At 37.9% G+C, this 69,297-nt stretch overlaps 2 protein-coding genes across 5 annotated transcripts; both read right to left on the reverse strand.

Moving 5' to 3' along the window:
- Window positions 1-2,452: 2,452 nt before the first annotated feature.
- On the reverse strand, window positions 2,453-44,040 carry LOC106056610 (uncharacterized). 4 transcript variants are annotated; one of them, XM_056026505.1, is made up of 4 exons: window positions 43,822-44,040; window positions 14,194-15,112; window positions 11,091-11,381; window positions 2,453-7,546 (listed from the first exon to the last, which is right to left on the reverse strand). In XM_056026505.1, exons 2-4 carry the CDS (start codon window positions 14,989-14,991, stop codon window positions 6,383-6,385), a joined length of 2,253 nt encoding a protein of 750 aa, XP_055882480.1. In that variant the 5' UTR covers window positions 14,992-15,112; window positions 43,822-44,040; the 3' UTR covers window positions 2,453-6,382. The 4 variants fall into 4 exon arrangements, with proteins under 4 accessions (XP_055882480.1, XP_055882482.1, XP_055882481.1 ...); XM_056026507.1 differs by lacking the exon at window positions 43,822-44,040 and adding an exon at window positions 40,813-40,978; XM_056026506.1 differs by lacking the exon at window positions 43,822-44,040 and adding an exon at window positions 40,040-40,190.
- Window positions 44,041-53,004: 8,964 nt separating this feature from the next.
- Window positions 53,005-57,468, reverse strand: LOC106064803 (phosphate carrier protein, mitochondrial-like). The gene is made up of 7 exons (XM_013223426.2): window positions 57,310-57,468; window positions 57,056-57,180; window positions 55,830-56,131; window positions 55,366-55,547; window positions 54,581-54,753; window positions 53,810-53,920; window positions 53,005-53,696 (listed from the first exon to the last, which is right to left on the reverse strand). Exons 2-7 carry the CDS (start codon window positions 57,177-57,179, stop codon window positions 53,539-53,541), a joined length of 1,050 nt encoding a protein of 349 aa, XP_013078880.1. The 5' UTR covers window position 57,180; window positions 57,310-57,468; the 3' UTR covers window positions 53,005-53,538.
- Window positions 57,469-69,297: the final 11,829 nt, after the last annotated feature.

A 69,297-nucleotide genomic window follows, 5' to 3' on the forward strand; every position in this document is an offset into this window, starting at 1 on the left:
ACCTTACTAGTGTGCTCAATGAGTGCGTCACTCGCACCTTACTAGTGTGCTCAATAAGTGCGTCACTCGCACCTAACTAGTGTGCTCAATAAGTGCGTCACTCGCACCTTACTAGTGTGCTCAATAAGTGCGTCACTCGCACCTTACTAGTGTGCTTAATGAGTGCGTCACTCGAACCTAACTAGTGTGCTCAATGAGTGCGTCACTCGCACCTTACTAGTGTGCTCAATGAGTGCGTCACTCGCACCTTACTAGTGTGCTCAATGAGTGCGTCACTCGCACCTTATTAGTGTGCTCAATGAGTGCGTCACTCGCACCTTACTAGTGTGCTCAATAAGTGCGTCACTCGCACCTTATTAGTGTGCTCAATGAGTGCGTCACTCGCACCTTACTAGTGTGCTCAATAAGTGCGTCACTTGCACCTTACTAGTGTGCTCAATAAGTGCGTCACTCGCACCTAACTAGTGTGCTCAATAAGTGCGTCACTCGCACCTAACTAGTGTGCTCAATGAGTGCGTCACTCGCACCTAACTAGTGTGCTAAATGAGTGCGTCACTCGCACCTAACTAGTGTGCTAAATGAGTGCGTCACTCGCACCTAACTAGTGTGCTCAATAAGTGCGTCACTCGCACCTAACTAGTGTGCTCAATGAGTGCGTTTTAAGGTGACATACATTAAGTATAAAAGCGTTTTGTTGACAGGCAAAAAACTTCTTGATTTTTTTTTTTGTTTGTTTGTTAGTTCATGCATGTTGGAAGCACTCTGTTACAATCTGCACTTCCTGGTGTATTAAGTATCATAATTCTCAAAGAAGGAACTTGACATGAACTACTGGCTAGCATTGCACAGTCCACACCAGCAATTGCAAAGCTAAAACCAATTTGGAAAGACAAAAGGCATAGCCCTTGACACCACAATAAGACTAATCATTGGCACATTTTTATATGCTTGTGAGTCTTGGACGCTGACTGCAGAACTAGAGAGGAGGATCCTAGCAATGGAGTTGAGATGTTACAGAAGGATCCTAGCAATGGAATTGAGATGTTACAGAAGGATCCTAGCAATGGAATTGAGATGTTACAGAAGGATCCTAGCAATGGAATTGAGATGTTACAGAAGGAACCTAGCAATGGAATTGAGATGTTACAGAAGGATCCTAGCAATGGAGTTGAGATGTTACAGAAGGATCCTAGCAATGGAATTGAGATGTTACAGAAGGATCCTAGCAATGGAATTGAGATGTTACAGAAGGATCCTAGCAATGGAATTGAGATGTTACAGAAGGATCCTAGCAATGGAGTTGAGATGTTACAGAAGGATCCTAGCAATGGAATTGAGATGTTACAGAAGGATCCTAGCAATGGAATTGAGATGTTATAGAAGGATCCTAGCAATGAAGTTGAGATGTTACAGAAGGATCCTAGCAATGGAATTGAGATGTTACAGAATGATCCTAGCAATGGAATTGAGATGTTACAGAAGGATCCTAGCAATGGAGTTGAGATGTTATAGAAGGATCCTAGCAATGGAATTGAGATGCTATAGAAGGATCCTAGCAATGGAGTTGAGATGTTACAGAAGGATCCTAGCAATGGAATTGAGATGTTACAGAAGGATCCTAGCAATGGAGTTGAGATGTTATAGAAGGATCCTAGCAATGGAATTGAGATGTTATAGAAGGATCCTAGCAATGGAATTGAGATGTTACAGAAGACTGCTTTATTGATCCTTATGGAAATTCGTTGTAATTACAAGGACTCTTTTCTCATATAAAGACAACACAACAGAAACATACACATAAATAAATCAGATACAACGTAAAGAGTTAATTGCGCGACTACACACAGACATCTTGGGTCTTTTCTTATTTCTTGGTAAACGAGTGGCGTTGATATAGTCTGGCCGAGATTCTCCGGGCTCTCAAAGACATTCCTTCAGGGAACTGTTTTAGGAAAAAGAAAAAGAGGCAGGCACAGAAAGCGATGGGAAGATAACATCGAAGAATGGACGGGGCTGTAATTGAAAGAGATTCTATTCAAGGCAAAAGACAATTGCCTTGAATAGAGAAAGATGGTCCACAGCTCATGAGTGGTGTTCCAACGGTTCAACAGCCTAAGGGATAAGTGAAGATGTCATTAAGAACACTTCTACTCCGCGCGTGGGTATTCTGTATTAGGAGTGATTGTATTAATTAATTTATAACCACTATTTAATTTACTAATTGGTTAATTTTTAAGGACTCTTGCTTTATATGGGACAAGGAATACTTGTGCAAAGTTTTTACTTGATCCGAGAATAGAAATGGGAGAAATAACGTGTTCAAAATTTGTACCAAACAGAGGGAATTGATATATATCTAAGTATTCTAACCTTCATAAAAAAATAAACACTTCACATTGAAAACAAAATCAACATATTAAGCATTTATAAAGAATCACAAAAGAAACAAATATATCATAATATTTATATTTTATTATTTGCAGCAACATTATTTTGAAAGCGGTTTTGGTCTTTTGTACAAAACATACAGTCGGAACTGTTTATAGTATGTATCTTAATAAGGTCAATTCATTTTACAAAAGTTTTGGAATCCATATGAGATTCTAAGTTCTGATTTAACCATGCCTTCACAATGAATTTCTAAACAAAAATGTTTCTTTTTAATGGAGAAAAAGAATAGTTTCACTTATTTTAATGTTAACTTATAGGGTGTTTAAACCCTTTTGTTTGTTCTTAACCCAGTTACGATTATTTTTCATTCAAGTCTCCTGACGTTCTTAAATACACCCCCCCCCCCTCTTTTCCAAAAAATTTCCAAAATAAGTCTATATTTTAAAACAGTCATGATATAAATATGAAAATATCTGTAAGTGGTGTACATTTAAATGTCATTTTTTTATATATATTTTATTTATATGAGTAACATTCTTGTATATGTTTATGGTTTTATATACAAATAGCTAAGTAGAGTCTAGCATCTGTACCTTGCATTACATTCTTTAAAATGAATTTTGTTTGAACCTGACCTAGATAGCAATAAGTCATACTGGCCATGCTGTTTTGAATGGCGCTCGTAGGGAGGCAACTTCTTTTTTTTTTCTTTAACTCATTTTATATAACATAAGTATTTTGGTCAGACAATTATTCGACACTTGGGTAACTACAGAGTTAAAAGTGTTTCCAATTTTACTAGCAAATAGAATCTTCATCTACACCTAGATCTACATCTTGCAAAACAAAATGAACAAATATAGTTATCGTATGATTCGTTTAACGATTATGCTGATTGTCTTGGATGCAAAAATGGTTTAATTCTTGTTTTCATCTATTACTGTCATTATATTCCCAAACCTTATTCTCGCCATTGATCAAGTCTAAAACTGCTGTAAAGTATTTCTATGTCGATGCTGCCCCTAACTTATTTTCACCTGTGGGCATATAATTTTTAAACAGGTGAGCCACGGGTCAAAATATGGCCGGGGCCAGTGAGACTGGACCTTTGCGGCTTCGTTTAGTCGAAGTTTCGAAAGGCCAAATAGCACCATGTCACGGGTCGGATATAGCCCGCGGGCCGTAGTTTGATCATCACTGTTTTTTTTTTTTTTATGGCATCGTAGAGTTAAAATGTATAAATGTTTTTATTTAATGTTATTACGCATTTGTATCCGATAATTATAAATATGTGTCAAAGTCTTTTGGGCTCTGAGAAACCCATTGTGGCTCTCAATTTTGTTTTTATTGCCCTACTGCTTTCTGACAGTGGGTTTCAGGCATAGATATAGGAAGACGAGTTTAAACGTTTGAATAAATATATAGGTACATATATGAATAAATAAATAGTACTATAGTAATGTATGCTCATGATTTGATTAGACTGGAAAAGTCAAATGATACAATTTCTACATGTTAATCATGTCCCATATCAGCAGATGTGCTCCAGTTACACATAATCTTATTTAATTCTACTCCTGTGAAAAGGATTTGAAATTTGAAAAAAAAATGTAATATTAACAAAATATTTTTAAAATAACTTGATTGCGCTCTTTCGATTCCAAATATATAAAATAATATATTGAGAAGTCAAGATTGAAAAAGAAAAACTTTTTCCTGTGTCACGAAAACAGTGTAAACAAAAAAAGTCTGACACTAAAACACCAGAGCTATCCCATGAGTCATTGTCAGGTTGGAATTAAGAAGATATTATGCAAATCTAAGATGTCTGTCTGACAGAAGAATGGCTGCCTGGTCGAGTAGTCAGCATTGTCGTCACAATACTCTCGGGCGTTATTTTGTTTTGTTTTTTTTTCAATATATGTAAGGCTGAGTGGGATAAACCGCTAGGTTGCCCATCATGGGGGATTGAGTTCAAATCCCAACTCATGCTGGGGTGTGTTAGACGCCCATGGCAGCACGTAAACATTAACCTAGACGCCCCCTTCTCTTACAGCTTCACACAAGGGATGCATCCATGCCAGGCAATGGGTCGAACACTTCTCCCGCGCGGGAGAAGACCAAAGCATGCAATACATGCAATGGAGATTTGATTATGCCCAATGTCACACAAGGGATGCATACATGCCATGCAATGGGTCGAACACTTATCCCGGGAGAAGACCAAAGCATGCAATACATGCAATGAAGTTTGAGTAAGCCTAATGTCACATGACTAAGGGAACCCATTTGTGACATGCCGATATCGTCACATCTAATGCAGACAAAGCGATTAAGTCATTGTCCGACGGGGGGGGAGTCTATTTAAGTTTTTTTTTCTTTTCGTCTCCTGTGCCTGTCTTCCGCATGGGATTATCTTTGGGCTTCACATTTGTATCCCGTGGCCTTCATGAGTTCTCTACCACTATCTCTCTCAGAGGCCAACTGCTGCCAGAGCTGCCTTCCTTTAAGCCAGGGGTTCTCAACCTGTGGGTCGCGACCCCCTTGGGGGTCGATTGACGATTTGCCAGGGGTCGCCAAAGACCATCGAAAAAAATGGATTGTTTTGTCTATTCTTCTATTGCTGTGTATGTGAGCAAGGGGGGGGGCGCGGCAGACTTTGGGATTCTAAAAAGGGGTCGCCGAGCTTAAAAGGTTGAGAACCGCTGAAGTCTAAGCCGTTGGGGACGAAATGGCTCAAGAGTTCACGATTATAGCGCTTCCGGGTTGGGGTGGGGGGTGGGCCACCTCTGTTACGCACGTCCTCATTGAAGTTCGCCTAAAAAAATATCCGCTTTGGTCTTCTCCCGCGCGGAACAAGTGTTCAACCCAGCGCAGCTGTGGAATGATTATGACGGCTTCTGTACCTTCCAGTAGGCCTCTAGCACAGCATATGTGTGAATATGTGCATGTATGAATGTATTTATGTGGCCCTATGTGTGTATGTACGTATGTATGTGTATACATACAGTAGGCCTCTAGCACAGCATATGTGTGAATATGTGCATGTATGGATGTATTTATGTGGCCCTATGTGTGTATGTACGTATGTATGTGTATACTCCTAGGTATATATATATATATATGTATGTATTCATATGTGCTAGTTGTAAACTAAAATGTAGACTTTTAAAATTGATACTCTAATTGTTTCACAAAAACACTACATCTGCGTATAGGGATATGATTCTTACATTAATAAAATGTAATAACAAACAAATCAATGCAGTATCTCTATCACAATACACATCAGAGCAAGAACATTACAGATCATTGGATTTTCTAAAATAAAAAAAAGTTGTTGCGATAGACAGTAGATTATGCCTATATACACATCTTTTCTTAATTCAAAGTTCCTATCCCTCCTCCAGTGTACATTTCTACGCCTAAGTCACGTGTTACGCCTCAGTCACGTGTTACACCTCAGTCACGTGGTCAAAAAAAAAATGCTTCCTGACTTCCTGAAAATAAACTTTCACATAAATATATCATTTGTAGGATTATCTATAGAATTCGCTGTTCATATTTAAAGGATAATTATAAAATACGCTATTGTAAAGTTTAGAACTAGTTTTATGTACATACAAGGGACGTAATGGACGTTAAGTTGTGACTGGAACACACAATGATTATTGCTCTTTAATTTAAAAAAAATAACTTTGATAATGATATTTTTTTAGTTGTGTATACATTTTTTTTATATAATGAAGTTTTAATGTTTAGAAGATTATTTCGGACATATTTCTTAATATTGTCATTGCTGTTTTTATGGTTAGTTTTTTTCATTGTTAAAAACTTTTGTGATAAGCCTTACTATATCATATATCTTATATTTCCATTCAGCGTGTAAACCAGTATTTTTACCAGCCAATAAATCCACACGATATCATAGAAGGAGATTAAAGTTAGACAAATGCCACATTACTTCCAAAAACATTTTGTTTTTATATCATTATGGGTATTGTGATGGTCTGTCCATTCTTCTTGTTTCATTTTTAGGAAGATAACGACTTGGGTCAATCGGAACCACTGTACAGTGAGCCACCTTTGATTGACCTAACACGACGGTCAACTCCGACCTCTCCCTCCCGTCCATGGATGACGTCAAGCTTGGTCGGTCTGACCTCTCCAAAGAGGATGTAGAAGCCATCAGACGGCCTTGGGAAGAGAAGGAAGAATTGAGGTCAATGCTATCCTGGCCGCTATGATTACTTCCGGTTGAGCTCCTAACGCTGATTCCATCTTCTTGTCTGAAATTTGCTCCGCCGCTGAGTCGAGTTGGTGACGTGGAAACTGACGATGCGTTAGATGGTCTGTCGGACCGCATAATCGACGTGGCACTGGTTGAATCGGGTTCACCATCCTCTCGTGAAATACTTATCTTGGCCGTTAGCTCTCTCATTATAGCATCCATGGAGGGCCTGTCGTTGCGTCGGATGGTCACAGATGTAGAGGACGAATGCGACGATTCGGACAATGTCGGAGATCTCCGGCCATCTCCGTTCCCGTAGTAGGATGGCTCAAAGACCTCGTCATTGGACACCTGCCGATCGTGCCTGACGTTAAATGACGGCGACTTATCGCCGTTAACAACAGTGCTGATGACGTAACTTTCATTCCACTGGAGTGACGTCTGACTCTGCAAAGGCATCGGGTACGCTGGGTAATTCATCTCAGCCTCTTGTTGATTCTGCTGCAGCAGTGTCTGGTTCTGCGGAGGCATCTTATACGCTTGGTAATTCATCTCAGCCTCTTGTTGATTCTGCTGCCGCGGTGTCTGGTTCTGCGGAGGCATCTGGAACGCTTGGTAATTTATCTCAGCCTCTTGTTGATTATGCTGCAACAGTGTCTGGTTCTGTTGAGGCATCTGGTACGCCTGATAATTGAGCTTATCCTCCTGCTGAGGCGTTTGGTTCCCTGGAGGCGGCTGGTACGCCCGATTGTTGAGCTCAGCTTCTCGTTGGTTCTGCAGTCGTTGTCGCTGCAATTCGTCGTAAGACATACCATAGTAGACATTCTCCTTTGGTGTGACAAACGCGCTGGCCGCTGGCTGACTGTAGAATGACCTGGCTAACACCTCGCTAGGATACCGGTCCCCTCGGATTTGTTCATTTACCTGAAAAAAAAAAAAAAAGAAAATCAATATAACAATATACATTGCCCAAATACTTATATATTCTGTATCTATATTGGACTGGACACAAGCATTGACTTTGCAAAAATGTATTTAGGGAAACTAAACTGGACGCAAAATGATTCTATTAAGTTACTCCAAACCCTGATAAATGACTGATATATTAAACTTTTAAAACTATACACTTCAATAAGTTCGAATCACGCTTCAGTATGCAACGCAGTGGCTACCAATCGTCGACCTATATATGTATGTACATATATATTGTTTGTATTTTAAAAACAATTCAGCCATCTGGGAGCACATACACAAGAATGTGTTTATATTGGGGATGTAAATATGTAAATAAAGTTATGCATTGAAAAAAAAAATCTTTCGATGTGGCAGGTCTACAGCATTTTTCTCCTCTGACATGCAAACAGAATCTTCTTATGTATGTATAATTCTTACAGATGTCTACAAAGATCAGTTGTAACCAAATTCGACCAGCTTTCATCATTAGGTATGTAGTAGCTTTAGTCAACATCTGTAGTCCATCTCCAAGTGAAGGATTTCTTTTTTTTTCTTTAACTTATTAGTTTTTTAACGCTGTGAGATAGTGGTACTGTAATGTGAGGGATAACTGTGCGGACTTTCTTTGTTTGTTACAAACAAAATATCTGGTACACATTTACAGTCATGTGATCTGGTCATTACACATTTACAGTCTTGTGATCTGGTCATTACATATTTACAGTCTTGTGCTCTGGTCTTTACACATTTACAGTCATGTGATCTGGTCATAACACATTTACAGTCTTGTGATCTGGTCATTACACATTTACAGTCTTGTGCTCTGGTCTTTACACATTTACAGTCATGTGATCTGGTTATTACACATTTACAGTCTTGTGATCTGGTCATTACACATTTAGAGTCTTGTGCTCTGGTCTTTACACATTTACAGTCTGGTTATCAGATCTTGACACATTTACAATCTGGTTATCTGATCTTTACACATTTACAGTCTGGCTATCTGATCTTTATACATTTACAGTCTGGTTATCAGATCTTTATAAATTTACAGTTTTGTGATCTGATCTTTACACATTTACAGTCTTGTTATCTGATCTTTATACATTTACAGTTTTGTGATCTGATTTTTACACATTTACAGTCTGGTTATCTGATCTTTAAACATTTACAGTTTTGTGATCTGATCTTTACACATTTACAGTCTGGTTATCTGATCTTTATACATTTACAGTTTTGTGATCTGATCTTTACACATTTACAGTCTGGTGATGCTGATATAGAGTAAGAGGAGGAGGAGAAAGCAGAGGCGCTAGTTGCTGGAGTTGAGAGCCCACTGTGGGAACTATTTGTAATTTGGAGGCTTCCTTTTCTATGGTTGACATATGTGTGTTGAACGCGCATGTTTGGTGTGTGTAGTGTTTATGTGTGGTATATATATATATATATATGGCTCCTTTTGTCTCGAAAGGCAATGGATGCGCCCAAATGAGTCACTGGTTTTGGCTTAATCTTGAGACGGGGCAGAATCTGGTGTGGCTAATCAAGCCAATTCTAGAACGGCAGACTTTGCCACAATTCGTACATGTGTATGCCTCTGATTTAGGGCTAGCAGACAGGGCAGCTTTCTTTTTATCCCTCTTGATTAAAGCCGCTTCAATTCTTTTGTTCTCAGCAAGGGTTGTCCCAGCACGCACAGTCTGTCTCCATGCACTCCGGTCTTTGGCTATGTTTTCCCACATACTTTCGCTGATGCCTGAGGCTCAGGCATCAGCGAAAGGTATATATATATATTTATATTATATTGAGATATATGAGCGTGAGGTATATATGTGTGGTGAATGGTATGTTGGTGTATATAGGAGGCTTACATGCGTGGTGTCTACGGGGCATGTGATATATGTTTACATCAGTGGTTTATATGTGGTATATGTTTGATACATGTGTGGTAATGTGTGATCGGTGGTTTATATGTGGTATATGTTTGATACATGTGTGGTAATGTGTGATCGGTGGTTTATATGTGGTATATGTTTGATACATGTGTGGTAATGTGTGATCGGTGGTTTATATGTGGTATATGTTTGATACATGTGTGGTAATGTGTGATGTGTGTGTAGCTAGTCTAGTATCAGAGAACTGAAAGATATTAAGCTTAAAGTGAGAACGAATTCTAAAAAAAAAAAAAAAAACTGGTAACATAGCTGACTGTAGGTTTAGATCACAGAAAGTGCTGTTTACAGAACCAGTTTGTGCATGTCGGTGTTAGTCTGTATCAAGGAAATAAAGTTTGGGTTTGGGTTTGTCTGTATGGTTATATCTAATTATGTTTATATGATTATATTTAGTCCAAAGATTGAACGCCCTTATTTTCAAACATAAATATACTGCAAGGTCAAGGTCTTTTCAAAAGTTAGGTAATGGGCAATTGAGAAATGAGAGAAGACCTCTATCTCTCTCTCTCTTTCTCTCTCTCTCTCTCTCTCTCTCTTACACACAAATTGTATTATATTGAACGAAATCTATCATGTTGCTCCTGATTGCAATGACGTGCATGCACAAAATAAAACCGAATCTTGTCACGTGATAGTTTGCACTTCCGTTTACCGCCCTGCAGATCTGACAAGATGAAATTTTAGATTTATAAATGGTGCTTTTTCCCCGGTCACTGAACCATGTAGGATTGTTTAACTGGGATCTAATAAGCCACGTTTACAACTTAACTCCATACCCCAAAAACATTATTCTGAAATCCTGTTTACTTCTAAGTATCAGTACATTAACAGAAAATATTTTTTTAAAGAATAAAGCTTATATTAAGCGTACTTATATCAATTAGTTTGAATCAGTCATGTAATTAAATTTTTAATAGACTAACAATAAAAAAAATCATTTATAAAAATGTTAAATGGGGGAACGACCTGAATTCGAAGTCATAGTTCAAGCCTTCTCAGGCTTCTCAAGCCAACACTGTAACAACTGTGCTAATGGAAAGCCTATGAACATGGAAGATTGTATAATTAATTAACTGATTGGTTAATTTTTAAATTGATTCTTGTGTTGTCAGGTAAAAGAAATAATTGTGCAAAATTTCAGCTTGATCCGAGATTGGGTGTGAGAGAAATAAAGTTTACAAACTTTTGACCAGATACATAGAAAAACAGACAGAGTAAGTTGATAAAAGCTTTGTAAAAAAGACATTTCATTAGTAGCGTCTTGCCTTTCAAATCAAGACAGACTTCTTACAAGAAATACTTCAGACTTCTGACAAGAAATACTTCAGACTTCTTACAAGAAATACTTCAGACTTCTGACAAGAAATACTTCAGACTTCTTACAAGAAATACTTCAGACTTCTGACAAGAAATACTTCAGACAAGAAATATATTTTAATTTGAAATGTTAGATTTCTTTTACTCAATTTTTATTAAGGTTTCTACATGCCCCTTTTGGTCATAGTGCCGGGTGAAATGAGCCCATTCGCAGCATGTTTGCTTCGTCCCTGGTTACATACCTTATCAAGTTTGGGGACATTCAGTGCCCTGGCAATTGTGATGGCAGTGGCGTCTACTGAGACCGACTTCTCCCTTGGTCTGTGGGCCACGCAGAAGACATTCAAGTCATCCAGGTCGTTAGTGTTGTGGCTGAAGTTCTTCAGGTTGAGCTGCAAGCCGCAGGCGATGCAAGTGAAGCAGTTCTTGTGGTACATGACCTCCTTGATGGGGCCCACCTGCTCCATGGGATACACTTTCTTGAAGCATCGGAGGCATTGGTCTCGTTTAACCGGTTTCTCGTAACAAGGGAGCTAAAAAAAAACGATAAAAGATAAGATAAGCATTGGTATAAAAATACTTAAATAACTGCAGTAATAATAAAATATATAACATATCCGTCTTTTTTATTTATAATAAGTTATGATTTATCATTAATAAAATATGTGTGTTTTAATTTTAGGCATCGTAGTTTCAACCCGTTTCTTCACCTTTTTTTATTAGACTAGTATAATAAATTGTCAATACTCCGAGGGCTTGGTGCATACAATGTGAAGAAAAACTGAAACACAGTGAGACGCACTTATGCTATAAGGACAGAATCAATATATATATATATATATATATATATATATATATATATATATATATATATATATATATATATATAAATTCTCTTCGTCGCTCAATAGTTTGGACGAGAAGAAGAAGTAAAGGAAAGATCACTCTCTTATTTCTGCGGATAGTTACCCCAAGAAAAAACAAGAGAGGGGGGGATCAAGTATTCACCGGTCACTACGGATGGCTGCCTGGTCGTGAGGTGTGCGCGATGGACTGTCTTTTGGATTTATCAAACCCTGCCCGCTCCCATCCCCCTTCGTCCTGCGGGAGGTTTGGGCTAGGAAGTAAACTATCTTCAACTCTGAAGGAACATCCGAAACATGTAAAACATTTTACAAACATTTTACAAGCCAATGCCATGTTGTCTTTCTATTCATGCATTGTTAATTAGTGACCATATTCCAAGCATTAGACTTATATATTTATTAAGTACATTGTATTATGCCGAACCAACAAAAAACTGAGAGAAGAAGCAGACCTATCTGCAACTGACCAAACCCACCCATGCCACGTATGCGGCCGAGGATTGGACTTTACAGTCATCATCGACTCCATAGAAAATGAGAAATGTGCTCATCTTCGATCACGAAGGAGGAGCTAAGTATTTTGTCATGATGTCGAGTGTCAAATTGCAGGGGCCCCTAAAAAGGCCAGCCCCCCCCCCCGGGCCCCCAGTCCCTTGCTAAGCCAGTGTATTTACTGTAGCAGGAAATTACTTATTTCATGAAATTTCATCCTTTACAAAATTCAAAATACTCACATAAAAAGATGTTTTTACAAAATAGAGAACTCTATCAAAACACCATTTGTGATAGTTTTCAAATAGTTCCTAGACATTTTCGCCAGCTCATTGATAGAACTCTCTATATTGAATTTGCTTATATAAATGCTCTCAGGGGAATGAACTCTTTAAAATAATTAAGTTAGTCTCGTAGCCGGTATAGAAACTCACTACAAAACAAGTTAGACCTGAATTGAGAGTTGTCGAACCGTGTGGACCAGAAGGTCAGACAAGATGTTTATATAGTTCACCTATGGTCTGGATGTATGAAACTCTGGCGCTAAGCAGACAAATAAACTGCCGCAGTCAATCTTCTATTTTTTGATAGCAGAAAACAAAAATGTTGAATGTTACAGGTCACTGTATAACTGTATAACATACAGAGAGCTTCTATTGTTCCAAATATATACCAACATAAACAGGAAAGGAAACAAGATTTGTGTCTGTGTGTCTGTTGCTGTTGTGTACAACTGTGTAAAGCCCCCTTTTCATTACCGGGACATGAATGTCTACAGAGCAAATATAAAATACTAGTCGACCGGCGGCGTAGCATACGCCGCTATTTTTCAGGGCCGGTCTAAGGCCACTGCAGCCTATGCGACAGCAGTGGGCCCCGCACTTTCATAGGACCCGCGCTAATTCTAGGTGTATAAATTATTGAATTAAACCATTTTATAATTTATAGCAGATTTTCTGCGGCCTTCTGTCGATTTACCAGGAGCTCCTGGAAATCTCCTGAAATCGCAAAATATACGAAAAAGTCCTGGAAATCTCCGGAAATTATTAAAATCTTTTGAAAACTCATACAAATCTCCTGAAATGTATAGACAAAAACTGTCATTTTGGTGTGTCACTCAATATGGAAAACGCCAATCCTACGCGCGATAAAAAAAAACGGCATTATCACGTAATTTTGGAATCTGGTGAAAGAAGCTTCTCGTGCCTCAAACTAATGAAGAATTACTTGAGGTCAACAATTCTCGTAGATAGATTGAAACATTTGGTAATTCTTGCTATTGAGCAAGATCAATGTAGGAAATAACATTTTAATTATATACTGTATGACTTCGCTAAAGGCAAGGCTCGTAAAGTAGTTTTGTACGTAGTAAAGAATGAATAAAATGCAAAGACGAATTCATTTTCTAATACAAACTCTTTAATTTCACGTATTATCCGTATCCCTACCCAAACTTGGCCCCACAAAATCCGTTTCGCATAGGGTCCCACAACGGTTGAGTCCGGCCCTGCTATTTAGTGACGGGTGAATACAGAGTAGATTACTTGTTCTCCTCCCCCTCTTTTTTTTTTTGTCGCTAAAACTAAAAGGGGCAGAAATAAAAAAGAGTGATCTTTCCATGACTTCTTGGTCACAACTGTTCAGTCCGGCCCTGTTCCGGGTGAATACTACTTGTTCTCCCCTTTTTTTTTTCGTTGGATAACTCTAGTCTATTCTAGTTGTAAGCTACATATATTAAAACACTTTTGACCTTCATTTAGGTGAAAATGTTGAAACGTTATTAAGGTGTAAATGATAGAAGCACAAACAATATGCGCAGGGGACTTTAATCAATGTCGTTTTTATCAGTCGCCGCCACATTGGCAGCATCAACTTCGGACTCCCAGACTGAAGAAGATACACAACTATAATTGTTTAGACAACACTGGCACTTACAAACAAAACTCAAATGTGAGTGAATAGGAAAAGTGTTAAGAAGAGTACATACCACGTGTGTAGATGGATCGCTGCCAGCCACTGGGGAAGACACAGTGGTTGGAGATGCCACGGAAGATGTGGACGATCTGCTTTCAAATGAAAGTCTCGATTTTGAGCCCCGAGACTCTGGGGATTGAGAACCGCTGGATGATCTGAGCTGAAGAGATGGGTTCAGCTTTTTCGGCATGGATGTGATGATGCTGTTCTGGCGAGGCATGGCGGGACGAACGTTTTCTGGAGAAACTGGCCGGGGCTCAGCTCCTTGAGGTGCTGTGGCTGCACTTGCGCTGTAATCAATGTTTTCATGTCCTCGGAGTCCGTTCTCCTGGACTGCACTACCGGGGTTCTCGGGGATGATGTCTGGACTTGTCTGAGTGGTCACAGTCTGGTGTGTGCTGGTTGCGGGCATTGGAAGGACCTGAACATAAGGGACCACATTGGGGACAGCGCCAGTTTGGAGGGACCAAGGCAGCTGTTGACCTTCGCTTGAGGGCTGATGAGCTAGCGCTTGCTGAAGGTTAGCGTTGGGAACGGGAACGTATGTTGCCAGGGGCGTCTGGATCAAGCCGGAAGACAGAGCCGGCACCGCAATGTTCCCCATGCTACCCGCGTAAGCCAATGGTGGGCTCTGTTGATACAAGGAAGGCTGCACTCCCGGAACACCCACTCCACTTGTTGGGGTGGGGGCATAACCTACGGGGCCCAGTGAAAAGCTTGTTTGATTTTGATATCCCACAACTCCTTGCGGCCTAACTGAATAGGCGGAAGGGAACAAGTACGGCGGAAGTGAATTCTGTAAATTGTCCATCTTTCTAAGTGTCTGAGAGTGTAAATAAAAATTTCCAGTTAGAGGCTTGTGTTACGTTTCATTCTTGAGTTGGCCGACTGCCGCATCAATCTCTAAGTTTCTGTCCTCAAAGTGTTTAATTCTGAAAAGGCAAATAGAAAAAGAAAAGTTTTAGTAACAGATACATTATCATTCATTCCCTCTCTCTATCTATGTCTCTCTCTCCATCTATGTATGTCTCTCTCTCTATGTATCTATCTATCTATCTCTAGTTTCTTAGTGTCTTGTATAGCGTCTCATTAACAAAAAGCTCATTTCTATTCAAGTACTATGACTTTACAAATGGCATTCTGCCAGAAACAAGTGATGTTAAAGTTTAATCAAAAGAAATGAAGAGATACATAATTGTGGATACAATGAACCAAGGATGGTAAATCTGTAGAGTCACATTGAAAGATTAAAAGAACGTATATTGTTATATACATAAAGATTGTCACGTATATACGTAGACATAATAGCAGGATCGTCTATCAACTTTTAATTTAAATTATATTTGATAATTTTACCCTTTTGAAATACGAAACAGAAGAAATTTTTTTTTAAATTAGGAATGAGTTTCATTTTTCATTTTGTATTTATTGGGGGGGGGGGGGGTATTTAAAAAGAAAGTCATAGCAATACATACATCTTGTTTTGTACTTCTGTGTTATTATTTCCGTATATTTCTTAAAAAAAAAAAAAGGAAATAATTACGTTCTTCGTGTGCTAGTTTAGTTGAGCATGTTATTTAGAGACTCTGCTATGTCCTTTTCGTTTTCTTGGCTGATACAGGCAACCATTTCCATAATCTTTTGGCACTAAATAAGAAGTAGCACTTGTTCGAGTTTGTCCTAGAATATGGAATAATAAATTTACCTTTGTCTTTGTGTCTTTTTGAGCGTTTTATATGGTTTTGTTTTTGTATTTGCAAGTTATGGCTCAGTGTTTTATAGACGTTTGCTATTTTGCTTTCTAGTCTTCTGTCAGAGAATTTCTCCGAATTTACTTTATTTTACAAATTGTGTTTCTATAGTATAATGTGAATAATCTTTTGTTAGAATCTCACAGCTCTGTTACAGTTTTTTAATGTTTTCCTAATTTGAGGAGCTCCAAACTGAGGATGCATATTCTAATGTTGATCTAATTAAAGCTAAATAGCATTTTAGTTTTATGTTCTGGTTTGATTTGTACAAATTTCTCGAAATAAACCCTAGTGTCTTGCTTGAGTTCTCTATTATTTCATCACTATGGGGATTCCATAACTTTTCGTTTATTATGACAGTGTTGACTGTTTCATGCTTTACGTTTAATTTCCTAATGATTAAAGTGTTAATCATTAAAAGAACACATGTATCGAGAAGTTACAGTTTAAGTTTCAGGCTATTATAAATGTATGTATTACAAAACAAGAACCAGTAGTACGTTATCTCAAAGTTCTTTAACTCCAACAAATCCTATTTCTGTGACGTATTTGTTTCAATGAAAGTTGCTTCCCTTGAACTTTCTACTATTTATCCTCAGAGTCAACAAAGAGTACGTGGACCCGTTAAAACCTGGGCCAGCATTTACTATCTGATAATAATGAAGTCATAGATAGATAGACAGACAGACAGACAGATAGCCAGGCAGACAGATAGACCGATAGATAGATATATCTTTAGCTTTTATATAGCGCTACTTTCATGCTTATATATATAGCATGCTCAGAGCGCTTTGGTCCAATCTCATTTGAGGACCAGTGGGATTGGGGTAGAGGGGAGTATCTAGGAGTTGGTTTTCCGTTCTGCCTTTAGGCGCTCAGTATAGGGTTAGTATAGGGTTAATAGTAAACACAACTCGAGTCGGGTATCGAACCTCGAGCCCCCTTCTAGGTAGCCAAGCCAAGCCAAGTTCAAGCGCACCTAGCCTCTCGACCACGCTTCCCACATAGATAGATAGATAGATAGATAGATAGATAGATAGATAGATAGATAGATAGATAGATAGATAGATAGATAGATAGATAGATAGATAGATAGATAGATAGATAGATAGATAGATAGATAGATAGATAGATAGATAGATTTATTTATTTAAAAACGTATATCTGTAACTAGGGCTGACTAAGGGGTTACTTAACTTTCCAAAAGAATGTAAAAAAAAATAATAAAAATTTAATTAACTATTGGTCATTAATTATTGTGTTTGGTATCTTACATAAGGGAAATAAATCGTACTTGACAGGTGTGATGGTATAAGTTGAGGCCCTGAATGAACATTTTTTATGCATTTAAAAAATGATCTTGTAAACATTCACAAACGAATCCCCTTCCCAACTGGTCCAGACAAGCGATAGGATCATAGCGCATCGAGAAAGCTAAAAGTTAAACCAAAACAACTGGTAAAAATAGTTTTAACTACATGACTTATCTTATCTTATCTTATATAATACAGACGTTACTTCAAAAAAGAAGATGATTACGTCCTACGCGTCATGCATTTAGTCATGCATATTAACCAATGACTTAAATTCTGCCAAGTCACTGGTTTTCCTGGCTAGCTCAGGCAACCCATTCCATGCTCTAATAGCACTAGGGAAGAAGGAGTATTTGTACAAATTTGTCCTAGCATATGGGACGAGGAATGTGCCTTTATCTTTGTGTCTTTCAGAGTATTTTATTAAATTTTGTTTTTGTATTTGAAGATTATGGTTCAGTGTTTTATGTATGATTGCTACTTTACTTTTGAGCCTTCTGTCCTGAAGGCTTTCTAAATTTAGTGATTTTACTAAAGGTGTTACTCTAGTCAAATGTGAATATTCGTTTGTTATGAATCTCACTGCTCTATTTTGTGTCTGTTCCAGTTTCTTAATGTTTTCTTGAGTTGAGGGGTCCCAAACGGAGGATGCATATTCTATTATTGGCCTAACCAAGGTTAAGTAACATTTTAGTTTTATGTTCTTATTTGATTTATAGAAATTTCTTTTAATAAATCCTAATGCTTTGTTTGATTTTTTTGTAGTTTCATGAATATGTGGATTCCATGATAGTTTTTCATTTATTATAACACCTAGGTATTTTGCGTTTTTAGTCTGTGATACTGGTTTGCCATGAATAAGATAAGTGGAATTAATTTGTTTTAGTTTTTTTGTTACTCTTAACAACTGACATTTTTCTGGGTGGAAAGACATGCTCCAATTTGATTCCCATTTCTGTAATTCATCTAATTCTCTTTGTAAAATATCTGTGTCTTGTGTTGTTTTTATTGTTCTATATATTATGCAATCGTCTGCAAATAATCTGACTTTTGTTCCTGAACTAATGCAATTTGGTAAATCATTTATGTAAATTAAAAATAGTAGTGGACCCAAGACTGTACCTTGAGGTACACCTGAGTTTACTGTTATCGGTGTTGATTTAGAGCCATTTATTATTACAGTTTGTTCTCTCCCTATCAGAAAGTCTTTAATCCACTGATGCAGTGGACTTGATCCAAACATATTGATAAAATTACACGTAATACACGTTTTGTTGTATTTTTGTATGTGTTTCTTCTTACTATTATTTGTCGAGCTTTGTTATCAAGAGAGTTGTATATCTGTCACGCTTGACTATCTCCAGATAATGCAAGGCAGGCGTCGCGAACTGTGGGAATGTACCCCCGAAGCGGTTCAAAAAAAAATCTACAAGGAAGTACAGAGAACTGAATAGTTATAAATACAATGTTAATAGAAGCGTTTATCTTTTTCTCTGTTGTAACTGGAAGCACTTCTAACTGATCTAGTTCAGACTTAAGAGGCGTCCAGCAATACGAGCTTCTAGCATTTTTTTAGAATTCCTTTATTCAAGTAACTCCTTCGTGGAAGGTGGTCGCTGATCTCGAATACTGCTATTTTCCTAGAAATTTAACAGTTGGTGTATATCGCTGAGAAACGAATTTGGCCAACTCTACTTTGACCATTATAATTTTTCAAGTAAAAAATAAATGTAAATTTGGCTAGAGATTCGCAATTCTATCTAGGTCTAGAACCAACATGGCTTAGTCAGCCGTGTTACCGTAATTTTGCGATAACAGTACATTTAAAGTTGCTTCAATTTTATTGAAGTTTATAAGCGTTGCTTATATATTTACGTAAGATTTAATAAAGATTACATCTACATTCTAGATCTAGAAGTAGATCTGGACTAGATGTTAAGAGTTGTAAGTCAGAGCTTAGAGATCTAGTATTGAATCAATATGTCATTACAATAAACATGTCAATAAATAATCGCCAAATAATGTTTTTCTTTTTAGGTAGAATAGAAAATGCGTACGTTCAACTTCAAGGCAACCAAGCATCTGACAGTGTCACGGGTTCGATACCCGAATTGAAATAAATATAATATTCTTTTAAATATTACTTTATTATATTTGGAGCTTAATGAAGGAGGTGTTATCATGTTGAAAATTATATTTTTAAAATGTTTTTCTCGTTTTGAAGGCAAATGACAGATCTACTAAGTTGTCGAAACTGTTACCTCCCTTGACCAATTGACCGATATCATAGTCAAGACTGTCGAAATCTTCATTGTCTCTGGTTATGTAGGGCGCGAGCACGCTATTCTGCCTCAATGTGGCGCTCGTGTGGAAACGACCATTAGAGGAAGTGGTTAGGCTAAATGAATAGCAAAACAAAACTCCCGTGGGAGTGTCCACGGGTAGGCGAGAGTTTACCCAGCAACGGAGCGGTGTTGAAAGAGAGCCCTCAAGGCCATGTCGATAATCCATTCGCCGTTTACACGGTTAGCTTGGTAAAACATAGGAAAATGGCGGAGGTCCCCAGTGCACTCGGCCTTCGGCCATGTCCAGCCATGCCAGATGCATCGGAAATAGCAATGCTTTACATAGGCATTGACTTGGGTCTCTTCCAGACAGAACGGTGGTTCACGCAGGTTTTTTTTTTTTTACTGTTTGACGCTCAAGCAGGGTTTTTTTTTTCAAACTTAGCGCTCGTAGAGCCTTCGGCTCAGCTCTTAGACGATCTAACGGTTATGTAGGGCAACGTTGGTGGTTATTCATGTGTGCACAAGACCAGGACATGTACTCTACAAGAACTTTGGTTCCATGCCCATCAAAGGAGGGAGGGTGTTTGTTTCAAATATAGTAAGAGGTAGATGATTAAAAGTATTTGAAAGGACGTAGAGAGTTCGCTGAGAGCTTGAACGAAGTAAAACTTGTTTAATTTAATGGTATTGTACAGTGTTTATTTTATTAACTCTTTCTCTCCTAACTGACGATACCAGCGTTGATTCCACCAGAATGTGGTAAATAATTACGGAGAGAAAGAGTTAAAATGATTCCTAGTGCCAGATTTAAAGCTTTATATTTATTGTTGAAGGAGGCGCGGTGGCTGAGCGGTAGAGCGCTTGGTTTCCAAACCGGGGGTCCTGGGTTCCAATCCTGGTGAAGACTGGGATATTTTATTTCGGGATCTTTAGGCGCCTCTGAGTCCATCCAGCTCTAATGGGGGAAAAGTAAAGGCGGTTGGTCGTTGTGATGGCCACATGACACCCTTATTAACCTGTAGGCCACAAAAACAGATAACCTTTACAATCATCTGCCTTATAGATCACAAGGTCTGAAAGGGGAACTTTACTTTTATTTAATTGCACAAAGGTCTTGGTTGCTTGAATTAATAGTTTGCCCTTTGAATCTCGGGAAAAAACGATATTGTTTGAGAGTTCAGTCATTGTTTAAAAGTAAAATCTTTACTAATTTAAACATCAGAAACGCATTGCCTTATCGACACAATCTCATCGTAACATCAAGACATCATCACATTCAAATACAAATGATTTTTACACCTATCACCACGTCCTTTATTGTATACGCCGGATACCCCAAAACGCTGTCTATTTATAGGTCATAATCTCCATTAGATAGATCTTTATCCTATACGTTATGTATCTGTTGATTTACAGTATATTTTTAGCGGCCCCCGAAAGGGGAAAAGACGCTATTAGTTTTGTTTGAAATGTCTGTCCGTCCGTCCCGTTTAGATCTCATAAGCTAGAAAAGATATTGAAAATATGAAATCATGATATTTTAGATATTTCAAAGTTCTGATTCAACGGCTACTTTTTTCTTTTCTGAAAGTGAAAATTTTAATTTTTAAAATCAACTATGCAAGCAGTTTTTTCATAAAAGTACACCATTTTTACAACTATTCATTATCAATAGTAACAAACATAGGAGGCTTTTTAGTCAGGAGTGCAGATAATAATCGTTTTGCAACACATTTATGCAAACGTTTTTTTTTTTATTTTTTGTCCAAAAAAAATATTCCTTAGTTATGTAAGTTCTGTTATGCTAACTACCACATATACAAAAAAAATATTGCTTAGTTATGTAAGTTCTGTTATACTAACTACCACATATACAAAAAAAAATGGTTACTTTGTTTTTCGAAGAGAAAAAATCTAATATGCATATAAGTGGAAAATAATTCAAAACAACAATTAATTAGTAGTTTTTCATATTATCGCGTGAACTGCGGAGGGGTACTATGCTTGAAAGCGTCCCATATAAGGATTTCTTTTTTACGAAATGTTTTTCTTTAAAGAGTCTAGGAATAAGAGATTGACCCTATACAAAACAATTAGATCAATAAGATAATCATTATATGACATCAGATAGGCCAAGTTCACATCTAACTTCACCTTCACTTTCAGCTATCCCTTGGTCTGCTGGACCGTTGGGGCGCCACACAAGATCTGTCAACTTTCTTTCTCCATTCTTTTCTGTCATTTGCCTTTGATAGAATTTCATTCTGATATTCTTTCTGAAAATATTGAAACCTGCCTTTTTACCCGCCTGGGTGGACCACTTCAGTGGCCGATTTTAGATTGTGTTTGTAACCTTGTTTAGTAATTCAAACTATGAACAAATAGCCATTTTCTGACATCGAAATTTGCAAAAGGCAAACAAATGTTTATTGTAGCCTCCCCGTAAGTGTCTAACAAGAAACTTACTAACCATGTGGCAGGTCTACATCGATACCGCCCGGCCTCTGACAGGTAACAAGAAACTTACTAACCATGTGGCAGGTCTACATCGATACCGCCCGGCCTCTGACAGGTAACAGAAATCTTCTTAGGAATGTTCAATGGCCTCCAAAATCTATTTTTATTGTTGTTATTATTTTTACCTTATTGTCGCGAAACCAGTTTGAAAGAGGAAGATTTTACGACACTATCAGCTTGGTGACACACCAAATGTGATAAATTTCGAATCTTGAGTCCTTTGTAGAGTACGCTAGCATTGTAGTGATATAATAGTCCACCAAGTCAATAAATTCTAGTGGAATTCTTAGCTGATAGAAACAAGTTATTTGTGAATGATCTGGGCAGTTCTCAAACTGATCATTACAAGGGGGGGTCACATTTCTTACAGATAAAATGTGATGCTTGTTTCTTACAAACAAAAAAAAAAAAAGATTATTTCTTTATTTGCTTGTTCTAAACGCCGCTGTTCGCGAAAAAACTGCACGCTTTATATTAAACAGTAGTATTTTATTTAAGGTATTTCCCACAAAATGCTCCTGCAGCCTATATATAAAGCATAAATAGAAATAGAACAAAAAAAAGGACTTCCATATTTACGTTTTTCGATACTTTTGTTTCAGACATTAAGACTATAATGATTTTGTGCGTGTGTAGATAAAAATAGCACTATCTTTACCTCTAGACCTAGAATTTAGAACTCAACGAATTGTCACAGTGAATGTGAGGATGTGTTTTTTTGAGTTGGGAGTTGGTGTTATGATATGTATATATATGTATATATATATAGCGTGGTCTAGAGGCTAAGTGCACTTGGCTTGGATAGCCTACCTATGAAAGGGGCTCGAGGTTGGACACCCGACTCGGGCAGAGTTGTGTTTGTTGAGCGTCTGAAGGCAGCACGGAAAAACCTTCTCCTCAATGGTCCACAAATGAGATTGGACCAAAGCGCTCTGAGCATGCTATAAGCATGAAAGTAGCCCTATATAAAAGCCATAATAATAATAATAATAATATTCATCATATGAGGCAGAATATGTAGGTCGTAACTGGGTTAGCCTATGTGAAACACTGCAATCACTTTCGGAATCGATGCCATTAATACGTTCAGTGGCGTAGCTACCAATGTGCGGGTGGTGCGGGCCGCACAGGGCACCAAGTGGAGAGGGGCACCAAGATTCCCCCAGTGTGTATTAATTTCCTATTTCCGTGAGCTTTTCAGTAAAAACGACTAATTGTATGGACACGAACAAACTTAAACTACTGTATTTTAAACATGAACTAACGATTTATAAACTAGTCATGTCGCTATTTTGTTTCATCTCCTTGACTATTTCTTCCATACAATGTAAGCTATAGAACAGTTTGACTCTAATTTACTAGATTTATTTCGGACACACGGTACATGTTGTCGCCCCTTTTATAGCGCTCATAGGCTGTAAGTACCGCCCTCTCCCTCTTTAAATGTAAAGGGGCCTCGTTTGTTAAGATTTCAGCAGCGTTTGTTGGGCTTGTCCGAAAGGTGCCACAAATGAACCTTAGTGCCTGTGATTGTACTCGGTCGAGTGATTCGAGGGCAGTTTTACTAGCATATACTTGAGCTGTACTCAATGTGTGATCTGACTGCCCCTAAGTACAATATGCGTAGCATGTAAGCTTTGGCACCCCACTTTATGCTGGCCAGCTTTCTTAGTAACACTAACTTCTCCGAGGCTTTTCTTTCAACTTCCTTGACGTGCTGGAGCATTGACAACTTTCTATCCAGGGTCACCCCTAGATATTTTGGCGTGTTTTCACGTTGGAGTCGCAGCCCACTAAGTTGAAGCTCGAATGGAGCCTTAAGAATGTCGATCCATAGGCTGAACAGGGACCAGGTCGTTTTGGCAATGTTTATCTGAATCTGTCATTTGTCGCAATACGAGGAGATGGTTTGGAGGTCTGCTTGTAATGCCGCCTGTATTTGATCGGCTTTCTTGCCGGTTGACCAGAGGACAATGTCATCCGCATAAAGCAGTTTCTTTGACCGCAGTGAGGTGCGTTTCTTAAATTCCTTAAGTCTAAAGAAGCATCGAGACAATTTCAAGTCACATCATTGCCAGAGTCCACCGACTATAGGCGAGCTGTTAATGGGTATGAATTAACTAAACAATTAAAAGCAACAAAGCAAGATGAGACGGTTATCATTGAATTCAGAAAAAAAGGATGAGGCCGACATCGTGAAAAGAAGAAAATACTTCAATACCGCAGGTTCTAGAGACTAAAGGACAGCACAAAAGCATGTCCTCAAAAATTCATACTGAAGAAGCTGAACCAACAGACAGTGTAAACAATACAGAAAGCAGGATAATAAACTCTAGACTGAACGACATTGGAGATTGGCCTGATGTCATCACAGATAATATTCGCATACACCTTTTCACTCAATGATCTGAAACAGTTCAGCGTATGGACAGTCAATTCAGAGAGGCGTATAGACATCAAGAATCAGCAAAAGGAAAGGCTAGAAAGCTTTCAAAGGCTTGGTTTTTCCGGCAAATGTCAAACGACGAGAAAGTTCTTAGAAAGTGGATGTGTTATTCGCCGAAAAAAAAAATCATTATTTTGCTTCCCCTGCATGCTCTTCTCAACAAGATCAAGTACCAAATCTTCATTTAAATCCAAAGATTGATTCAATGAGTGGTGATAGAAAAAATAGCAATAAATAGAAAAACATGAGACCAGCAGAGCTCACATTCAGTCATCGCTTGCTTGGAGGGAACTTGAAGTTTGCCTGAGAGTAGGGAACAATATTGACAACAAGGCCCAAGATTTGATTATACAAGAGACGAAAACCTGGAGAGTTAGTAAAATTACTATCAAAGTACGATCCACTCTTGAGGGAGCATGTGCTTCGAACTAAGCTTTGTTCCATATCGAATATATACATGTCTCCACAAATACAAAATGAATTTATTACAATATTGGGGTATCACGCTAAAAAACAAATCATACAGCAAGTAAAACAAGCCAAATATTTCTCTATTATTTTTGACAGTACACCTGACATCTCAAAGCTGGATCAAATTTCCCAAATTTTACGGTATGTTGTCATGGAGAATGACAGGGTGCAGGTTCGTGAGTCTTTTGTTGACTTCATCGACACAAAGGCTATGATAATGCTGCGGTCATGAAAGGTCATTAAGGTCATGAAAAAATTAACAATATTTGATTAATGAATAGGCCTACATATTATTTTGAAAAAAAAGTAAGGTTTTGCAATGTTATTAATTAGTTAGTTGTTTTGTGTTGTTGTTGTTTTTTTTTTTGGGGGGGGCATCAAGATGAGGTACCGCACCAGGCATCATATACTCTAGCTACGCCACTGAATACGTTTAATATGTAATCGTTGAAACAACGCTTCTTGTGGTCCTTTTAAAATCGTGTGTTTAAAAACTATATATAGATCTAAATAGTATGCAAGTACTATTCATATTTTTAAAAATAATTTGTAAAATGCTATTTGTGGACAAGTTTTACTCAACGCTTTAAATGATTTATGGAAAATAAAACTATTTTTAAAGTTTTAATCTTCCTAAAACGATGTCTTGCAATATTCAGAAAAAGATACTTTGTTAAGCAATCATCGCATAGTATCGGGTCTCAAATCTTTGCTAAGCTCAATAAGACTCCCAAAGTGCCGCTAAAAATACATTTAGATACTAGCCACGAAGTAGAGATTTTTGAAGACTTAGACGACGATTTTCTGAAGCCAGCTTAAACATGTCAATTGAAACACTGGCTTGAATTTGTTTACACGTACTCAGAGATGCCCTGTCACATTGCGTCATCATTGCCGGTTTTTTTTTTTTTCAAAAAGTGCGACCCAAATATCCACGAAACAAAAAGAAATTGAATTGACCCCTCTTAGCTTCATTACGTTCAGGCATACCTTTTGTTTTTTTTTATTTACTTGAAGTAAATACGAGCTACTTTTTCCTTTCTTCATTCCAATTTCAGATAAGTGACTTTTGTTTCAAACAAAGGCGCACTCCCTAAATATAGACCACGTGACCTTCACGAGACAGGCATGTTTTCTAACCCAGTTGGTAAGTACACGACAATTGTAACAAGGGCTGTCGAAATTTGTGTGTGTGTGGGAATAGCCAGGGTGATGATGTGGACAGGGAAAGACTATTATTTACACAACTTTTGTGCGGAGAAGTCGTTGCTAGCTTTTTTACGATGTCATTACCGACTAACTTGCACTTGACTTTGACAAACAGTTGGATCGAGAGTAACAGACGTGTCGAGCTATCGGGTCTGAGGCTAGCATTTTAAACTTTCTAGTTTGTATGTTAATTGGCTTTTTGCTTTGACTGTCCAGAGTTCTGAGGACGTCACAGATAGTCACTAGCGGAGTGGGGCCTGCGAGGGACGAGAAAGGGTCAGGAATTCCTTTTAGTCATTTGAATGTTTAATCTGGAAAAGTCTGGCCTTACGTACAAATGAATTAGGCAGTGAAAAGATACATTTAATGAAACATTAAAGACGGTTGCCCTCAAACAATACAGTTCACGTCTTTTAAGCCTACATAGTGTACCTTAGATCAGATAGTAGAGTTACTGGCCTCAAAACCAAAATAACTCAATCAAGAATTACCTCAGCTAGAAACTACTGCGTGAGCCAAGTTTATGTTACAGCAGACTGTACTGCCACCAATATTGTCACCGTAACATATTAATATCCAGAAACTAAAACATTTACACATTGAAAAAAAAGGAAAGAAAAAATATTTATAGACAATGGATGACTGCCTGGTCGTGCGGTTTGCGCGCTGGACTGTCGTTCAGATTTATCGATGGTCCCGGGTTCAAACCCTGCCCTCTCCCATCCGCCGTCGTCCTGCGGGAGGTATGGACTAGGAAGTAATTATCTTCAACTCTGAAGGAACATCCGAAACATGAAAAACATTTTACAAACTTCTTTAAAAGATGGTAATTCTGACCAGGGTCTCAAGACACTTAAATCCGGCCTTGCATATAGAACTATCAATTGGGTGCTTTAAAATAGTTTCAGCTATGAAAGATGAAAATACAAAAAAGGGTGTACGAATGTGATCATATCTCTGTGAATGGTTAGGTTAGGAAATAATATAATCGAAAAGCAACTATTTTGTAGAAGGTAAGTCTGTATGAAACTAGCAATACTACATTAACACGATGATGCGCGTAGAAAGCAATACTTGTTTTAAAGGAATATTTGGAATGTATAAGATGAAGAAGATTAGATAGATATTGGAGTAGTCAGACATTTGTCATTGAGCTGTACAGTGTTAAGTTTCCAATGCAGCCCAACACGATCTCAGCATGTCAGTGTCTCTGCCACATTATTTAGTGACATGTCATTTGATGCTACGAAAACAGGTTGCTACGTATCCGATGTTATTGTTAGCTTGGATTTTTTTTTTTTGTTGTGGCTTTTATCATGTTTTTTTTATCGCGGGGGTTTTAATCATTTGTTATGGGCGCGGTGGCTGAGGGATAAAGCTCTTAGCTTCCAAATCGGGAGTTCGAATCTCGGTGAAGACTGGGGGTTTGAATTTCGGGATCTTTAGGGCGTTCACCCACATTAGTCGGGGAAAAGTAAAGGCGGTTTGTGGTGATTATGGTTGTATTGTAAACAGCAGTTGATAGAAACTTGGTTGTAAGATTTAAGGAATTCTATGTTTATTTTTAGTTACTAATTTTTCATTGGTCCATTGGTTGGGACAGAGTGACGGCGCTTGGAGTTTTTGTTATTGTTGTCAGAGGCCTGAGTTATGGAGCCTAGTCGTACAATATAAGTAATATAAAAGTCAGTTTTCATAATTATGCATTAGATTTACAAGTTGACATTTGATGCGTTGTCTACAACTACAGTTATCCTGATGACTTTTATTCAAGTTATATTCTGCTGTTAATTCATCTCTGGCCTCTCTTTGAGTCATTGAAAGAAGTATGTTATGGGTCAAGTATAATCCAAGTAAGGAGCTCACAACACGGTTGGTCCATGTGCTGGCCACGTGACACTCTCGTTAGCCGTGCGCAAGAGAAACAGATGACCTTTACATCACCTGCCCTATAGATCTTACGGTCTGAAATGGAAACATTATTTTTATGGGCTTTTTTAGCAGTATTCTTTAACTCTAGTTTTGTCGCGTTGTATTTTGTCGTGAATTATTTCCGATAGACGGAGAAAAAAAGTATAATCATAAAAAGGAATGAATGTTTTTTAAAGATTGTACTGCAAGAGATCAAAACAATTTATCAGTAACACACTGAGTAGGCCTAACATTTATTTATTCATTCCTCATCAAAATTGCACGTCTAGCCGTTTCTCAAATTATGGAGCCCGTCCCCTAAGAAGCGTGCTGCCGAGAGGCGTGAGGACGTTTTGTTTCCTTTTTCGTAACGAAAAAAAGATAAATATTTTGCATTTGCAACGTATTTACTAATTCATATTTAAGCATTTGTCGTTTAAATAAGTCCTTTCGAACTCTTTTCATGTTTGGGGTCAACACAAGATCGATCTAAAACTTCCTTTTTTAATAAAGACATCTCAATACTTCTTCGCCAATGCGATTGTACCGTTTGTGTATCATATTTTTCTTCAAAATGGTGCTCGGAAAATTGAATTTTTTGCGTGCACAGAATAGGTCCACTAAAATTGTATTTCCGAGGGTCCCACTCAGCCCGCCCCCCCACACACACACACATGACTAACTTCAACACACTAATCTATCAAAATAGGTTTTCTTTTATTACTATCCCCTATTCCAATACTTCTTATTGTGTCATGTTAATCTATTCATCTCGAGTAAAAAAAAATAATTGTACCATTATGACATACTATTGAGCTTGAAAGTAGCTGACTATAATAAACAGGTTTATCCACTTCAGACGTATTGACAAAGCAAGATTCAAGGGAATACACACAAAATACCATTTGTACCAATTGAACTTTTAAAATCTCAGAATATTAATGCCAGTAACTGAAGCGGACATAAAAGGTGACAAAGTAGATATAACACTCCTTTACAAACAGATAGATCTAGTTCAAATCTGGAAATCGATGTAGAATCAGAAATTTCATATCTAGAAGTCTATAAGCAAATGATACAATTTTACTTTGTAGCCTAGAAATGGAAACTCCAAACTTCTTCGAAACCTGAAAGGGGCAACTGTTAACACTTGGACATCTCAATGGGAACCTGAAAGAGGCAACTGTTAACACTTGGACATCTCAATGGGAACCTGAAAGGGGCAACTGTTAACACTTGGACATCTCAATGGGAACCTGAAAGGGGCAACTGTTAACACTTGGACATCTCAATGGGAACCTGAAAGGGGCAACTGTTAACACTTGGACATCTCAATGGGAACCTGAAAGGGGCAACTGTTAACACTTGGACATCTCAATGGGAGCCTGAAAGGGGCAACTGATAACACTTGGACATCTCAATGGGAGCCTGAAAGGGGCAACTGTTAACACTTGGACATCTCAATGGGAACCTGAAAGGGGCAACTGTTAACACTTGGACATCTCAATGGGCAAGTTTCTTTTCTTGTAGAAGTGAACTCACATATCTCATGTCAGTTATTTATTAGAACAGAGACAGCTTATACACAACTTATGTCAGTTATCCATTAGAGCAGTGTTTTCCAAACCGCGTTCCGCGGAACCGTAGCGTTCCACGGGCCTGAATAGGTGTTCAAAGAACTACTGGAATAATTAACTAGTTGGCCACCACGTGAATTAATCTCTCTAATACAAAATAAGCAAAGTTTTCTGCTAAATACTCAGAATATGCGAAACATTCCGTTAAGGAAAAATTTTGGGAATCTCATTAGAGGAAAAAAATAGAGGAAAAAAATACAATGAAACAAAGTAAAATAAGTCATGCGAGATGAAAAATCCCTAAAAACGAGTCAGACCCAGGGGTCGCCCAAGACTAATCATTAGAGATGTCTGTAAGCGAGACGTGAGAACCACAGGCTTCAATGAAAGTATGTGGGAGGAAATAGCCCAAAGACTGGACAGCATGGAGACAGACTGTGCGTGCTGGCACGAACCTTGCCAAGAGGAAACGAAACGAAGCTGCTTTAGTCAAGAGAAAGAAGAAGAAAGTTGCCCTGTCAGCTAGTCCTAGGACAGATGCAAATACATGCACAAACTGTGCAAAATCTGCCGCTCCAGAATTGGCTTAATCAGTCACACCAGATTCTGCCCCATCTCAAGACGAAACCAAAACCAGTGACTCATCTGGGCGCATCCAATGTCTTCAGAGACAGAAGTCATATATTCACAACTTATGTCAGTTATCCATTAGGGCAAAAAACTAAAGTCAATGAAGCAAAGTCAAATGGATGCTCGTAAATTCATTGCAAAATTTTTCTTTTCTACCAAACTCAAGAAACAAAACATTTGTTTAGTGTTTAAAGCAGAAAAATCAAGCACACATAAATAGTTAACAAACGGAAAGGAAGCGCGACACTTGAAGGTAAAAATTTCTACCTGTAAAACATTTCCAGTCACTGAAGAAGTTACACCAAAAAGAAATGTCCCTAAGACGTTAGACGACATAGACGACATTACCACAAATTTAATTCAATTGAATTATGTGTACCGAGTCACCGGACTGCTGAAAAATACAATAAAAAGAAAAAAAAGAAACCCAGATGAACCCAACTCAAAAGCAGAGGACGTTAGAGCCACGAGGCCTTCACCTGCTATGGAGCCCGTAAAGAAATGTGCGCGATAGAAGATGAGGACAATTATGACTGGCCAAACGTGTACGAATGCTAGAAGTTTGTATAAGAATAGATACAAGGGACATCAGCCATGATTATTTATTTGTATTCTATTTCCTTAACATTGTGTAGCATTCCGACCACTATGTGGTTGAGTGGAACAAAGCTATCAAAGGGGCTTGATCTCAGATCCCGACTGAAGGCTTGTAAAGGCAGCACGGAAGCCTTCTCCCAGATACCCTTCCTGTACTGATCCACAGAAGAGATTGTTCTGAGCATGAAAGATGCTCTATACTTTATAATTTTATTAAATGTGGTAAAGCTTTTTCGTGTCAAACTAAATGCTCCTAGAAAGCTAACTCGCTATTAAGATTTCAACATGTCGTAATAATAGTAACATAATTTAAAACTTTGTAGAGTGTACCAGAGATTGTGCTTGCTTACAGAGATCGTCTTCGGATTTCAAAAGCATACAATTGTTCTGCTTGGTGATAGTGATCAGTTTTCATAGTGTGTCAGACACTGTACTGTGCTTCTAAACAAATCCTTAATACTGTTTCATTATCTCTATAGACGTTTCGTAGAATTGCAATAACCAAGCTTGTGGTTGCAGTATCGATCTCCAGTTTGGGTTAATGATCTTTACAACACCGTGCTCCTTTAGTTAAGAAATCAATCACTTAAAAAAAAAATGAACTTACCTATGGTCAGGTGCTATTCTGACTGATATTCGCAGACCTCACGCTTGATCTTCCTAGTGAAGATTTCAACGATGTGTGACATTAATATCTATCTACCCTGAACATTGCTTGTCTCGGTCGCATTTAGTTAATATAATACCTTCTTTGGCCCTTCTTACATACACACCCATCGCAGATCCCTCCCCCTCCCCACACTCTCCCGAGTTAGGAATGACATCACAACCAAACCCATGACCTGAACATTCAAAGAACACAATAGGTTTATTTAAGGAGCGTGAATGTTACAAATGGAGGTGTACCCTTGCTATTCAATGAAGGATTGACACTTTAACAAAAAATAAAAGCATCTTTATCTGCATTCCTGCGCCTGTAATCTAAAACACAACGTATGCATGTGGGGGAAAGCGGATAGGGGACCTATGAATATCAGGCGTAGGGTGCTCGATGAGGGCAATAGAATCCTCAGCAATACTGATGGCTTAAGATAACATGTAATACAATCGTTGGAATACATGCCTAATGGTCACCATATCTATTTTTTTTTAAGCGCAAGAGCTAGATTAGGGGTAAGATGAGCTTTAGATGTATATAGGTCAGACAGCTCGAGATTATCTTGGAGATGTTGACTCCTAACTTAGTGAGCAGCGTGGGCGCTTGGACGATTGTATAGGTGGAAGCAACCGAAATCAATCGTTATAGAAGGACCTGTGACGTGGCGATGAGCTATTGGTCTAAACTGCCCACGGGTTGTGACGTCGTAGATTCAGGACTTTTATAACTACTGGTCTCGAATCAGTCATTACGTTCATACATTGTAAAATTGAAATGTTATGTTGTTTGTTATTGTATCATCTTGCCCCATGTTGACATACCACATTTACCCCCGCCCCTTTAACTTTTACAACTAACAAAACATCATCGGCCCCCTTGTGTGACACTCCCTTCGCCGACACTGATAGCAGATCAGCAGCTTAAACTTCGAAACCTGACCCACTTGACTCCAACTGAAACTCCTGGTTTACATTAGTAACTGAAATAAATTATGCTCATTAAAGCTACGCGTAAAGCTTCACCCAAGTGGAATTAATATCGACTAGCTGTATGTCCGAGAGACACATAACTTACAAATATGTCACGCATGCATTAGGCTGCATTCATTCACGAAATATTAACTGTAGGTCATGTTACCTAAATCTTATCTTATCTTATATAATACAGACGTTACTTCAAAAAAGAAGATGATTACGTCCTACGCGTCATGCATTTAGTCATGCATATTAATCAATGACTTAAATTCTGCCAAGTCACTGGTTTTCCTGGCTAGCTCAGGCAACCCATTCCATGCTCTAATAGCACTAGGGAAGAAGGAGTATTTGTAGGCCTACATTGAATATGTTTGCTTGGTTTACTATACAGCTAGCATACAATCAAAACTTCAGGGCCTTTCTTCGGCTTAGAGGGGTACAAGGCATATAGCGTAAAAGGGCCCCTCGGAAAAGGGAGGGGTATTAATAGTCGGTCGTTGGATTGTATATCCAAACAGCTAGTACAACTAAATCAATGTAGGAGTATTATTTTTATTTTAGAAAAAAGCTTGAAAAAACGTCTTTTGTGAACAAAAACTTAATATATAACTTCTCTAAACAATATACACAGATTTGGCTTGAGATGAGATATAGATCTTATAGTAACAAAATTTAATGATATTGTAAATAAACAAAAAAATACACGTCTTTACTCTTTCACGTCCTGGGGTCATCTTTCGTTCAACTATCGCCCATGTGACAGACCCTGTCCTGGTTTCATCATTCTACAAGACCAAAAACACATGCTCCATTTCTTCGTCGTTACCTTGGAAACACACACACACACACACACAACAAGGGATCACGGTCTCCCCTCATCTGGGAGGAATTCATAAAATAGTCGAATTCTGTTTCTCATTAGGGTCCAGAACTCCATCTCCTGATTTCTCTATCAGTAATAACTAACAAAAGGTCTACTAATTAACCAAATTAATGGATCTGCAAGTTATAGATTATTTACAGCTTCTATGAAGGACCGTATTGGCCAGTGGCGTAGCTAGGGAGGGGAGGAGGGGGGAGAATTTGAAAATCCCCCCGGGCCCCCATTTGAGGGGGGCCCCCAAAAGAGTGGTTTTTTTTAACATTAAATATTACGTAAAATGCAGGGCGCCCAAAGTGGTCAAGCACCCCCCCCCCCCGAAGTTGGTTCAAAATAAACATGTTCTCGTTCTCTTGCTAAATTTTAATTATTCTCTATTTACACCTTTATATATTATTACAGTCAAACTAGGGTTTTCCTAGTGTGGCCAACTAGCTATTAATTCTTATTCCAATGATATACACCAACTGTCAAATTATCTAGGAAAATCCGATTTTGAGAATGGCGTTAACCACCTCTTGACCACCCTGGTCTGGCCCACTCCAAAAATGTGACTTGAATAGAGGTATTGTAAAAAAAAAAGACCATGGTCCTCATTAATCCTGGAGTCGTATATGTTAAATATAGAGACTGAACTACGTCATCAGTTCTCCTGGTAGATCCAGGCAACCCGTTCCACGTCTGAATGGAACGAAGAAAGAAAGAGTTGGTTTGTACCTCACTTGGTCAGACTCTATCACCGCCACTCATTGATCAAAGAACATAAAAAGGACCAAGATGTCTGTGTGTAGTCGCTGAATGAACTCTTTATGTTGTGTCTGTTGTATTTATGTGTATTTTTCTGTTGTGTTGTCTTTATATAAGAAAAGAGTCCTTGTAATCACAACAAATTTCCGTAAGGGGTCAATAAAGCAGTCTTAGTCTTAGTCTACCCCTATACATTTGTCCTATCGTGTGAAATAAGAAATGTACTTTTGCAAGTTCGTCGAATGTAGATCAATAATTTGGGCGATAACTGTGACTAGACCCCGTGGAGAGAAAACAAAACACAGTGAGGTGGAGCGAGAAGGCAAGAACACAGGAAATGAGGTTTCCTTTTATCTTGTCCATCGCTATGAAAGCTCTCTAACACGTACCTCGGGGCAATAAGAGGCTTACAAAACCACACACACACACACACACGCTTGCATATACAAACGCATTTAAGGAAATTATGTCAGGTCAAGCTGGATCATCTTGGCGACATACTTGAAATAGCATTAACTTTAAATACAGTGGCTGTTGTTGTATCTGTCGTCGGTGTGTCTGTCGTTGGTGTGTCTGTCAATGAGTGTCTGTCAATGAGTGTCTGTCGGTGTTGCTGTCGTAAATTTTTGATCCGTTTCCTAAATTCTTTACTTCTAGAATCTAGTCCATTCTTTAAAGTTTAAAGCGTCAATTCAGTGGCTCCAGTCGTCCATTTCAATATCCTCAGCTCTTCCAGATTTTTTTTGGGCCTGCCCACTTTCCTCTTACCATGCGGATTCCAATAAAGTGCCAGACTTGCAACATTGGCAGCTGGTTTTCACAGGGAGTGTCCTATCCAGCTCCACTTTCGCTTGTCAATATCTTGGGCTATAAGTTTTTTTTTTGCTTGGTTGTCTCACACAAGTTGACAGTAAATCTCTTTTCCGGAAACTAATTCCCAAAATCCGGCAACTGTTTTTGAATGTGTGGAGTGATTTCATATTTGTTTTCGTGACTCTCCATGTCTCGGAACAGTTTAGAAGATGGCTGCCTGGTCGTGTGGTTTGCGCGCTGGACTGTCGTTCAGATTTATCGATGGTCCCTGGTTCAAACCCTGCCCGCTCCCATCCCCCGTCGTCCTGCTGGAGGTTTGGACTAGGAAGTAATTATCTTCAACTCTGAAGGAACATCGGAAACATGTAAAACATTTTACAAACAAAACATTTTACAAGAACCGACCTATCGTTGTACGCCACCAAAATCTGTTTCTTATCTTGTAATCCTTCCATGCCAACCATATTGTCAATAAAATTAACGTGTAGGACTACTCTTACACCAAGGATCATATTTCTTTCTGATCAGAAATTTTTCATTACATAAAATTGAGAGAAAGCAAACACACCTCTGTTACTCCAGTTGTTGTTTTCAGCACCTCTCTTGTTGAAATTAACAGGCTTAGTATTTTTTTTTTCTAAAGCAATTATCAGCCGCTATGAATCATAATGAAGGTACATTTCGTCGTGGATGTTAATAAACTTGCTTCAGACCTCATGAGCTTCTTTGTAATGTTTCTATTGTTTGACTTCACTTCACTGTGAATTGTAAAGAACACCTCCACCAAAAGATGAAGTTAAAAAAGATCAGTGTTTGATATTTATATTAAACCAAAAAAAAGGGGCCTGAAAAAAAAAGTTACAATTTCAACCTAGATGAGTAAGTTTTAAATAAAATATATCTAATATTAAAATGGGGGGGGGTATGTGACAATATATAGCAAATGTAAAGAGAAGAGTTTTGATTATTTTATTACAAAGCTTATATTAACAAGATCCTTCTGTCTGTCTGGTACCAAAGCTTATATTAACAAGATCCTTCTGTCTGTCTGGTACCAAAGCTTATATTAACAAGATCCTTCTGTCTGTCTGGTACCAAAGCTTATATTAACAAGATCCTTCTGTCTGTCTGGTACCAAAGCTTATATTAACAAGATCCTTCTGTCTGTCTGGTACCAAAGCTTATATTAACAAGATCCTTCTGTCTGTCTGGTACCAAAGCTTATATTAACAAGATCCTTCTGTCTGTCTGGTACCAAAGCTTATATTAACAAGATCCTTCTGTCTGTCTGGTACCAAAGCTTATATTAACAAGATCCTTCTGTCTGTCTGGTACCAAAGCTTATATTAACAAGATCCTTCTGTCTGTCTGGTACCAAAGCTTATATTAACAAGATCCTTCTGTCTGTCTGGTACCAAAGCTTATATTAACACGATCCTTCTGTATGTCTGGTTTAAATGTTTCACACTTTTTTCTGCCACTTCCCATAGTCGATGACAATACATGAATCAATTAAAAAATTAAAATCATTTTGTGGTAATTAATCAATTCTGCTTTAGGTAGAAACAAAATTAACATTGCAGTATTGAGAGAAAGGCAGTTATTTCTCGGTTCTTCCCCTTTAAATAAGCCTCTTTTTTTATAAGTATTTTTTAAAACTTGTTTTAGATATAAGATTCAACATTATCTGTAAGTTTCTCTAGCTATTAATGCCCATACTATTCTGTTTGTTTCTTTTTGTTTTACAAAGAGGCTCATACTTCTGCTACCTTTAGCAGTCTAATAGCTGAACCATGAAAGAAAGCGAGTTATTTGTACAGATCTAATACAGAATGACTCCAGATGGCACTCGCAGTAGTAGACCGACATGGAGTCAAGTGTTTTGTGTGTAAAGTGTTTTACATGTTTCGGATGTTCCTTCAGTGTTGAAGATAATTACTTCCTAGTCCAAACCTCCCGCAGGACGACGGGGGATGGGAGCGGGCAGGGTTTGAACCCTGGACCGTAGATAAATCTGAACGACAGTCCAGCGCGCAAACCGCACGACCAGGCAGCCATCCAAAGTCAAAGTCAAGCCTCGGGGACTTAAGACAAAGTTAAGTTCACCCTACTTAGACTGAGCACATGCAAAGATACAACACAGTCAGGTCATGAAGGCCACGTTATTAATGAAAGCCGGTTGCATTCAAAATGTGTACAGACGTTAAATAAGTCTTGACATACCGTGACAATATATGATTTTGCAAATTGAACAATTTCCAAACAAATTGCCGCCCTTTGCTCTGTAACGGAGTGCCAGGTAAAGTTGTAAACTGTGTTTTTCATACGTTTATGTAAACTATGACCTATGACCTATATATTTTATATTTTACAAACATCTTTATCTATGTAAATATCAATAAAATCTGAAGTTCCGAATATAGGACAAGCTGTATTGAGAAATCTAAATTGAGAGAAGTCATTTGGTGATGTTTTTATCTGGGTAGGTAGGTAGCACCCTTAACAAACACTTTATATTTCATTATCCAGGGTGTAAACTGTAATTACTCTTGGTAAATGATAACTATTTAAGGCCCTGCCCCTTTCTGCACACAATATCCCACATTAAATTGGTATGCATACAAGTGCACACCATAATTTCATATTAAATAAAACATATGTATAAACCCAGGGCTTCGCTTTCTAAGATGGTACAACCTTAAAAAATAGAATTATTAAAAATGCATGCTACACACGAAAAAAGGAGTATAACATTCATTTTAAGGTTATGGGATGGTTGGCCTTAGATTATTGGATACCCTAATGAGAATTTCAAAAAATTAAAAAGAAACAGCGAATTAAAATATTATGCAATTCTATATAAGCTTCCTGTGTCTATATCTAAATCGACAAATAATTAAAATTCATGTATCGCATTTTAACATAGTTGAGTAGTAAACAGTCATAGTGCTCTACTATGTTTTAGATCTAATTGAAGTTTCGCAAATATTTCTCAAATTTGTTTTTTGTTCTGTGTGAGGCCACCACCATTTTGGGGCCCTAGGCGGTTGATAGGTTTGCCTATGCCTAGGGGCAGGGACCCTCACAAAGATCCTGCTCGAGACTTCCCTTTACCAAATCTTGAAATTTATATACTCAATAATAATAAGTCAACAGTCAGCAGTTTTCTTTTAGTGTATACAGCATGTCTTTGTTCTAGGTAATCTATTGATCTATAGACTACGTATTAAGTTAAAATATAGGTGAAGCCCTTTCGGCATACTTCCACTAGGGTAGCTAAACTTCTACTACCGCTAGTGACATGCCTAAAAAGCTAGGACCAACGATCTGTAAAAATGTTAAATACAAGCTCGGCAACTATGAGTTTTGTAAAAAAGCAAATTTTTGCTACTGTTAGCAAATTAGATCAACTTAAATGACCTGCTTAACTGCAATAGTTCAATAACAAACGTTAGACTATTTTTACAAAGATTGTATCAACTCACTCTGTCTGTGTGTCTGTCTGGTACAATCCTTCTACTCACCCAATCTCGGATGAAGTTGAAATTTGGCACAATTATTTATTTTTTACCTGACAAAGCAAGAAGAATTTTTTTAAATTAACCAATTATTTAATTAATTAACGGTAATTAATTATTTAGTTTGGTATTGAACGAGGGAAAGAAAGTTTACTTGATAGATATGGGGGTATAAGTTGAATGAGTCCACCTTATACTTTGTGTAGAGAATTAGGTTGTCGTTTAAAAGTTTGAAACTAACAATAGAAAGCTACGAAACCTTCTATTTTTATAAGCACTTTGCTGGCACAGTGGTTAGTGTATTGCCCGTGGGGATGCTTGAACCCTCGAGTTCTAATTCAAGTCGTACAACGTTTTTTATAAAATAGATTTTAAAAGCGATCACGGTAACCTTCATTCAGATATCTCTTTGTTTCTCCCCCCATCTCTCTCTACCCAACTGGTCCAGACAAGTGATAGAATCATAACGTATCGAGAAAGTTAAAAGCATGAAATTTAGCTGAACAAAAACAAGTGGTACAAATAATTCTAATCGCGCAGATTTATTATTGCTAATCTAGATCTATTACTAATTTAATTACATGACTGATCCAAACTAATTGATACAAATACACTTAATATAAGCTTTGTCTTTTTAAAAAAGTATTTTTTTTAATATTTTCCTTGTTTACAAAGCTTATATCAATTCACTCTGTCCGGTACAAATCTTTTCTTCTCCAACTTCCCTTTCTCGGATCAAGTTGAAACTTTGCACAATTATTCATTGTCAGTAACAACACATGAATCAATCGTGAAGATAAAGGCCTTGGTTCTAGTTAATATCTAGAAAAATAAAAGCAACACAAGATACTAAACATTTTACAACAAGAATTAGATGACTTACAAGAAAATTTTGAATCAATTTGGAGCATGACTCTCAACCCAGATGCATTTTAATTATTAATATTAATTTTTAAAAACTTAAACAAATAATAACAACTTATTTTAATCATGGTAAACCAGATACACAGGCTAAAAAATCACAATGCCAGGTGTTGCAATGACATTAGTATAAAATCCACATGTTAACTAACTTATTTTAAAAATAAAAAAAGGCGATGCGGTTTATTAAAAGAATTTTGTACAAATCAAACAAGATCCTAAAACTAAAATGCTATTCAACCTTGGTTACACTCATATTAGAATATGCTTCCACAAGGAAAGAGGAAAGTGGGCAGACCCAAGCAAACCCGGAAGAGGTCAGTTATCGGTGAAGCTGATGGTACTGGAATGACATGGGAGCAAATGAAGAAAGCTGCTCAGAACCGAGTTCGGTGGAGAGGTGTGGTTGCGGCCCTATGTTCACCTGGGAGTGCACAAGATTAAGTAAGTATGCCTGCAGAAAAGTAAAAAGTAGGCCTACTTATTTTATCCTCAGTCTCCCTTTCCTCAATTTCCACCATTTATCGCACAGGCCCTATGATAGTAAGTCATGATTATTGGCAAGAAATCACATGCTCACTAATTAGCCGTAGCCTTTAAAATCGGAAACAAATTTGAGAACAATTTCTTACCGTCACCGTCAATGACTTCAGTGTTATTACGTCACAGATCTAGGCCACACAGATAAATACACAGTATTGCACAGACTTGCCTCAGAGCGGCAAACAAGACCACACTTCCCCGAGGCGGAACATTTGATGTTTCTACTTTAATGAACATTCACATATTGTGTTTGACACGGCACACTTGAAACATCAACAATGTATGTTAAAATCAGACGCGGTGTTCCACGTCAGTGGGTCGAGTTGTTATTGACTTTAAATAACATTCTAACTGCCAACTAAAAGTCAATCATGTTTAACTGGCTGTCTAGCTGTCTGCAATCTGGATTATTAATGGTTTTATCAATACAAAGAATATCAACTTTGCCCTGAAGGTCTTGAAGTTAGAATTTAATGAAGTATGTTGAGGGAAGAAAAAGAACAAACAAAATAATTTTTAAAAAAGGGAGAGCACCATTCAATCGCTGTCATATGTCTCTACATTGAAAAGTTTAGCTTCCATGTTTCTAAATAAAGCAAAATTAATTAATTACCAATAATTGATTAAAGAATTGTGTTTTTTTAATTGATTAGTGTGTTGATTAGTGTGTTGTCATCGACAATGAATAATTGTGCAAAAATTCGATTTTATCCAAGAATTGGAAGTGGTAAAATACCAAATGTAAAAGAATCCACCCAAACAGACAGACGGACGGAGTAATTGAATAAACACTTTTTTTTTTGTAAAAATGACTTGACTTGTAAAGTTAAAGAAGTTCATTCAGAAATAAAGAATATTACATCCTTACCTAAACATCCTGCAGGACAGAAATGGTGGCTTCGGACAGGATTTGAACCCCAGAAGATTGTTACCAGAGTCCGGCGTGCATTCCAAACAACCAGGCAACCATTAATATAAATCCTTTAAATTAATGTGCATTCACACATACACATGTGCACGCCAAGAAAGACACACTTTCCCAAAATAGTCAAATCTAAGAGAGATCGGAGTGAAAAATAAAGAAGAATATAAAAATACTTTTTTTAAAAAAACATATCTAAGGGGAGAAACCTTTGCTTTCATCTCTCAATACTGTCAGATTTATTTTCCCTTTTATATCAAACAAAATAAATGAAATAAAAATTATTTAATTAACTGTTTGGTTAATTTTAATTTTTTTCATTCGGTTATGTTTTGTTAGGAACAATGAATATTCGCGCAAAGATTCAACTTGATTCGACAATGGGAAGTGTGTGACGTAATGTGATAGTAATGTGTACCAGATGACAAACAGAATGTGTCAAAAAGACATTGTAAAAATATGGAGGTAGCCGAAAGCAAACAGATGACCACTTATAACCACACATCTACAGTGGTGATCTTACTCTCTGTGCTCTGGGCGAATAAAAGAACTGACTTTACAATGCCACCGCAATATTTACATCGCTTTACATTCTTTTCTTTTTTTTTTTAGTCATAATATTACATGTGGTGTCTGCTGACGACATTTGTACATATTTATTTCCCCTTGCCTAGTGAACATCATATATCTTGTAATTGGTGCTTAGGTATATGTATAAATATTAAATATACCAATGTCACTTCGATGGATATGAAAGGCTTCAGAGTTTAAAGAAGCACCGCTTGCCCTGTTCAAACTTCCCCAACTTCTAAACATGGTATGATTTTTTAAATTGGATTCGTTTTGAATACAAGCGCTTTGAAAGAGCCGAGGTTATGTCCCTTGTTAGTCTAGTTACTTTTGCACGGTTAGCACTGTATCCGCGAACTGTGGGTGACAAAGAAATGGTGGATGTACTGGATGTGTACTTTTCATTCATTACTTTTAGAACACGGTTATAAATTTTTTTTTAAGCTTATATCAACTCACTCTGTATGTCTGTCTGGTAAAAAGTTTGTACACGCAATTTCTCTAACGCCCAATCTCGGATCAAACTGAAATCTCGCACAATTATTTCTTTTACCTGACAACACAATATCAGTTATCACTGACTAAAAACCGGCATTGTTTATTGGCTTCATGAAGACACGGGTTCCAGGTTCAAGAACCGGAAAGTTTTTAAAAGGCTATAAGGAAGCTTGAAGAAACGTTTAGCAGACTTGGAGAGGAAAAGGATTTTAAAAAAACACAGCATTTATGATCATTACGAAAACACACAAAAACACAGAAAATATAAACTTTTTTACTAAGTAATTTTAAAACAATCTCAAGCATAAACGAACTACCCATATCTGGTGTGAAATACCCAGCTCTCAGGACAGGCACATATGAATACAACCAAACATTAACTATTATACTGCAGTATTGTTGCTTTGCATCCTACAATTAAACCCGTATGCTTGGGTTTACCTATCACGATCTCGTTGCAAATATTTTAATTTGATGAAAAGAGATGACGGAGGTGAGATTTGAACCCAGGTCTTCGTGTCAACAATCCTAAATTGACAAGTCAGCAAAACGAGGTTAAAATACTACACTCACTCCGAAATTTCGCATATACTGTTTGCCTATTGCAAGTTCGTGAAGTGAACATCGCAATTTTTTTTTTCTGTGAAAACCAAATTTATGTACGTTTTACTCATTTCAACATTTTCGAAAGTCTGAAAAAAAACAACATTTTTGTAGACAAACGATTGGATTTGTAGAATCAAAAGAAAGTTTTCAAAACTTGTAGTACACCAAGTCAGGAGATTTCAATGTCAGATTTCATGTCGGCTAAAGACACTGTAGCCTACTCCCCATGTAGCCAACTGTTAAGATGTAGCAACAGTCTAATAGTGTTTGTGTTTGTCTATGATAGCAAGAAGAAGGTGAACCAAATTTGTGATCAAACTTGGTTCACGTGTGTATACAAGCATCCCTTTACTGATAAGATTTTAATTGATCAGACCCTTTGGTCAAAGTAAACCTCCAGCGTCGGATTTACGAGGTGGGAGTTTAATCTAAAGTAGGTCTACTTAATTTAGCTTTAACCCTCAAATCTACTAGCTCCTTTCCCGTCAATTATTTTCCCGTTGAGTCTGATTTAATCAACCAGTCATTATGAAATGGATAAAAGTAAAATGATTTATTGTAAAGATCTGTAGCGAACAAATATATATATATATATGAACATAGACCAGAGCAGCTGGCGTAGTGATCAGTTTATAATGCGCTTGTCATTCGAACGGCCGGGAGGGGGGGGGGGGGTCTCATGAGATGACTGGGTTTTGATTAGGGGATTTTAGGTCGCCCCTGAGTCCACCCAGCTCGGGTACCTGGGGGAGCGGTTGCTGTTGTTTTTTTGTGCTAGCCAAATGACACCCTTGTTAACCCCCATAAATCTCAAGGTCTGAAAGGGGTAAATGTTTTTTCCGTATAGAGCAGAAAGACAGGTCCCTACAATATCAGTCCCCCCGCAGGTCTGCCATTGAAGTTTACCCCTCTGTGTCAGTTATCATATCCCACCAACACACACACACACACTTTGTTTTTTTCCAAAATCTGAAATTGACGTTTCTGTTTCCGACCAACCCCCACCCTTCCCTATCTCACGCTCTCTAGGAGCCCACGTGTCTTGAAAAGTTGTAAACATTGCACGAGGTAAACATATCCTCCAGTTGTCACCCCCCCCCAACGTCAAGATAACGCTGGAGAATACATAGATCCACATCGGGTAGACCTACGTGATGTATTCTATATCAAACAAGTTTCTAGTATCACAAACAGCTATAAAGCAGTTCTCTGCAGTATTGGCTTACAGTTCAACAAATCAAATAACACCAAAACAACACAATTTGAAGAACAGCTACTTACCAATTCAACATGAGCTAAAGAGTTCCTTTGCGCTTTAATCCGCACTGCTGAACTCAAATGTTCTATTTTTTTATTTTATTTTTTTCACAATAATTGTTTGAATGATTCCTAGTTCCCCTTTTTACAACACACACGAACTAGTATAGTCACTTCAATACGAGTTTTCCCCCTTACTAGTTGACAGTCAGCCACGGCACATTCCTAAAGCCAGTCTGGTATGACGAATTCGAAGCAGTCTCACTGTGCCACGCTTAACGTGAGGGGCAGCGCGATGGGGGGGGGGGGGGTTTACCGAAGTGTTTTCTTAGAAACATCATTTACTTAAGAGTAAGGTGCGGTTTCTTTCTCCTCTTTTTTTTCCGATTATAGGAAATTATTATTTGCACTTTAAAAAAAGAAAAGAACCCGGTGAATTTATGTGTAAGCACTTCTCTTAAGATGTGCCATTAAAATCGTAAATCTCAAGATGTGTTCACACAGGGCCGGACTTAGGCCACTGCGGCCACAGTGGGCCCCACACGTTCATAGGCCCCGCGCTAATTCTAGGCGTAAATTATTAAATTAAACCATTATACCTTATGTATAATAACAAGGTTTTCGCGGCCTCATGATTTTCCAGGGCCTACAGAAAAATCTCCTGTAATTGTTAAATATATTTTTTAAAGTCCTGGAAATCTCCTGAAATTATTGAAATCTCTTGAAAACTCATAAAAATCTCCTGAAAAATAGACACAAATTGTCATTTTGAGGTACCAATCCTACGCGAGATTTAAAAAAAATGGCATGGTCAGCTTTCATTTAATAAAAATTTATTGCAAAGACGAATGCATGTTCTAATACAAAATCTTAATTTTGATGTTATGCTTATCCCTACCCAAGACTAGGCCCTGTGCAATCCGTTTCGCATAGGGCCCCGCAATTCTGTGTTCAAAGATGGTAGATTTAAAAGGTAAAACATTTTATTTGATTTTTCTTGTCTCATCATGGGGAGAGAAGATACAAGAGACTTTCGCCTGGCTTATTGGTGAACTGAATTCTCTCAACTTTTTGCTGGGACACATCAACTAAAGAAAACATAAAGAAGCTAGTACAGACTCAAAATACAGTCGTATAACAAACGAATATTCGGATTTGACTAGAGTAACACCATTAGTAAAATCAGAAATTTTAAAACACTTCAGGACAAAAGACTTAAAAGTAAAGCATCTATAATACATAACACAATTAACCAAAACTTACAAATACAAACAAACAAAAAAATATATATAATATTCAGAAAGGCACAAAGATTAAAACAAATTTCTTATTCCATATGCTAGGACTAATTAGTACAAGTGCTCCTTTTTCACCTACTATCATTAGAGCGTGAAACGGGTTGCCTGAATCGTACAGAAAACCAACGACTTAACAGACTCTCTAACTAACATGCACGACTAGATTAGCACTCGGATACGGGCGTATGGCGTAATTCTCTTCTCCTCTTAAAGGACGTCTGCTATTTGGGCATGTCTTGGCGAGGGATGGGCTTCAGTTAGAGCTCTCTAGACACCATTCAATCAGCCAAGGAGTTCCTCAGTCCTCCCTTTGAAAACACTTACAAGTGACTCGCTCTGTATCCTGTTCTTCGACCTTTAGATTTTTCTTGTTTGTTTGAACTGTTAAGAATTATTTGACAAGATTGCTTTAAACTTTCTCTTACATGTCAAGATTAGTGAGATCGTCAAGATTAGTGAGATCGTCAAGATTATTTAAATCGCCTAGACTAGTGAAATCATCAAGATATTACTGCCTATGCTCAAAGAAGTCCGACAATTATTTTCTACCTGTACTGTAGCCCCTGTCAATTCCGTTTGTTTAAGAAATAAATAGCTTGATATTATTATATAACTGATAACACACTGTTTCAATGATTTTTTTTTTGGTTTTGCCCAGAAACTTCAAAGAAATCTTTTTTTCTGGTGTTAGTGTCTAAGTTGGTGTAGTAATATACTAGTGTTGTTTTTTTATAGTTTAAAATATTTCCTGGTTTTCTTTAAACCGAAATTGTTATGTGGTTTTGTGGATCAGACATTGAAAGTGTTCTAAGGTTTTGTTAAACTGAAATTGTCCCCTGGTTTTGCTGAACTGAAATTGTCTTCTGGTTTTGCTGAACTGAAATTGTCTTCTGGTTTTGTTGAACTGAAATTGTCTTTTGGTTTTGCTGAACTGAAATTGTCTTCTGGTTTTGCTGAACTGAAATTGTCTTCTGGTTTTGTTGAACTGAAATTGTCTTCTGGTTTTGTTGAACTGAAATTGTCTTCTGGTTTTGTTGAACTGAAATTGTCTTCTGGTTTTGTTGAACTGAAATTGTCTTCTGGTTTTGCTGAACTGAAATTGTCTTCTGGTTTTATTGAACTGAACTTGTGCTGAACTGAAATTGTCTTCTGGTTTTGTTGAACTGAAATTGTCTTCTGGTTTTGTTGAACTGAAATTGTCTTTTGGTTTTGTTGAACTGAAATTGTCTTCTGGTTTTGTTGAACTGAAATTGTCCTATGGTTTAGTTGAACTTAAATTGTCCCCTGGTTTTGTTGAACTGAAAGTGTCCCCTGGTTTTGTTGAACTGAAAGTGTCCTCTGGTTTTGTTGAACAGAAATTGTCCCCTGGTTTTGTTGAACTGAAAGTGTCCCCTGGTTTTGTTGAACTGAAAGTGTCCCCTGGTTTTGTTGAACTGAAATTGTCTTCTGGTTTTGTTAAACTTAAATTGTCCCCTGGTTTTGTTGAACTTAAATTGTCCTATGGTTTTGTTGAACTGAAATTGTCCCCTGGTTTTGTTGAACTTAAATTGTCTTCTGGTTTTGTTGAACTTAAATTGTCCCCTGGTTTTGTTGAACTGAAATTGTTCTGTTGTTCTGAACTCCCTATATCTATTCTTGGGCCGTGAATTCGTGTACCCATAAGACTGAGTTTAGCGACGATGAAATAGTTATGTTGTTCTATTTTGGCGGAACCCAATTTTTGCTTTCATCCTCCAACGGAACGACCCGCATTGCAAATATCCACAACACCTACTTTCAGTCCGTATCCTGATTACATTATCTGTCGTTTCTTGGTCTCTTGACTTCAATATCTTGATGTAGATCTAGACCTTAGAGCTTTCCTTTTTCACGCTTTAGTAACTTAGTACACACAAACATACGCGTTACTGCTGCTATTTCGTATTTTGGAGGGAAAAAAGGGAATATCAATTTGTTGTTGTTTTTTAAAGCGTCTGCAATCATGAGTTACGCGCCTTTCTTTTTTTTTTTTAACAAACAAGTAACAAAAAAAATTAAATCTGATTACTAATTGTAAAAGCGATTACGTTGCTCTTATACCTAATATAATAATAATCTTATAGCTAATAAAAATTGAACATATTTTACCCCGCCCAACAACTTCCCCCTCTTCCCCCCCCCCCCAAAAAAAAAAACAAGAATACGGGCATATATAAATCTACTCACAGAGATGTAAAATTCTAATTTGTTGATACAGATCAAGACATGGTAACTTTAAAGGCCAGTTGTCTAGACTAGTTTAGTGATATAGATTCAGGATTAGAAACATATAAAGACAGTGGTTTAGACTTGAACCTTGGTTAGGCCAAGAATAGAAAATTTATCCTCTGTTTTCACATTTGGTTAGAGTAACTCCTTTTGTAAAATCACTATAATTAGAAACCTTTCAGGATAGCAATTATGCATAAAACACTGAACCATAATCTTCAAATACAAAAACAAAATCTAATAATAGATACTCAGAATTAAATTTGTAATAGATATAGATCTAAACTATTCTAGAATATAAATAAAAAAGCATTTATAAAAATATAAAAAAGGGGGGACGACCTGAATTCGAACTCATGGCTCAATCCATCTTAGGCTTCTTACGCCACCACGCTAACCACTTCGCTAGTGGAGAGCTTATGAACATGGAAGATTGTATAGTTATCTATTGTTTCTATAGTCTCGTCCTATTTTTGTAATGTTTTGTTCACTGAAACTCTGACGACGATGTATAAAGGGGACTAATACAGCTTATACCATCACTTCAGACAAATTTTTTTCCTTGTCTGAGATACCAAACAAAATAATTAATTACAAATAATTAATTAACTAATAGTTTTTTTTTAATTCATTCTTGTATTGTCATGTAAAAGAAATAATTGTGCAAAATTTCAGCTTGATCCGAGATTGGGTGTAGGAGAAACAACCTGTACAAACTTTTCACCAGACAGACAGACAAACAGAGGGAGTTGAAATAAGCTTTGTAAAAATTGTTTCGTATTGCGCACGAGGACATTCTAAGATGTCTGTATCTATTCTGCTGTCTGCCATCGAACCTTCTTTTATGAGTTTACAACATTCTCTGACTTGTTAGTTTACAACTCTAGAAGTGTTTGTAAATAGAATTTTTTTTACCAGACAATAAATTAGCTCGAAGAGTCCACAGTAACAAGTGACATTTATTACAGTTGACATAAAGTAGACCACATTTTGGACATTCCTCTAAACTTTCTAAGGTCTAGCTTGTATTTTTCATTGCATAAGTACATCTTGAGGTGTGTGTTTGTGTCTGTTTGTGTGCTTGTGTGTGTATAGCCTGCACTTCTCCCAGCGACGCTGCCACATCTTCAACTGGTCCAATTGGTGCAGGCTTAATAAACGTCTTTTTTAAAGCACAAAGTTTCGCTCAGAGATGTTTTAATGATTCCATTCACTTGTGTGAACTTCGCGGGCCAGTTGGAGAGTTGGTGGGCTGGACGAAGTGCATATAGGCTAATATTTTAGAGAAACAAATCCATTTGAAGTAGCTACGGCTCATTGTTAGGTTGGAAGCTTTTAAGACGTTTAGCGAATGTCTTGTACAATCTTTACTCTGTAAACAATAAATAAGGTTTAACTATTGTTCCAAATTGGAATATTTTTCTACTTTCTGTACAATATACTAGGTATGTAGCATCATTGCCTGAGCTCTTATAAATGTTCTTTATAATGCCGACTAGGGATGTGGGTGGGTGTGAGAATATTTTAGGGTGTACAAATCTTGGGAAAATAAAAATAAGAAAATATTAGCTATGCCTTTTATTATCTTTATATAAAGATTTTTTATCAGTTAAAAGTATTATCTACTTTTTAAAATAACTTTTACACGTGATATGTTAGTACTTCACTTTTTTTTAATTACCTCCCTTTATTTAACGATGACCTTAATTCATAATATTACCGTTAAAAGCATGGTACGTATCAAAAGATAGACTTGGTGATTAATTACTTGGTAACGTTACTTTGCTGATGTGACCTCCATTTCAATACAATTACATTCTAAGAACTTTACAGTCAATCACAAAAACAGAGAATACACATCGTATTGGATTGGTCCAAAGTAAGAAAGAGCTGAAGAGATGTCCGATGGTCCTAAGGTCAGTAAACACGTCTTTCAAAGGTCTGCTTCACTGAGCAGCAAGCAACGCCTGCAGCTAAGAACGTCCGCTTGCTTGACGTCTGCATCTAGTAACGCCTGCCTGACGTCAGTCTAGGAGAGAAAACATGACGAGTTCAATCATTTCAGAGCCATACGTTTGGACTAAGCAAACATAGGCTAGTTCTTTCCGCTCCCCATTTCAATGTCTAATATGAGGTAGCGTCGATTAACCAAACTTGCAAGTAACTGATTAGTAGTTGTTTACCGGTTCAATTTTTAAACAATTGGACCAAAAAAAATAGATGAATGAATGGTGTGAGAACTTTCCTCAATCTTTGGCTTGATCTTTTTTAAGAATATTTGTTTGTTGTTGTTGTTTTATTTTTTACTATTTTTTATTAAATATCGACAACTACATACGGATGTTTACTCAGCGTTATGAACTGACAACAACACAAGCAGAATCAATGTAGCCCAAGTAGGTAACAGTAGGCCACCAAGGTTTAAACAGGAATTTTTATCGCTGTCAAGATGGAATGCGCTTGATCTTTTCCCATTCCGATTCGTATCAGTTTTCACACCAGTCCATTATAAAAGATCATGATGGTGAATTGGCATTGTGGACAAGTTCTATTGAAACAAATAAAAGGCCAACTGTTTTAGCTTCCATACCTGCGCTGCGCCCAGTGGCGTAGCTAGGAATTTGGGGGCCTGGGGGCTTGACCTCTTTGTGGCCCCTGCATTTTGCCTAATATTTAATGTAAAAAAAACACTCATTTGGGCCCCCCCCCCTCAAGTGGGGGTCCGAGGGGATTTTCAAATTCTCCTCTCCCCCCCCCTCCCCCTAGATACGCCCGCTTCGATGCGAAGGAAGTTTGATTATTAAAATGCCAAAATATTTCGACTCCATTCCGCCTAAAAAATCAGATCAAAGCAAATCTTGTATTTTTCAGATTTACGTTCAAAGTATATGTACAATTTCTAATGTTGTTTTTAATTGAAAATGCACAGTTTTTTAAATATAAATCATTTCCTGAAACTAATAAGGCCTACTGAATAGTCATACAAAGAAAGACTACTGTCCAGTGTCGGGATAACTTTTAACAGTTTAAAATAAACTTTTTTTTCTACAGCACGCAGGATGCATAGACTAGTGCCTAGTAATCTGTAGTTCTGACAGAGCGTCTGAAACCAACAATTAAAGTCATTAGGATGGCTGCCTGGTCGTACGGTTAGCGCGCTGGACTGTCGTTCGGATTTATCGACGGTCGAGGGTTCAAACCCTGCCCGCTGCCATCCCCCGTCGTCCTGCGGGAGGTTTGGACTAGGAAGTAAACTGTCTTCAACTCTGAAGGAACATCCGAAACATGTCAAACATTTTACAACATTTGACATCAAGGTGTTTCGGTCCGAGATAGCTCAGCATCGCAAAACAGGCCGATACTGTAAGCCCAGAAGAGATAGACCAGTAGAGTTTAGTACGCAGTAGGTTATGTATAGTGAAGCATTTGTACAGTCACAGAGTATCGTGTTGCCAATTGTACAGATTTAGCTGTTGATTGATCTGTTACAAATTAAACGTTATAGTTATGTATAGAGTTATTTTGGAGTCCGTCTTGTCAGAGTTGTACAAGTGCAGTGTTTGCAAAGAGCACGGTAGAGGGGCGTAACAATGTTTTGTAAAAAGTTATCGCATGTTTCCGATGTTCCTTCAGAATTGAAGATAATTTTCTTCTTAGTCCGAAACTCCCGCTGGATGGCAGGGGATGGCAGAGGTTTGAACCCGGGAACATCGAGATGATAGTCCAGAAGAGATACCGCAAGACCAAGCAGCCATCCTTGTAGCATTATGTATATACATGTATGCTAATACCGTATATCGATATTAGCCAAATTGTCATAAAATGTCAAAGATGAATTCGTAGTTGTAACAGCAAGACCGTGATGGTCTGTGATTATTTCAAAGCTTTAATATAGGCCTACCGGTATTCAAGTACAAGAAAAACTTACTGTGCATTTATTAGCTACACGCAAGATTGAGAAGATCTTATCTTATCTTATATAATACAGACGTTACTTCAAAAAAGAAGATGATTACGTCCTACGCGTCATGCATTTAGTCATGCATATTAACCAATGACTTAAATTCTGCCAAGTCACTGGTTTTCCTGGCTAGCTCAGGCAACCCATTCCATGCTCTAATAGCGCTAGGGAAGAAGGAGTATTTGAAAAGATATTGATAGCTGCAATGCAATGCGGTCACACAAGCATGTGTAACAGAATGTCGTACAACGACAAAGGTGACCCCAAAATTTAAAGGTTTTTTTTGTCATTTCTCTAGGAGAATTGTGGGAGTTTTATGAAGAATCGCTACAAGAATTATTCTTGCTTATCGAGTTTTGATCTATATCTGGTCAGTGTGGGATTCAAGGGCGATAATAAAAAAGAAATCGTTCCTCACAATTTTTCGTTTTAATTAATATATTTTGATTACATTTTCATTTCGCCTCGAGACAATGAAAAATGTAATTGCAAATGAATACGCCTGTTGCTAATGAGGCGATGGTCTGTGAGGTTTCTGTAGTAGTGTCATAGAAACATAGTCTTCTACGAGGATGTATTGCTTTCCATCCGTTTCTCCTACAATACATTGGATCCCACTGAGACAAACTTTAGACATCATTCATGTTGCACTATTTTTGACATCTGAATAATCTTCAAAACCGAAAGGAGGATGAATCACAAATGAAATTTCAAAATGGAAGATCTTACTGTCATCCATCATAAGCTAGTGTAAGCTCCTCAGTTCAATTGTTGGCGACTACTAGTACAATAAGCATGCACTACAACAAAGGTTTTAAATTAAAACTAAAAAAAGACTTACAACAGCAACTTACAGGATAAAAGGACTTGCAAAATGGTAAATATATGAATCCAAAAAGGTATAATCTTATTTATAACACAGATATATTCATTCAAAGATTTTGTCTTAGTATCGGTAGTCATAAGTACATTGCTAACTCTTAATTTTAAATCAATCTCTGTGTAATTACTGAGTTGAAGGCAATTTTCTTTACGACTAACTTACTACTAAATTTTTGTGTGTGAAGTCTTAATGAAAGATTTGCTCCCAATTGTTTTACTAGCACATAATTTACTCAGTTCATTTTTGTGGAATAGTGAGTAACTTCCCTTACAAGGCAATTTAAAAAAACATTACAAAATAATGTTCAGGATTAGGTAAAATCTGCAAATAAACTAAGAGTGGATATTTAAGTATTTGCATATTGCTTCCCTGACACATCTTGGGGAGAATTATAAAATGACATTTTTTTTTGTAAACAGATCTAAAACACATTATAAATTTTTCTTATCAATTTAACGCAAGTATTATAAAATCTATTATAATTGAATAGATAGAATATTTTATTTTTGGATTACAGTAAAATCTACACCAATAGTTGGAAGAAAAAAGCACAGGTTTTGCCCACATTAGGACTGAAATATTATAATGGAGTGGTCCTGAATCACAAATCATATATAGGAAAAAGGCAAACAACACAAGACCTGGTGATTACAAATCATGATTCTGGATGTGTAAAGGATCAGCCTATTCAGTCACATGAGAAATTACAAAATTTTGTAACATGCCACACATAGATAGCCCCCCCCCCCCCCATCTTAAAAAAAAAAAACTAGAATAAAAAAACCCACCTAGGAGCAAATAAAGACAAACAAAACAACTACAAGATTTAACATTTGTTTATTAATTCTTTCAATTTTATACAAATTTGTTTTGCACCTATGAAAAAAAAATATGTAACAATGTACAGTTAAAAATGTGCTGCATGGACAAATTTGATGTCAGTGCTATGACCAGGCAGCTTTTGCAGACCAACTATACACCCATCCCCATTGTGAAAACAATATCAATCATACAATTAACAAGACTAACAGAGCCAGTCTATGTCCACATAAATGGTTTTTAAAAAAATCCAAATATATAGAATATACTACAATAATAACTCCACACACAAATCTAAAAAAAAAATATCTTTTTTTCAATTATCCAATTTGTCTTCTGCAATACTGTCAAGGTGTCAAACACAAAACTTGTAAAACACACAAAAAAAAAAACCTAACCTTTCTCATTGTACTGTCAGTAGAATTTCAACATTATTTTTAACTGTTCCCAAACTTAAGGGAGACAATCTCTAGTTTAAGTTGTATAATCATTTGGTTGCTACAAAAAAAATAAAATCTACTGAGTTACTGTCCTTAATTTACACCAAGTTTACGTTTCAGTGACTCTGGCATCTCTGGGGGTGGTGGACGAGGAAGGCGGAAAGCCACTTTCACAGAGTCGTAGATGAACCACTGCAAGGCTGTGAGCGTACCAATCATGATGATCCTGGGGAACAGTCCCTTCCACATGCCTGAAATTATTAGGTAGGAAAAACAATAACATTTTTGAATATTTAAACATTGAATGTCATTTCTTAACATTGAGATGTCATTCCCTAACTTAAGAAAAGATAAGTATACTCACCAAGGAGACCTAGAGATTTGGCTACATCCACAAAGTTGCTTCCCTTGTTCTGGTTCAGTTTGGACACAATAGTATCAGCGGGGTGAGAGACAATGGCACAGAAGACACCAGCTGTAACACACAAGATTTTGTTAAGCATGGTAAATTTAGAAAAGAAAACTAAAGTGAAATACATTTTTTCATGAAATGTCCTATGCTAGCCCTGGTCCAGGAGATGTTACAAGACAAAGTTTCAAATACTTTTAGTTGTTCTTTTTATATATTAGAATTAGATCTAAGAATATTTCACATAGATCTAGATTGATTAATAAAGTGGGCAAGGATTCATGTCTTTGGATCTAAAGTCTAGGTCTAGACTAAGAGGCTGTACTAGATCTAGACCTAGTCTAATTCTAGTGAAATTTAATAAGTTCTAAGATCGATTGTATCTCTTCAATTTTTAAATACCTTTAACTTAACTGAACAAAAAAAAATTCTTTTTTTTTTTCACTATGCTTGTATTGAAAGGATGACCAATTCAATAAAAAAAAAATATTTTACAAATATTCATAGTCCATTATTAACAAATTAATACATATTTATAAAGGAAAAAGAATGGGCTGTCCAATTAAACCAAAACGCTTGTTTAAATCTCTACAAATATTTCTCAAGTATGTCACCAAACAAGCTTCTTTAAAAAAAAAAATGTCTTTTTGACACAGAAGCACATAAAATTTACCATGATTTTTTTACCAGGAGGTGGTACAAACCAAAGTGTTCTGTAAAACTTACCAATGTAACCAGCTGCAAATGTGACAACCAACTGCTCAGACTTGCTGCACTCAGAACGTGGTTTGGGCACCACAAACTTGTACAGTGCTTCAACAGTGCGCTCAAAACAAGCAAACTTCATCATGGTGTATGGGATCTGACGGGCCCACAGTGGAACCAATCCTTTGTAAAGGCTGGAGAATTGTGTGGAAAATAAATTTTAAAATGTTTGAAACAAATAACAATAAAAAAATAGTTACATATTCTAAACATTTTCATTTCCAAATTCGATTTTATTTTTTTATTCTCAATTTATCCTAGAACCAGTGATTTAATAAATAGGTTATAATGTTAAATATTAATGGCTTTTTCCCAGGGAAACTCTCCAATGACACAGAGGTTAAACTTGTATCCTCAACAACATACATTAGTTTATCCATCCAGTTGTATCATTATCTAATGCAGAAACTTGAGTGTTGACTGTTAAATTGGAAAGTATTTTTTATAGTTTAGCAGTGAGGCCATATTTATTTAGTTGAAATTGTTTTTTTTTTTTTTTTTTTTTGGAAAACTATGACACAGTTTTGAGTTTCTGTATTTGTGTATGAGCTAGGATCCAAAACATAATAAAGTGTTAAGATAGTGTCTTCAGTGATTAAGAAAAATTTAGTTTTAAAGAACGACAGTTTTTTTTTTCTAGCCAATGACTATCACTTGGAATGATTACTGTAAAATATTCCAATTATTAAAAAAGAAAACAAAAAAGCGCAGTAAGCAAAGAATTTAAAAATCAATTTGTTTTTTACCCAAGAGTTCCTTCATCCTTCAATATCCTAGGTAAACCTTCTCTTAAAGTTGTGCTCCAGCCAGGCTGTGTCTGAATACGAACTTTCACTGCTTCCATGGGACAGAGAGCAATGTCAGCAAAAAACTCAGCTGATGCACTTGCTGCTAAATATAAACTGGTACGCCACAAATAAGCATTTTCCTGTTGCAAAAATTTTTTAAAATTTTACTAAGGAATTCTATATAAATGAAAACCAAGAAAAGATTATTTTATTACTAACTTAGAAAATTAGAATGCTTGACAAAGTTAAGTCTTTCTGAAGATATTAAGTTATAATTGAAAAAAAAAGTCCTCAAGAATTCAATCCCCAGAGAAAAATTTCTAAAACTCTCATTACACACTTATCTCAATTTCAATTAGTGAATAATTGAAATACATTTTATCCCAATAGTTTTAGTGTTTTTCATAATAGATTGTACTTACCTCTCCTAGCATGCCAGTGTACAATATTTTGAAAGCTTCATAAAATCCAAACTTGCAAACTCCTTGCATGGAATAACCAAAAAATGTTGGGGCCCATCCTTTGGCAAGAGCTCTAGTTCCTTCTTCTGCAATGGTGACCTTGAACCCTTTCACAATGCCTCCATACTTGCCAGGATTGACTTGAATTCTACATTTCACCATGTCAAGTGGGACCACAGCTGTATGTGTGATACCACAGCTGAGAAGACCACCAAGTCCACAGTAAGCATAATATTTCCCTGAGCCAAATTCACAACTGTAGTCTGTAAAAGAGTAAAATACTTTTTAAATTTATAACTTCAAATAAACTCAACTCAGGTACCAAGCATGATCAAGGTGTGTATTTAGATCTAGTTGCAAACACTGAGCAGGCTATACACGCAGGGTCACATTTTTTTTCCAACTAGTTACTAGGTAGGCTACAAGTAAAACTATCATGTCCAATGGCCTGGTTGTTGCTTAGCAGAGAAGGGAGTAACTGATTGTAGGAAAGGTAACACTGACCTGTCTGACTTGAGTTGGTGTAAAATCAAGAATGAAATTGGTATTAGAAAAAGAAAATTGATTATAATATTTTAAATACTACCCCTTGGAAGTGTTCCCTAATAAAGTGAGGGTATTCCTAAGTTACAAAGGTGGAGAAGGTGTTTGTTAATGTTAGTACTGGAACTCATCCACCTGACCCTTTTTAACATCAGATTTTATTGTAAATATGCATAGTGAAATTTAACAACATATATATATCTATTTTATTGAAAAATGAAAAATTGATGATGCGTTTATAGATGTTTAAGTGTTTTTTAATAGGACATCTAGTACTAACTACTAACCATCACGGTGCTATAAAATCTCAAACGAACAAATAGTGGCTACAGCGCTTCGCAAGATGAAGATTACCATGGAAATGGAGGAGTAGTCTACTCTAGAATAATCTAGTCTCTAGATAATTTATTTTTCACAAGATTTTTTTAAAATCTAAATTAGATTCTAGATCTAGATTTAAGACTTACTCCTACTCTTAACTCTACTCTAGCTAGACTGCTAGACACAGACAGTCACTGAGTCACTGCCTGAGTGAGCAGATTAGTAGATCTAGAATACTAGAATTATAAGTATGATAAAAACTCTAGATCTAGATATTTAATATATAAAAAAGGGATCTATATAAATCTAGAATTTAATTAAACCTGAATCTCCTGCAGCAGCAGCAATTGATCTTGTGGGGCTAATGTTACTTTCACATTTGGCAGTAGTGAAGAAAGGGTTGCCAAAAAGATTGTTTCGGCTAGCGGTTACAACTGAGTTCGACATTCTGAAACAAGAAGCGAAATCATCAGACAATTCGTGTCATAAACCAGATCTAGATAATTAGATAAATAACTAAAATAAAATAAGATCCGCCGTAATTTAGAATCTATAACAAATAATTTACCATACGTACCTCTTAGGTCTATCAGTGACACCAATGCCCTTCCTACCGGTGATGTAGATTAATTCACGTGGATACACAGACCTCGCGAGATTATAAGTTATATTTTCACACAACAATTGTTTAAATAATTTTACTATAAGCCCAGTGCATTTCTTTAATTGTGACAAAATATTTAGGTCTAGATATCTAGAACTATGTCTATTGTCTAAGCCTTTTTTGGCTTTGAACGAGTCTGAGTAGCTATGTGAAATATTGCTCTCATCCTAATCATGTAGAAATTTCAGGCCCTTGGAAGCTAAATCAACTCCGCCATATGCCGGTCCCAAGCCCGGGTGAGGAAGGAGGAGGGTTTGGCGTGGGGCTAGCGACCCCACCCTGTAAAACCACTATTGCTACAGAAACGGCAAACTCGGCACATAATGAAAACTATACATGCGGCGAGGGCGGCCAAACCCTGATGACGGTGTTGGATCAAAGCCAACTGGAAGTCCAATACCCGATACATGGCAAGCCTTTCAACGCAAGGAAACCGACTCTTATAGGCACGTGGAATGTAAGAACCCTGAATCTATGCGGTAAACTGGCCCAACTTTTAAGAGAGTTTGACTCTTACCGGCTGGACATCCTTGGGATCTGCGAGATGCGGTGGACATCAAGTGGACAAATAATCAATGATGGCAAGACAATAATATATTCAGGACATGACAAGGAGCACATTGGTGGTGTAGGAATCATCATGTCTAAAATAGCAGCTTCAGCGCTAATTGCTTGGAAGCCGGTCAGTGACCGCATCATTACAGCTCGACTCCAAACAAAGCAAATTAAAGTCACTACCATCCAAGCTTATGCCCCTACAGAGGAGGCAGAAGATACCATCAAAGATAATTTCTATAATCAACTACAAACCACTCTTGATGAAACACCTACTCACGACCTAATTCTACTGATGGGAGACTTTAACACCAAAATCAATCCCAACCGAACTGGCTTTGAATATGTAATGGGACCATATGGCTCTGCAGAAAACATCAGTGATAATGGCGAGCGCTTGATTTCTCTCTGCGCATCCAACAGCCTTTCAATTGGAAACACATATTTTAAGCACAAACAAATACACAAAAAAACATGGCGATCACCAAATGGAGAAACCTTCAACGAGATAGATTGCATTTGCATCTCCAAACGATGGAGGTCATCTCTGTTAGACGTGCGCACCCGCAGAGGAGCTGATATCGGCTCAGACCATTACCTTGTCAGTGGCAAATGTAAGCTCCGATTGAAACGCCAACCAAAACGAGCCACACGACCCCGCTCATTTAATGTAGAGAAGCTTAAAGACGGCAATACTGCAGCACAGTTCCAATTGAAACTAACGAACCGCTTTGAGGCTCTTGCAGATATATTGACCCTTGAAGAAGAGTGGGCCAACTTCAAAGATACCACTATTGGGTGCACGGAAGAAGTTATCGGAAGGAGGCGAGGTTCATACAAGGAACGGTGGATACAAGACAGAACATGGAAATTGATAGATGAGAGGAAAGAGGCCAAACGTAGACGAGATCAGAAAAATGAAACACAGGATCGCAGCCTAGCGGAAGAAGCCTATAGGGAAGCAGATCTGAAAGTAAAGAGAAGCTGTCGGCAAGATAAACGGGACTGGATTGAGCAGAAGGGACAAGAGGCACAAGCAGCTGTAAGCAGAAATGACACAAAAACCCTCCATCGTATTGTCCGAGATCTCACTGGAGCAAAGAGTGGACATGGGGCACCAATAAAAGACAAGCAAGGCAAAACTTTGTTAACCAAAGAAGAACAGGATGCAAGATCGGTAGAGCACTTTAAAGAGACCCTTAACCAACTGTCGCCAGACCTAACTTACACTTCAAGGACCCCTCTCCAGACAATGATCTCAAGGTCAAGACAGACCCAATAACTGCTGAGGAGGTTACCATGGCCATAGCAGTGCTAAAGAATAACAAAGCACCAGGACTAGACATGATATCAGCAGAAATGCTAAAATATGGGGGACAGTGCATTGTTAACAGAATGACTGATCTCTTAAATCTCTGTTGGCGAACTTCAAAAGTCCCAGAGGACTGGCAAAAGGGAGTGCTTGTAAAGCTTCCAAAAAAGGGCAACTTGGCAGACTGCAACAACTGGAGGGGCATTACTCTCCTCTCTGTCCCAGGCAAAGTTTTCAGCACTGTTTTGTTGAGACGGCTTCAACAGTCTGTAGATGAAAGGCTCAGAGAAGAACAAGCAGGTTTCCGAAGAGGCAGATAATGTACAGAGCAGATTTTCGTTTTACGAAATATCATAGAACAAAGTCTTGAGTACCAACAACGGCTAACGATCAGTTTTGTGGACTTCAAAAAAGCATTTGATAGTGTACACCGAGAATCACTATGGAAAATAGTTAGAGAATACGGTATCCCAGAAAAATTCGTCCAGATCCTACGACACCTTTACAGTCAGTCTAGTTGCTGCATTAAAACAGAAGAGGGAACAACAGAGTTTTTTACAATCGAGACAGGTGTGAGACAGGGGTGCATCTTATCTCCCTTCCTTTTCCTCCTAGCCATCGACTACATAATGAGGAGAGCAATGAACCAGACTGCCTTTGGTATTCCATGGCATGAACAACTCCGATTGACGGACTTGGACTTTGCTGATGATGTTGCACTACTCGGGGCTACAAATAAATGCATTCAAGAAATGACGGAGAGCCTAGACAGAGAGGCACCCAAAATTGGCCTCCGCATAAACTTGGATAAGACTAAAATTATGCGAGTGGGATATAAGGCAAAGGGTGTCCCCATCAGACTTGGCGAGTCAAAGCTTGAAGAGCTGGACAAGTTCACGTACCTTGGCAGCATCATAACAAATGATGGAGATGCTTACCATGATGTAGCATGTCGAATAGGAAAGGCAGGGAGCATTTTCCAAAGGCTGCAGCCTATTTGGACTAGCCAAGCCATTGGACTCGAGACAAAAATACACCTTCTCAACACAATCGTCATTCCAACTGCTACATATGCATGTGAGACGTGGAAGTCATCTGTCAAAATTGAGAAAAGACTAAATGTGGCTCAACAGAGATGGCTGAGACGGATTTTGAGAGTCAGTTACACAGACCGGATCTCAAACAATGAAATCCTATGCCGAACTCGGAGTCGAACACTTAGTGAGGTTGTGACTGAGCGTCGCATGAGGTTTGCGGGACATGTTCTACGTCAAAAGGAATTACGCACACCAAGAGTTGCGATAACATGGAAGCCAAAACGAGGAAAGCGCAAACAGGGACGTCCTCGTATTACCTGGCGACACACCTTCATGGAGGATCTCAGAACAGTGGACACCAGATGGGAGGAGGCTTCAGACATTGCCAGTGACAGATCATTATGGAGACAGCTTGCCGCCCAATGCGCCGAACGGCGCGGGAGGACCTAAGTCTAAGTAAGTAAGGAAGCTAAATCCTGGCTGATAAAAGGTCTCTCTTAAAAAAATCAGAGCTTTGGCTGAAAATATTGTTCCATCATGCTCAGAATTAAATCAATTCGACTGCAAACTGCGTTTAATTAATATATGTTTCAGTAGTCATAATTGTGCAAATTAGAGCATAGAGTAATAATATATGCAACCTCAATATAAAAGGCCGACGATGTCTAGATCTATAACTGAAGAAATAAAAAAAATCGTTAGCTGGATTGCTGGATTCTTAACTTAGGCTATATAATACAGACGTTACTTCAAAAAAGAAGGTAAGTCCTACGCGTCATGCATAGTCATGCTTGTTAACCAATGACTTAAATTCTGCCAAGTCACTGGTTTTCCTGGCTGGCTCAGGCAACCCATTCCATGCTCTAATAGCACTAGTGAAGAAGATTCGAATTAATTTTTTGAAACAATATAATTATGTATGTAATACTTATTTATTAATACACAACATCAATATTGCAACTATCGAAGACGCATCACTCTCCTCAAAGCTCTAGGTAAAGTGTTCAGCAGGCCTAAGCCTACTGTTTTGCTACGACTACTACTATGATTAACATGCATGACTAGATTGACACATGAAATGCGTATAGGACTTAATTATCTTCTTTTTTTTTAAGTAACATCTGTAATATATAAGATAAGAATAGACTACTACAAAAGGTTCAGAGAAGAAACATATCTATTCATCCTTGAATACCAACAAAGGCCGAGAATAAATTGTGTAGATTTAAAAAAAAAAATTGATAGCGAATCACTTTGGAAAATAGCCAGAAAATATGGCATCCAGCATCAATTTTTTCCCAATTCTGTAAGCAGCAAATCAAGCTGCTGTGTTAGAACAGCAGATGAACTAACGGAGCTCTTCAACGGGCGCGAGACAGGGCTGTATCTTATTTCCAGTTCTCTTTCTGTTATCCATCGACTATATCATGAAAAAAAAAAAAAGACTGCATTTGGTATCCCATAGTATGAAAAAAAAAGACTGACGGACCTAGAGTTTGCATACTATATAACATTAGGCTACTCTGCAAATACAATCAAATGTATTCAAAAGATGACGCAGAGCCTCGATGGAGACTCACTCAAAATCGGCCACCAGATGAATCTTGATAAAACCATTAAAGTTATGCGTATTGTCTACAGGTGAACAACTACCACCGTAAACATTGGGCATTGAAAGCTTGAACTGATAGAGCAGTTCACCTATTTAGGCAGCGGATTCACATGGAAATGCATATCACGATAGTGCATGTCTTCCAAAAACTACGGCCTATCTGGGCTAACAAATCAATTAGCCCGGACACCAAGATTTCCCTTCTCAATAGAGACCGCATCGAGAACGGCCACCTACGTCTGCAAGACGTGCAGTCATCTATAAAGGTTGAAAAGAGACTAAACGTGACTCAACAGCAATGGTTGAGAAGGATCCCAGGAAAAGCATACCGAGATCACGGCACCATAGTGAATTAATTTCCCCAGGGTGAAACGGTGACCAAACGTCGTTTGAAATTCGCGGGACATATCCAAGACGAAACCCGTTGACCAATTAAGTCAGCCATAACTTGGAATCCGAATAGAAGAAAGTGAAAGCTAGACCACTGGCGGATCCGATCGCCCCCCCCCCCCCACTCGGCCGACTCCCCCGGACGAATTATAGCATAGAATTCACACAATTAGTATGCGAATTTATTACTTATGTTAATAATATTTACTAATTATTCATATTTCAACCTATTTTTAGATTATTTCGCCCCCCCCCTTCTAGTATTTTGGCCGATTTGGTAGGGTCGAGAGGGGGCGATGGCATCAATCCGCCACCCCCCCCCATCATAAACTTTCGAGTGGGGGGCGGTCCTATGTATTTGTAGAAATCACAGCTTGCTAACAGAACAGAATCAATTAAATATCTATATGATTAAAACTTGTTATTGGTATTTTAACCGGTCTTTATATAATTTAGTTCACCTGTTGGCCGATTGGAAGGGGAAGAGCGAATACCTCCACCGCCCTTCCCATCTAAACCCTTTGAGTGTGTGTGTGGGGGGGGGTGGCGGTCCTACTTTAATGGAGAAATCATAGTATGTGAACAAAATTAGTCGAATATCTATATAATATAAACAGGTGGAAGTGCCATACATGCAATCCCCTTCCCCCCATCGGACAAATCAATACTTTTTCTTTTTGTATTAAAGTAAGAAATTACAAAATTACAAAAATCTGTCACTAATCCTATACTCTTGAGCGAGCAATTCTTGTATGTATGTATATATATTTATATATATATATATATAAATTTTATTTCAAAAACGGCTCTAACGATTTTCTTTAAAATTTCAAGGTATGTGCATATTAGTGAGAAAAAAATTCTCAACTCATTGGCCACATCGGGAAAATTCGAGGTCGACCGTTATATCGGTTTGAAAATGCCTCATTATCGAAAAATTAATTTTGGCTAGAATGTTTTATGAATGAAAATTTTCCATGACGTAAACGGGAAAAACGCTGCTTACGTCACTAGGCTTACCGCAGTACACTAAATTATTTCTTTGCAAACAATAACGAGTTAAAGAATCAATAGACCTAATTAAACATTTGCGCACCATCTTATTGGAGATTGATATATTATAGAACTATGAAAGAAAAGTAATGAAATTAAATGTGCCGATATATGATTAGTTATTGTGTTTTAAGTGCTTAATAAGTTGTTTACACTTTAATTGTGTAGAGCGGTGTAGATACCTTTTACTTTGTTGTTTATTTTGCTGGTGACCTCCAGCTGTCTCGTCCTGAGGCCCCATGCAATCAGGTGCTCTCTTCTATGTCAGCTAAGTCAAGTTTGCGCCATAAGCTGGTCTTTTAAGGGTTTCGGTGTTACGTCGACCAGTTTTTAGCTGACCAAAAAAGACTGCCTTTGGCATGCGTTCGTCTGAGATTCGTCTCCCATACAGGATACTGTTCTGTCCAGCGTAACTGTCGGACTTAAAGAATTCCCTCTATACAAAGGCCGCGGATACACATTTGAGACCAAAAGAAAATTTGCTGCCGAGGACAGACGCAGACGCTAAAAAAAAATCTTAATAGAGCACCGCGGACAATGGTTATGCTTGCCCTGGATGTGGCAAGATATGTAGGTCACAGCTGCAATCCTCATTAATTTTCGGACTCTAAGACAAGCCTTCTTATTATTATTATTATTTTGCTGGTGAATTATTACCATGTGTTCTGCTTCAGTGTCTACCTCTCCTGTACCAAAACAAAGGAAATGGTCATAACACAGCTTCTTTACGCCTTACTTGCTCACACTAAACATGATATCCATCTAGCGGTCAACGAGTTTGCGTACACTGCAGCCTCTTTTGATTTAACTATAAACTTCGGTAAAAAGCTTGGAGTTAGGGCCAGGAGAGAAGATCTGAATGGATGGATGTGTAAAAGCAGGCCATAGCACCACTAGGATGGATGGATGGTAAAAGCCGGTATGAACTTCCTATAGTCCGACAGTTAGGCTGGGCAGGGCACGTATCCCGTATGGGTAACGAGCATATTGTTTGGCGTAACAGGGGTGCCCCACGGAAACGTTTCTTTAGAAAACTAATGCCATGATTTAAGTCTAATAAGAAAAAATGCGCCATTTTACTTTGTCACTAAGTGCAGGTTTTACCCTATAACGTAGAGAAGTTACATTGCAAAGACTTTCTTCCAAGCCAATAATAGTAGGCCTACAATAGTTTTACGCAAAAGATGGATTGTAAAACTATAAGACGGACGTGAGCTGTAGTTTGTCTAGACTGTAGGAGGACTTAAAAGACTTAAAATTTAATCGACATGTACAATTAGGCCTACAATTAGAACTAACAGAACAGATTAGTAGTCTTTATCCGATCGTTCATTTTCGTAATTACAAGAATATTCCCAAAATGATTTCGGGTATATAACCTTCCAAAAATATTTAACAGCGAGGTTCGGCCACCTGGTACAAAAATATTCTCAAAATGACTTCGGGTATATATCCTTCCTTAACAAATTATTCATCCGAGCGAGGCTCGGTCACCTGATATTATAATTTATATATGCTATAAAGTAAATTCTTATATCGAGTCGCCCAACCCCTATTCTTTAATGCAAAATGCAATCAATAGCAGAAATTATAAAAAGGAGCGAGAATTAATCGTTTACATTTTACCGCCCTTCCCCTTTCCAGATAGAGTTTGTGTAATTTGACATGAATTTATCATAACTATTTTAAGAAATTTGCTTTGGAAAAGTTATAATTCAAACGAAATTTTTCAATATAACAGTCACGGTTGAGATTAGTTCAAAAGCCAGATAATCTTTTCCTAGTCGACTTTTCCCAACCTTTACTCTATCTCATATTTTTCTAGTTAAATAAATTTAGGACTATAACTCACAATTTATGCTAGGACTTTATTGAAAATTATTAATCGAATTTTTTTTTTCGGCGGCGATCTTCAAAACCTTAATCTAAATATGTGGGGTATATGTGGGGACTATTAATTCATATTAGAATATTTTTCTCATTATTCAAAAGGCACTTTATAATAGAATGAATAATGAGCTGTAGGTCAGGAGAATGCGTTACTGCAGTGAAGAATGCCAGAAAACGCTTTTAGCGTCGAGGCTTCGCCCCGAACCTCACTGATGAATAATAAGCTGTAGATGTCAGGAGAATGCGTTTCTGCAGTGAGAAATGCAAGAAAAAGCTTTTGGCGTCGGGGCTTCGCCCCGAACACCACTAATAAGTAATGAGCTGTAGATGTCAGGAGAATGCGTTTCAGCCGTGAAAAATGCAAGAAAACGATTTTGGCGTCGGGGCTTCGCCCCGAACCCCACTGATAAATAATGAGCTGTAGATGTCAGAAGAATGTGTTTCTGCAGAGAAAAATGTAAGAAAACGCTTTTGGGCGAAGCCCCCGAACCCCACTTAAGAAGCTTACAGCGCTCTCCCAGACCCCCAAGCTTGCAAGAGAAAGAATGTTTTTTTCTCTGTATTTTTCGCCGAAGATTGAGAAACAGTCTTATTTTATTCTCATATGTTATATATATGTGGTGGGGTTGGCACAGAAGACAACTAAATTCTAAATGATGAAAGGGACTCATAGGACGATTTCAAACTGTTTAATATGCATTAAAGACCTGCAGCCATACGTGAACACATGGTGTAGAACCAAGCACAAAAGGGAGTGGAGACGACTTAGGTCCAGTAACATACGGACATTACAGCGACTAGAGATGCCGGTCGAATGGACAGTGCCCACGTTGGTCTGCCTTGTCATGCGCGGACACAAGGTGCCATCTAGGGTGAAGGGTCACGTGGATATCGGAGTGGCCGGTATTTTCTGACAAGATATCCACTCCACTACAGAGCCCCTAGCTTGAAACGACCCGTCCCGGGGCGTTCAGCCTAGTAGGTTTCTGAAAACTGAAACAATTGTTTCTTGTCAGTGTCTTCTGGAACGACAAACATCTTTACAGTTTGTAACGTGCCGGTTCCATCGGCCATACAAAGTGGTCTGTCTTTCTCTAAACATAATGACTGAGAAGCTGTAGAAAGTGTGATAGGGAGCAGTGAGCGAAATCGTCTTTGTGGCTGGTTAAAATGCTTGTAGTTTCTTCTTTGTCTATCTGGCCTCTGGACTCTGTTATGCCTGTTCTTGTTTGGCTGCCCAGAGTTAAAGTTTCTATTTCTCGATGTTTGAATTGAGTGACTTGCATCTGTATTGTACATTGCATCAGCTTGTTGCTCACTGGTTCGTTGTTCTACTTGGTGGGTTGGCTGTGAAACAATGGGTTCACTATTGCTCACAGATTGAACCTCAGCTGTGAGTTGTGGTGATTGCTGACAGTGACGCCTTACATGTCCAACTTCCCAGCACTGAGTGCAGACTGGTGATCCATCATCAGTGTATGGGAAGAATCCTCTCTTCGTCCTTGACCATACAAGACCCGGCGGTGCTGTTGGTCGAATTCTGTTTTGGTTGCTATGTTTCGTGTGTCTTTGTGTGGGTCTGCGTTGACTATGGGGTTGACTAGAGAGTGGGTTAGTTGAACTTGGCAGACTGTTATAGCCTGACCCCTTTATCTCTTCAAGTTGCTTCTCTAACTTGGCCAATTTCGCTAAGAGAACCTCAGACCACTGCTCTTGGGCTCGAGCTGCATCTTTGTTCTTGTTCTCCAACTTGAACGCATAGTTTCGTAGCGTTTGAAAACTTATCTGGGGATGTTGCGCTATGAACCTAAACAGCTCTCTGCGAAGTTCTGGATCTCTGATTCCATAGGCATATTGGTCCCTCAATCTCTCCTCCTTGAAGCAATCTATTCCTTCTCTTTGTTCTTGCCTGATGGCCGTTGTGAACTCCTTAAATAGTCGGTGAGAGAATTCGAGCAGTGGCTCACTTCTTCTTTGCTGCGACATCAGAAATGTAATCTCTGCCTCTCGCACCGGTATAATTACTTCAAACGCAGAGGTAAGTGCATCGAGCAGAGCTTCTGGATCACTTCTGATATGAGGTGGCTGAAGATCTACCTCTACTCTAGCTGGACCACTTATATTCGCAATGATGGTTGCTGTCTTCTCTTGAGGCGAGAGGTAAGGCCGAAGTTCCCATAGATCTCTTATTTCTCTGACGAAATCTTCAATTGAAACTTCATCATTTCTGCCATCCCCACTGAACTGTCTCATTTTTCTAGCAGGTTCTATGATGTAATGAGGGCGCTGACAGGCCAGCTTTAATGCCTCAAGTTCAGCTTGTAGTCGAGTCAACATCCCCTTAGTGACACGTTCCATTCCCTCCGGCTCTCCTCCACTGCACGTGGGACCCACGTCTCTCCCCTTCACTGAACCAGGTTCCACCATATTTCTCTCCATTTGGCTGCAGGTCTTAAGAAACTCTAATAGTAACCTAATAACTAAATCTATCTCAACAGAAACAATGTTCAAGCTAAATAGAATCACAATTAAGAAAATATAAGCAAATTATATTAAAATATACTAAACTAAATCTAACTACCCTGAAACAAAAAGAAGAAAACAAAAAATAGAAAATATTTGAAAGTACAGAAACGAGAAAAAACTAACTGTTACTTGTTGACATCTACGTCTGGTTGTCACTTTCTTAGTTTCGGTTGTCAGGAAGCAGATTCTGAGACGACTTCTGGTCCCACAGCGTAGTCTCTCTTCCTGACCCCACTCGTGCTACCAAGTTTCTGTGGTGGGGTTGGCACAGAAGACAACTAAATTCTAAATGATGAAAGGGACTCATAGGACGATTTCAAACTGTTTAATATGCATTAAAGACCTGCAGCCATACGTGAACACATGGTGTAGAACCAAGCACAAAAGGGAGTGGAGACGACTTAGGTCCAGTAACATACGGACATTACAGCGACTAGAGATGCCGGTCGAATGGACAGTGCCCACGTTGGTCTGCCTTGTCATGCGCGGACACAAGGTGCCATCTAGGGTGAAGGGTCACGTGGATATCGGAGTGGCCGGTATTTTCTGACAAGATATCCACTCCACTACATATATATATATATATATATATATATATATATATATATATATATATATATATATATATATATATATATATATATATATATATATATATCATGGGCGTAGCCAGGATTTTTTTTCGGGGAGGGTTTTGGGGGGGGGGTCCCCGCCCCCCCCCCCACCACCCCCATCGGAAAAAAATTATATATATATATATATATATATGTGTGTGTGTGTGTGTGTGTGTGTACATAATTAATCTTTATTCTTTATTACATTCTGACCCTTTCCGAAGACGTTTATTGTTTATTGTAGACTCCCCGCCCTTGCTAGAAAGGAGGTCTGGGGGAGTTCGCAGCGCTTCCCCAGCGCGGGGCGAAGCCCCGCCGCCGAGCACTATTTCTGGTATTGAAAGCCAACAAAATGCATATTCTGAGGTATCTACAGTGCATTATCTTGCTATTAAAAAGTTTTATTTCAAAAACCTAATGTGCTATTCTTACTGACTTAGACCCTCTCGCGCCGTTCGGCGCATTTTCCGGCAAGCTGTTTCCGCAACTCTTATTTTGCGTAATTCATTTTGTGTGAGAACATGTCCCGCAAAACCTCATGCGACGCTCTGTCACAACCTTACTAAGGATTCGACTCCCAGTTCGGCATATGATTTCTTTGATTTAGACCCGATCTCTATGACTGACTCCTAAAATCTGTCTTAGCCATCTTTGTTGAGACACATTTAATGATTTTCAATTTTGGCAGAAGACTATTCACACTTTATTAATGGAGCCCAAGCCACTGGTAGAAATTTGTAACCTTTCTTGACTACGCTCTTGGAATTACGCTTTAGATTTTATATCGAAAAGGAAAGTTTTTTCGTCAAATCATCTGTTGAGGGGTTTTAAACTAAGAAATCTTTGGAGTTTTTTTGTTTTGTTTTTAATTCAAAACCCCATTTAGCTACGATCTTAGAATTTGGTGACTGT

The sequence above is a fragment of the Biomphalaria glabrata genome, chromosome 4 (assembly GCF_947242115.1).
Source record: "Biomphalaria glabrata chromosome 4, xgBioGlab47.1, whole genome shotgun sequence".
NCBI lineage: Eukaryota > Metazoa > Mollusca > Gastropoda > Planorbidae > Biomphalaria > Biomphalaria glabrata.

What these genes read in the sequence shown, in the direction of transcription:
- LOC106064803 (XM_013223426.2), bottom strand. Translation starts at nt 57,179, where the DNA reads ATGTCGAACTCAGTTGTAACCGCTAGCCGAAACAATCTTTTTGGCAAC. An exon ending in TGCTGCTGCAGGAGATTCAG is followed by an intron (nt 56,132 to 57,055) that starts GTTTAATTAAAT and finishes ACTCTTTTACAG; the next exon opens with ACTACAGTTGTGAATTTGGC. An exon ending in ACACTGGCATGCTAGGAGAG is followed by an intron (nt 55,548 to 55,829) that starts GTAAGTACAATC and finishes TTTTTGCAACAG; the next exon opens with GAAAATGCTTATTTGTGGCG.
- LOC106056610 (XM_056026505.1), bottom strand. Translation starts at nt 14,991, where the DNA reads ATGGACAATTTACAGAATTCACTTCCGCCGTACTTGTTCCCTTCCGCC. An exon ending in GCGATCCATCTACACACGTG is followed by an intron (nt 11,382 to 14,193) that starts GTATGTACTCTT and finishes GTTTTTTTTTAG; the next exon opens with CTCCCTTGTTACGAGAAACC. An exon ending in ATGTCCCCAAACTTGATAAG is followed by an intron (nt 7,547 to 11,090) that starts GTATGTAACCAG and finishes TTTTTTTTTCAG; the next exon opens with GTAAATGAACAAATCCGAGG.